The sequence below is a fragment of the Lepidochelys olivacea genome (assembly GCF_965140295.1).
Source record: "Lepidochelys olivacea isolate rLepOli2 genome assembly, chromosome: 1".
In the NCBI taxonomy this organism is placed as follows: Eukaryota; Metazoa; Chordata; order Testudines; family Cheloniidae; genus Lepidochelys; species Lepidochelys olivacea.
In genome coordinates this window covers 163,059,112-163,131,200 of record NC_140411.1, presented here as the reverse complement: position 1 = coordinate 163,131,200, position 72,089 = coordinate 163,059,112, and the positions used below count along the sequence as shown (strand labels likewise).

The 72,089-nt window shown below is 43.3% G+C and overlaps 1 protein-coding gene across 9 annotated transcripts; it reads left to right on the top strand.

The window, feature by feature from the left end:
• Positions 1–26,931: 26,931 nt before the first annotated feature.
• On the top strand, positions 26,932–71,641 carry KCNJ15 (potassium inwardly rectifying channel subfamily J member 15). Of its 9 annotated transcripts, none has more exons than XR_014710042.1 (3): positions 26,932–27,063; positions 58,724–58,803; positions 59,728–60,257. XR_014710042.1 is itself a non-coding variant. In XM_084617947.1 (3 exons), the coding sequence occupies exons 2-3, from the start codon at positions 33,650–33,652 to the stop codon at positions 67,185–67,187; spliced, it is 1,173 nt and encodes a 390-aa protein (XP_084474073.1). In that variant the 5' UTR covers positions 26,932–27,063; positions 33,436–33,649; the 3' UTR covers positions 67,188–71,641. The 9 variants fall into 9 exon arrangements, 3 of the variants coding, with proteins under 3 accessions (XP_084474073.1, XP_084474074.1, XP_084474075.1); XR_014710043.1 differs by having other exon boundaries at positions 58,721–58,803; XR_014710044.1 differs by lacking the exons at positions 58,724–58,803; positions 59,728–60,257 and adding exons at positions 30,717–30,796; positions 31,680–32,233.
• Positions 71,642–72,089: the final 448 nt, after the last annotated feature.

Sequence of the window (72,089 nt, the reverse complement as noted above, 5' to 3'; positions counted from 1 at the left end):
TGTAGAATGTTCCTATAATTCAAACTTGTGTAGCACTCTTCTTCTACAGTCACTTGTTCCCTGGCATCCCTTCTTTTGGTCATCTTTCCTATTTCCCAACCCTCATAACATTTGGCACCATTATTGAATCTGACCTGAAAGGTGAGCTCTGGTTTATCCTCAAACTTGTTCTCTGAACTTTTACCTCATCTGGACCTGAACACAGCCTCCTTGGTGAACCTCTAATTTAAAACATTGACTAGATTTTTCTGTGTTACTTAAGAGTTGTACTGTTCCCAGTGGCTTAATCCTGGGTCAGCTGACTGTATTTTAGACTTGGGCAAAATGCAAGAATTTACAGTTTACTATTCAGACATTAAAATAACATTATAGATAATTTATAGGGTACCGCTTGCCAAAGTGGTGAACATACTGTCCCTTATAGTTTGCAAGTTCTCTGCTGTTCACCCATTAGACTCGTTTATTGTTATAGCTTGGTCAGCTGCCAGTTATTCTCATAATGAAGACTGAGCCTAAATAGTAACCAACATTCAGCAGTTTCAAGCACAGGAGTCAGATCAGCAAGGGAACTACACTGGGAGCTTGTTCTCAGGGTATGTGTGTAGCCAAGGCAAGCAGACTGAAACCTCAATGCTAAGGGACAATAAAACATACTGTTCTCTTACAGCAATGGTTGTGGTGGCAAAGGACCTGTCAGAGGGGCTATTCAGAGCAGTGATGTGAATTGATTCAAAAGTCCACTAGCAGAAAGTCCACTAGTAGGTCATATTGATTGATGGTGAGGTAGAGGGAAGAAGGGAGCAGTCAGGCCACAGAGGGAATGTGTGAGGGAGAGAGAGGAGTAGTTTTTACTGAACTTTCCCAAAGGTTTAAAAAAATTAAAAGAAATCGGATTTGATTCAGTTTCAGGGTTGCTCAAAGAATCAGGTTGGTATTTATTCTTAACTAAACCAACTTTTCTATCCATAGTATGCACTCTATGCCCTCCTGATGCAATTCTGAACTTAGGCCCTGTGATGAGGTGTTCACCCCACACAGGACTAGTTTAAGGTGGCCAGGGAGATGTATTAACTCCACAGGTTGCACCTGGAGAGAGAACCAGGGTGCAGGGAATTGACTGCAAGCAGATTCAGCTGTGCAGGAATAGGTGGGGCCTATAAAGCAGGAAGCTGGCAATGACAGTGACTGCTGCTGAGATACAGTAGTCGCTCCCTGGGAAGTGGGAGGAGGGTTTGGAGCTAGAACACCCAGAGAAGGAGGGGAATCAGATAAGACGCAATCCAGGGAAGGAGAAGTGAGGGCTGGGAGAGTAAAACCCAGAACTGCTGGGTTGAGGGTCCCTGGACTGGAACCTGGAGTAGAGGGTGGGCCCAGGTTCCCCTACTAGCCACTGAAGGAGTGGCACCTGAGGTGGTGAATGGGAAGACTGCCTAGGACAGCTGAAGGAAAGACTTTGATATACCCCAGAAGGGGGGAACACTGAATGACCTGGTTGAAGGGACCATCCCATCACAGGCCCCAATTCAGGAAAACCCATAAGCACATGCTTAACATTAAACATGTATTTGCTATGTTGCTTTGACTTCAATGGGACTTGAGCATGTGCTTAAAGTTCAGATGTTTTAAGTTCACATCCCTATGTTTTCCTGAATTAGGACTTCTCTAGAAACAAAGAGCTCAATCCTGCTAGATTGACTTCAGTGGGTCCTGACTGGACTCAGCAGTGCCTATCAAAAGCTCTCAGTATCTTGCAGTATCAAAGCCAGAAAGAGAAAAATTCCACAGCAGTTGTGGGTGTGCAGCGATGGGGTGGAGGAAGTGTGAGTTAGTCCAAAGGGGAAGCCTTTTATTTCTTAAACAGCCCTGGGAATAGACAGGTTAGAAACATTCTGTGATGCTGACCAAGCTCTAGTTTTCTTAAACTTTGAATAAGTAATTCTGGAACTTTTTATAGCAGCATGTTAAAAGCACAATAGGATCTACTTCACAGTCTCTCTTTTGAAGCAATACGTTATTCAGCCTTAGATTACAAAGAGTTGCACTCTTAGAACAGTCAGTGGCCTGGAGGTTTTTGGGACAGGCACCACAGGCAAGGTCACTGCTTTCACATCTTTATAACAAAGTTAGTTCTCAAATATCAGCCACCTTCTGTTGAAATCTTTTATTTTCCTTAACTAGAACTAGGAGACGTGTATCATGGATGCTCATAGAGTTCTCCTAAACTATCACACATTCCTCTGTAAAGTTTGATTCTTTTCTTGCAGACTGTGTTTGTATCCATCTCTGTTCACCAAAGCATTGGAGTATATGGTTAAATGATATTGACCTTAATGAGAGTTAAGCATGTGCTTAAGGTTTTGCTGAACAGGGAAGGACTTAAGCGCATGTTGACGATCAAGATCATGCTCAAGTGTTTTGCTGAAGCGAGATCTTAGTCAATTGAACAAGACATATAACTCAGTTGTGCAGCCTTTTCTCATTTTACAGAGCACTTACTCACCTCATAAGTCCCCATGTGAAAAAAGCTTGCACAATTGGGCTTATTGTGATCAGACAATATAAATATTCATCATATTTCTCTCTGTTGCCATATGGCAACTCAGAAGTCAGGAGGCCAGATTTTGCTCTGTTAAGCAAGTAAAAATCCAGAGTAACTCTATTAAAATCAGGCGAGTTATAACCTGAATTTACATTAGGGTAAATTGTTACTGAATCTGGTCCAAGCTCAGTGTTTTTGGGTAAGGAAACAACAAATGGAAAGCAAAGGAGAGAGGACTGTGAACATAAGCTGTAGACCACAAAGACAGGAAGAGGACTCATGGGTGATTTTAACCATCGAGAGAGCCACTGGGTAGGAAATACAGGTAAACAGGCATAATCAGAGAGTTCTAAATTGCATAGAGTAGAGACAACTTCTTTTCCAGAAATTAGAGACTTCAGCCAGAGGAGAAGCCATCCTAGATCTACTTCCTCCTGTCAGGGAGGCATTGATAGAGGCTAAGAGGTGATCTTGGAATCAATGACCTCAAACTACTTGAATTCAACATAGTAAGGAATGGGAATCATAGAATGGAGAAGCACAAGGACATTCAGTTTCAGAAAAGTAAATTTGGGGGAATTAAGTCAGTTACGGATTAAGATGCAATGGGAGTAAAAATTAAAATCCACTAGTGTGGAGGAAGGATTGAGAATTTTGAAAGGCATATGGCACAATATTTCAATAGTGCCACAAGTATATGTAGCATTGGACAGGTATAGGTCAATGCCAAACAGACAGGTGCCTGCCCTGAAAGGCATTGTTTCAACTGGATAATATTTTCACTTCTTGGATTAACCTGTTGTGTAGTGTTGCACTATAAGGTTAAAAAGTCAGTGTGTTTCATCCTGCACATGGTGGTGTTTCACCGCCCACTAAAATACTTTGGAATCCTTCTGGAGGAAAAATGCAGTCTAAATCTGTAATAAGTTATTATGAAAGTCTGTCAGCTGCTATGCTCGGAAAAATGAGTTTTGACATGGCATAAGTAGAGAATTAGGAAAGAGATGCTGTACACACATGCACGCTTGCTCAGAGTACATATCACTAACTTTGAAGAGAAGAAAAAAAAGTTAGGAATGTTGCAATTATCAAAGAGCATTAGAAACCCATTAAACTCAGAATCAAAGTTCAAAGGATCCCAAACCTCTGAGAGTATGAAAATGCCCTTTTAAGGCATCCAGACAACCTTAACTTTACTCCAGTAGTGGTGCCCTGAGCAAAGAAACCAAAATCCGAGAAAACCTTATCCACCCATTACAAAGACGTTCATCCCACCAGTGACATCAGACTCTGTATAAAGACCTTTGTAAAGCATTCCAGAATGTATGGTCATATTCTTCGAAGGCTTTCTGACACCTGCTCTCAACCTTAACTCCTGCATTATCTAAGGTGGGGGCGGCGGGGTAGTTTGTTTTGTTTTTTGTCTGGAAACTTCCTTGTTTTTGTTTTGTTTTTTAATATCATGTTACCAGGGCCCTGGCAGGGAGAGTGAGAAGGGCAGAGACCTGCTGCATGGGTGCCAGAGAGCATCAGGATATAGCAGGATAGGTGGTGTAGAAGTGCTTTGTTGTCCAACATTTCCTGCCTGAGGCAGGGGAGTATCATGATGAGGAGAGGGGAAATGGTTCTTCATTCCCCAGAGCCCCCCCTCCTTCTTTCAACACAAGGGGCCTTTTCTGGCAGTTCAGCCACTCAGCGAGCCTAACTGGCATCTCAGCCACAACAAACATAGGTGCTCCTTTCTAGCCCACCCTTTACATTCCACACCCCATGCTTCCCGCTCTGGTCTCCACCTTCTGTCACACTCCTCCAGGTTCCTCTCTCTCCATTTTCCACTTTCTCCCCACCAACCTCTTGGGATTCCATCTCTTTTTCTCCAGAATTGTAGACAATTCTAGCAAACAGGTGAGACCTTCCTGGGACAGTGAAACTAGTTTGTATATTATGATGCCTTCCTGTTCGATGTGGCTTCTGTCCATAAGGATCAAGAGTCAAAAATACTCCTTTCCTTGGAAAAAATGCCCCACGATTTAAAACTGCCCTAAATAGTCATATTAGACTAGAACATCTGAGGTTCTGAAAACCTACCATTGATGAGCATATCCTTGAGGCCCCACCAAAAGCATAACTCTAGAGAAAAATTTAAAACACAGGCAGTTTGTGATGAAACAGCAAAAAAAAAAAACAACAAAAAACCCACCTTTAATCAAGTTCATTCCAAATGTTCGGGGGATAAAAAAAACGCTTTGTGCTTTATTTTTAAGTGTCCTCATGTGGAAACAAATCAACTTTTGCCTAAAGTAATGAAGGGGGGGGCTTGAAAATATAGGGCTTATAATGGGTGTCTAGACTCAACTTTAACTAAGGAATTACTCCCAACACCTGTGTATTGCTGCCCATGTCCAGAAACAAGATGGCCATACCCAGCTCCATTCAGCAGCACATTCCACCACGTTTTCTGTTATTTGTTTTACTGCACCCAAAAGTGTGTGAGGCATACTACAGACATATAATTAGACAGTTCTCTGCCCTTGTATGTGTTTTATTGTGAGGTGTCTCAAAAGAGCTAGGACTGAGGCATGGCTTTTATAGAAGAAAACACTGACCACAAAGAGTAAATTAAAGTAATAGTTTTAAAAATGAACTGCTAATTCAACCACATCTTCAATGGAAAATTCATATTACAGCAAAAACACAGCATATTTCTCTCTCTTTTGTAAGTTTAACTTGGAACACCACACAGCTTTTATTTTGGACTGAAAGCAGAGAGTTCTGGAGTGAGGATTTCTAGCATCTGCTTTGCTGTGGCAGCTGTACAGTGAAAAAATGGCATTTTTGTTAAAAATTCATCAGTTAGCTCAGATGTTTGGCTTGAATTTTCTGATCCTTGATCTTCATGTTGCAGCTGAAAAAATCTGATCAAAACTGACAGTTTTTTTTTCTTGGAGCAATAATTACATTTACACTTTGTTTATTGTAATACTTGAAAGGTGTTTCCAGGGCTCTATTATTTTTAGGTCTTTCCTCTTGCAAAAGATTACAAGATGTACTGTTTGAAATGTGATGAATTAAATAAAAAAGCACATCACAATTTAATACAGCAACCACTTTCTTTTTTCCTACCTCCCAAGCAAAATCCTCACACACTGCAAACTAAGGGCCTGATCCAGCAACCATTGCAGTCAATGGGAGCCTTACCAGTGGCCTCCATGGCCACTGCATCAGCCACCATAAGAATGGGCAGATTTCTAGTTGCTTGTCTCATGTGAGTACTCCCATTGGCTTTAATGGGACTGTTCAGGTGAGCGGGATTTGTCCCTATGACTATATTACACATTGGCTAGACCCTCAGTTATTCTCTAGACTTTTAACCACTTGACTGAGGGGTTAGTACAACTAACTGAGCTAAAAGTTCACATTGATCATTTAACAACTTGCCTTGACATGCATTGTCAGAATTATGCACATCAAGAGCAGTTTAAAAAACAGCTAGGACATTGTTAATAAGTAAAAGTAGCCATAATGACAGGTTAAATATTAAAGAGGATGAAGGTGAATATTAAAGTTAAAATATTAAATATTAAGTTAAATATTAAATATTCTTCCGTGAAGGTGCTAATATCTGTTGTTTCCTTTCTGTAGTTCCAGGTAGAGGATTGTTCTTTGAACTCAAGTGTGTTTGAAGAACAAGGGTGAAATCCTGGATCCACTGATGTCAATGGGAGATTAGCCATCAACTGGAATAGAACCAAGATACATTATAGCTACATTTACTTTTCACCCTTATTTTTTATTGTTGGCACAACCCCTTCCAAATAACATCTAATACAGTATTTTTGTTACATACAGAATTAACACATCTTTATCAATAAAAGTACTGGAGAACTTCAGTAGATTACTTAAAACTTCTGATTTGTGACTTTCAGAGCTAACTGTGTCATGCTGGGGGTTAAGTTTCAATAGCCAGTACAATTACTTTGCTAACTTGCATTCATTCTATAGCAGCAGTCTTATTAACTTCAGTTTTAGCTGAAGCCAGTTTTTCAGCCACTACAAGGAGGATGCTAGTAAATAAAGGCCTCAGTGGACAAATAAGTGGAATAGGTCATCAAGTTCACAGCTTAACATATCCATGTGAAAAATGGAGCATGTTGTAATGAAATTGGAGAGTGATGTGCTGCTTCACTCTTGTGATTTGCATTTTGAGCCCCTTTGGGTAGGGAGCTGGTCTGCATACTTTGTCAGAAGTGCCCAGCAAGAAGGGAGCTAGCTCCTTGTTAAGACCTCACATAGATGGTCAGGGGGAAATGATGAGATAGGGATGAGGCAGTAAGTTCCATTTGGATTCTTAGGTTTTCTTAACAGCTATAAAAGCCCTGTGTGGCACAGAGTCTCAGCTGATCAAGGCCTGGGCAGTGGGGTTAAAAAGAGTGGTGTAGATGTTCAGGCCCAGGCTGGAGCCTGGGTTCTGAGACCCTCCCCCATCATGTGGTCTCAGGTTCCACCCCGAGCCCAAATGCCTACACTTCAGTTTTATAACCCCCCCAGCCCCGTGAGCCCAAGTCAGCTGACCTGGGCCAGTCACAGCTATGCCACAGGTCTTTCATCACAGTGTGAGACATATCCTTGGGCATGGGATACGGGGAACTTTATAAGAACAGCTACTTGTGAGACATAATAGAAAGATGTGCTGGAAACTGTGGGAACTCTGCACACTTGTATTGAATATCTGGCGTGGTAATCTTGGCTGGGGATGTTTCTCTCTCTTCTTTCTAGTTATATACGATTGTTTTATTCCCCTCTCTTCTTATAACAAATACACTCTTAAACGCTCAAGAATAAAACCTTGATGGAGAAAATTCCTCCTGAATCACTTTATAAAAATGTCTAAGACACCTAATCCACACCAACAGCATAGAGATGTTGGCACACTTTTGCTGCTATATACAATTATAACACTCAGTGCTGAGGAGGAAACATTTGAAATTAATCAACAAACTTTCATGCGCCATACACAGGACAGGGCCACTGGAACGCTGGTTTTAGGTCTAATGTCCATGATCAATAACAACCACTCTAACAAAACGCGTTCTTGAAATGGACACAGTACAGATAATTCACTTGGGTTCAGCAACAATCTCCAGTGTGCTGGAGTCTTCCAGTGACTCCACAACCAGTTCCTACTTAGCATCAGTTAGTGTCTAGGGCTCTGGCAATCTCAACACCCAATCTTAGTCCTTGTTAGTAGGAAACCAAGTCTGGAACAGATTCCTGTGCATTGCTACAGCCTCTCTTCACTTCATGAATATGAGATTGTGACTTTAGTGACCGGGTATAAATCACATCAAGAAGTTATACTTCTGTTCTCAGTGGTAGCTGATGACAGAACAAGGAGTAATGGTCTCAAGTTGCAGTGGGGGAGGTCTAGGTTGGATATTAGGAAAAACTTTTTCACTAGGAGGGTGGTGAAACACTGGCATGCGTTACCTAGGGAGGTGGTGGAATCTCCTTCCTTAGATATTTTTAAGGTCAGGCTTGACAAAGCCCTGGCTGGGATGATTTAGTTGGGGATTGGTCCTGCTTTGAGAAGGGGGTTGGACTAGATGACCTCCTGAGGTCCCTTCCAACCCTGAGATTCTATGATTCTATGATGATGACCTGTCCATTTGTAGACATGTTCAAGTTTTGTATATGTCTCTGAGGGCTTGTGATCTGTTCATGGTGGGAACAAGTAGCTACAGAAATCACAAATCCAGCCAAAGGCTAAGGCTTTATATTCTCTTCTGTTGCTTTATACCCTGTGATATATCACAGAGTGTGCAGGAGGGTGATGTAAGGACCTCATCCAAACCCACTGAAGTCAATAGCAAGTGTTGCATCAGCATTTTGGCTGTAAATAGAAAAACAGATGACTAAAAATGGTCAAGTAAGGAAGAGTGCTTCAAACATGAAGATCCCCTTTTGAAATCATCTGTAAAGGAAAATGATACGGGGTAAGTTCTGCCTTGTCTTGCACTAGGAAGAAGAGAGTTTGGGAGACTCTTCTCTGCTTACCTGTTGCCCAACAGTTAATTTTGCGTTGCACAGGAAGCAGGTAGAATGGTGACTTAGTGTTCTGAGAACTATGCTGGTGATCTAACTAATATGCCAGGGATGGTCATTTTCCCTAAGTGTTTGTTGACTGGCGTCTTGAGGTGTGGCCAAGACCCTAGCACCCTGAGACTCTGCTGGCACCATAAAGCAAGTGCTTGGAGTAGTGCACTCCTCTCTTTTCTGGACTGGCTGTAGAGAGGACTATCTGAAACCAAGTTAATTGATTGCATGTTTCCAAGGGAGAAATCACAAGTCTCAAGGGAGATGGAGGATGATGGGAGTGTATATAACTATGGTCTGAGTACATAATGATAGCTTTTGTGCTTATTTTAACCTTTAGTTCTCCTTGTGTTCCTTTGCAACCTCTCCATTTTCCTTACTCACTCTTGAAGGTGGCTGTATATTCAAAATATCATTGCTATCTTTTTAATTTTCATTGTGTATCATAGATAAACTTCATCACACCTTGGCGTACGTACTGTATATGCATTCATAAACACATTCTACTAAATTCTACTTAAGGGAAAAAACCTAAAGCTTTACTAAATTCCGAATCTGTCTGCTTCTGAAATACTCTACTACTCATCAATCCTAAATGAAATTGTGAATTAACAGGAATAGAAGAAATTACATTCAACAGAATACTTTTGTCTCCATTTAATTCAGCTTCTGAAATGCACCAATATTTTTCATGTGAGATTTCAAGGTTATAGTGCTCAGTACATTCTTTTATTTCCTTAGAACTGTAAACACTGATTAAATGTTTCCACCCCCCCAAAAAATCAGTGTTATCTAATATATTGTAAGATCAGCTCGGGATATTGCATTAAAACAAAGGAAAGCAAGCAAGCATATCTAAGTGATAAAGTGTTTTTCTTTGTTCTACTGCTAAAATAGAATATACACCAAGATATTTATTGTAGAGCCAATGCGATCTGACAAGTAGGTGCTGGAGTCAACTTGTTCCAGCACACTAGGTGGAACAGCGCGCTCTCTCTCTCTCTCTCTCTCTCTCATATATATATATATATATGATACAAGCTATAAAGTAGATTGAAGAAATGTAAATTGAAGAAAAATCTGGAATGTTCTGTATGTTCCACTCTAATAAACTGAATGCTGATTTCTCCCTAATTTTTAATGATAAATTAACAGTAACTAACTACTGTGTTCATAACAAATACCAGTGGGATATTTCCCATAATCTAAAATGTTATGCCATACTTGGGATTTAAATATCAGTATATTAAGAGTGAAAACACAACAACATTACCAGAGAATCAAAATGGTACATAACAACCCTTTATTTGTGTAGCTGATTTATCTAGTTAGTGCAGAGTGCAGAGGCAGCATGTGTTTTGAGTGAATTGCTGCTTTTTTCCCCCTCATGCAGCAACTGGGATAAATGAAGTCAAAGTCAAAGTCTGAATGAAGATTCCTAGGGCCACAATTAAACTAAAAGAGGGGAGGCACAGTGACAGTGGCTGCAGGCATTTTACCTGAAGCAGTCAGGAGCAGATATACTAGCTCAATCTACTATGTACATCAAGCTCTACTAGTCCTTGTTGCACATTTGGAAAAAATATAGCATGCTTCTTCCAGGGCAGCTGGTTTCTTTGTCCTCTTCCCTCTCTTGTTGCGGCTCAGCAGATTAGGGAAGAAGAATGCAGGGCATTTTAACAAGAGGAACCTGTAGGCCCACAGCATGTCACTGGCGCTGACAATTAAGAATTATGGGTTATCATGTTGGATAGGAGGAATAGACCTGTCAAACACTTGAGTTTGACTGGAGCTTTCTGACCTCAGGTCCAGTTCCTAGGCCTCTCCCCTGGGTTCTGCTGTTTTTTAGCTGTCTTACAGGGTAGGCATGACCAACAGTAGAGATTCCATCCCTTCTTCTCTTGCCAGCAATCCAGCTCTCTGTGCTCAGCACCTCCACCTTGTCCAGTGAGAGAGAGAGAGAGGAAGTTGGGGGAATGGCTGAGCAGAGGAGGAGGAGTGGGAGAAATTGGCAGGAGAACTGAGGGAGGGAGGATGGGAGTCTCAGTCACTAACCCAGCAGAATCAAGAGCAAGCTGCTCAGCCTGAATATCTGCAGAGGTGCTGCTGAAAAGAAGAGCCCTGGATATTGAGGGTGGCAAGAAGAATGCGTGGGGGCTGGAATTGATAGATTTTAGGGGAATAGTGTCGTAAGGTCTTGACCACTTAACCTGTGGTAATTAAAGGTGCCACAATATTTCTTCATCAGAATAAGGATGCATTAACCTTGACGTCCTGGCTGCACAGCAGCTTACTTAACCACTCTGTGCAAACATAAATTCTTCTTCTCCACCCCTCCCCTGCAGCCTCAGTTAGAGTAAGCTCCCTTTGTGCTGCCAGAGAGATGCGAAGAGACCTTAGTGTACATGAGAATAAGGCTCTGAGCATTCTTCGGTTTGGGTTTTGGAACTGCAGTGCAGTGTTGCTGAGCACTTCCTGTGGTTTTTCGCCTCAGTGGGCTACACTTTAGAAATGGCAAATTAACTGGAAGCATGTGGGACAGGGTGGCCAACTTCCTAATGTCTGAAAACTGGACTCCCTTGCTCCTGTCCCATCTCTTCTCCCAGACCCCCGTCCCTGTCCCAACCTCACCTCTTCCCTCAAAGCCCTGCCCCCCCACTCACTCCTCTTCTCCACGCCCCTCACCCCGCTGTCGCCCTCTGCTCTGCCCCCTTGACTCCAGCATGAGCAGCCCCAGGGGACTTGAAAACCCCAGCTCCAGCAGGTCATCTAGCAGTGCAGGTCAGAGGAGTACTGTGGCCGTACGGAAGCAGCCAGGCAGCCCTGCTGGTGCGCTAAAATGTGGCCTTCCTGCTCGGCAGCTCCCCCGCCGCCGCCTCCCTTTTCACTGCTTGCCCAGCAGCCCCCTTCCCACCCACTCAAGCCGTCCCCACCCTGGAGCTGCCTGAGAGCATGGCCAGGGGAAGCACTGGCTGGTGGGGCAGCTTGCGTTCCTTCCCTCCTGGGGAACGTTCCATGCCCACTGGAAGCCACTTACCTCACTCATCATGGGCCCCCACGCTCTGTCCTCCGCTGCAGCCCTGCAAACCATGCTCCTCAAAGGAGCTGCCCACAGCCCAAGCTGGTGCATGTGTCCTGCCGTGGGAGCTGCTGCTTCAGGGCTGGGCACCAGGCTACCACTCCCTCCTTGGCCCCCTATCTGTGGTAAGTGGACTTTTAGTGTCCAGTGAGTAGATCTGACTAGACACTGCCAGTTCCCTTTTTGACCGTACTTGCCAGTTGAAAACTGGACTCCTGGCAACCCTAAAGTGGGATGGCACAAGTGGGCTCAGGCTCCGCCCCTCCCCCCACTTACTAGCACTCTGTACCACACACGGTGTGAGCTGGTCCCTAAAGGGTACAATCTAGTCCACAGTTAGTAGCTCAGTGTGCAAAGTGCCGTAGGGTCCTTTGAGATGAGAAGCACTATATCACTGTAAAGTGATACTACTATTATTATGCACCGCCTTGTATTTAGGCATTGCAGGGGTCTTAGGCAAGTGAGAGACAATATATGCAGTGATATTTTGGCACAACAAGGCCTCTTAATGATGAATTGGCAGTTAATTCAAAAGAGCTTCAGATTTAATTTAGCTTTCTCCCCCTCTCTTTGAAGGAAATGAGAGGTGGCACAACAGGATTAGATACACATTTTAGGTTTTTTAAAAACCAGGATATTTATCTAAAAGATTGTAAAGGGTCCAAACTGATAAATACCCCATATTGTGCTTGGCTTGGACATTAATTTAGAAAATAAATATTATTTACCAGCTATTTTGTAGATGCTCCTCTGGAATCTTCTCAAGCTGCTATGGTTTTTGTAGCACTGTGTGAAAAAGCAAATTGTACTGATGCTTCTTAAAGGGTTTGTTGTATGTCTATATCTATACCTATATAGAGGCTGTCAAACAATTTTTTAACATCTCAATTAATCACGAGATTAAAAAAGTCACAATTAATTGCAATTTTAATTGCACTATTAAACAATAATAGAATACCAATTTTAATTTATTATAAATATTTTTGGATGTTTTTCTACGTTTTCAAATATACTAATTTCAATTACAATACAGAATCCAAAGTGTACAGTACTCACTTTGTACTATGCCAGTGCCATGCAAACTCCTGTTCTCACTTTCAGGAAACATTGTAAATAAGAAGTGGGCAGCATTATCTCCTGTAAATGTAAACAAATTTGTTTGTCTGAGCGATTGGCTGAACAAGAAGTAGGACTGAGTGGACGTGAAGGCTCTAAAGTTTTACATTGGTTTGTGTTTGAGTGCAGTTAGGTAAAAAAATAAAAAAAAACCCTACATTTGTAAGTTGCACTTTCACAACAGAGATTGCACTACAGTACTTGCCTGAGGTGAACTGAAAAATACTACTTCTTTTGTTTATCTTTTTACAGTGCAAATATTTGTAATACAAAAAATAATATAAAGTGAGCACTGTGCACTTCGTATTCTGAGGTTGTAATTGAAACAAACATATTTGAAACTGTAGAGAAACATCCAAAAATATTTATAATAAATGTAAATTGGTATTCTAACATTGTTTAACAGGGCAATTAAACTTGTGCTTAGGAAATAGCGAGCCTGTAGGTGTGTCCAGGCACCCTCTGAAGGCTTAATGATTCACTCTTAGTCTGCATATATATAGAATCATACTTGATTATCTTGATTACTTTATTACTTTGTTTTTTGGCTTCGGAAACTGCTGGTAGAGAGTGCAATAGCCCTGCAGTCCTTACCAGCTTCCTAACACTCAGCTGGTCTCTGCTTGGCTAGAGCTGTGTGAAATGTTTTGTTCACGCTGCAAGTGAAAGGCCATGCAAACAGTCACCTGCCTTAGAGAGTGAACCCAAAACCAGAGACAGCAAGGTACCTTGTGAATCGTTTTTGAGACTGCAAACTTCTTGCCAGAATTAGAAGTGAAATGCCTTGCTCTGCCTGGAGTAATGTGGATTTCTAGCTGTTAAGTTTAAAGGGTTCATTTCAGGTTGATTGCAAAAGATCCCCGGGTGTAAATTATGTAGCAGGTTCTCTGGAACTCTGGCGGAATGACATGAACTTCATATATTCGAAGGGGCCACCGTATTGCCGGCTGTGGTTGTATGTCCATAAAGGGTAAAATTCATCCTTGTGCAGAGGGCTGGCACCATGGCACATAGCTAGACTGTAAATGGGATTTGACTGGTGCTTGCCTTCTGCAAATAGGCAAATTACACCCAAAGAGAAATTGTTTCACTGAGCTTTGCATACCTTTTCCCAGGAGTAAAGCAACTGCATATATTGCAGCTTTTAAAATAACTTCTCACACATAAAATCACTGTCTTGGTATCATCAATTAGCCAGGGAGGAATGGACACAATATAATTTTTTGCATTTGTAATAATGTATTTTTTATCGTGTACCTCTGATTTTCTGTTCAGGGACCAGACTCGTGTAAACTTAGACCAAAGCTACTTTCCTTTCTTTGTCCAGCCAATAATTCTAGCTCTAAGGATATGTGTGCACTGCAGTCAGGAGGTGTGATTGCTGCATATGTAGACATACATGCACTAGCTTTGATCCAGGTAGTACAAGCTAGCCTTGTGTAAGGGGACTCTTGCCCCCTTACTAACAGTCAGTGGGGGTGTTTTGGTTGGCTAGCTCCCAGTACAAAAAGGGGGAAGGGTCGATGGGGAATCAGGACCCTGAGACTGACAGCCCCCAGGTACAATGGGGAGAGGCCAATGCTCCAGGTCAGCCTGAATGACAGGGCAAGCAGGCTAATCAGGGAGTCAGGAGGCCAGGGAGGTCCCGTCCTCTGTATGAGCTGGATTTGCCTGGGTCAAACAGAGTGGGGCCGAGCTAAGGAGAAAGCAGGGGCCCAAGTTAAGCTGGGGAGCAGAGCTGTGCCAGATTGAGAGGGACCAGAAAGCAGCCCAGAGAGCGCAGACCCTGTCCTGGGAGCAGAGCTGCAGCCCCAAAACCAGAGGCACAGCCCAGAGAGAGCAGACTTGCCCTGGGAGCAGAGTTGCAGCAACCAGAGCCAGAGGGGCCAGAAAAGCAGCCCAGGAAGCAGGTCAGTGCTGGGAGCAGAGTCACAGAAGCAGCCTGCAGAGCAGACCTGTCCTGGGAGCAGAGCTGTAGCAGCCAGAGGCAGAGGGGCCAGAGAAGCAGCCCAGGGAGCAGAAGGCAGAGCAGCAGCAGTGCAGAGACAGAGTGGTGCATCTGGGGCTGGAGCAGTCTGTGGTGAGCAGCTGGGGAGAGCGAAGGGGACCCTGGGCAGCGGTCCTGGCACAGGGAGACGCCTCAGCCAAAGGGCTCTGCAGGCCAGGCTTGGATCGTAACCCCGACAGGGCGGGGGCACCACTGGGAAGAAGGGTCCTACCACTTAGAGCCTGAGAGCGTGTGGCCACCACCAGAGCAAGTGTTCAACCCACAGCATCCCTGCAGCACAGCCAGGGCCGGAGAAGGTCGGCCTGGGACTTACAAGGAACAGACTGTGACCTGCCCTGACATTTCAGAGACGCTGTTTGTGATGTTCCCTGCCACAGAACGGGGTGATGTGTTTCTTTTAACCTTTCCCATTTTTCCTTATTCTTTTTAAAATTAATTGTTGATTAAATAACTTGCATTTGCTTTAATTTGTATGTAATGGTCAGTGGGTCAGAGAAGTGCCCAGTGCAGAGAGAGTACCCTGGAGTGGGGACACCCTAGCCCCTGTCCTAGGTGACCACAGCAGGGTTGGGGGTCAAGCCCCCAGGAATCCTGGGCCCAGCCTTGTTGGGGTTACGAGGACTCTGCCACACAGGAGAGTGGAAGGGGAGTCCTCAAGGGAAGGGAGGCCACAGGGTAAAGGAAGTGGGAGCAAGGACTCAGATCCTTTCGCTAGCCCACTTCGCTGGGGTAGTGCAGAAGCCAGGAAAGTTCTGCGCAAGAGCGGGACTATTCCCCTGCTTACACTTGCTCACCCAGGACCCTCGAGACATACGTGAGCAGCCAACCCATGCTGCCTCAGCTTTGCTGAGATTATTACTCAAGCTCTCTTTGATCTTGCTCAGATATCATGAGCTGCAGTTCCACCTTCTGACTGCAGTGTAGACATATCCTAAGTGTCTTATAAGTATATTTTGCAGGCCCACATTCCCTGTTTCTTAGACCAAGATAAATATTTGTTTCATAGCAACTGCAAAACGAAAATGAAGATGGTCAGCAGTAGCAGTGCCAGAGCAGAAAAAGCCAGTGAAGCAACAGGCAGGAATCACAGAATTTCAGGGTTGGAAGGGACCTCAGGAGGTCATCTAGTCCAACCCCCTGCTCAAAGCAGGACCAATCCCAAACTAAATCATCCCAGCCAGGGCTTTGTCAAGCCTGACCTTAAAAACCTCAAAGGAAGGAGATTCCACCACCTCCCTAGGTAACCAAGTCCAGTGCTTCACCACCCTCCTTGTGAAAAAGTTTTTCCTAATATCCGACCTAAACCTCCTCCACAGCAACTTGAGACCATACTCCAGAGAAGGCAGCTTTTTCAAGGGGCAGCTTTTTCAAGGGGCAGCTTACAGAGAGGCAGCTTTTTCAAGGGGCTGTAGTTGGGCTTTGGGTGATGGCAGTGCTGGGGCCAGGGAGCCATAACTTGATCATGATCAAAGTAGATCATTTAGTTTTACCTCAAAATGTCAGGTGCATTAAAATCTAAGACGAAGTAGAAATCCCTGCAGGTGCTCTGCCATTGGAGCAGAGCTGGGTGAGAAATCGTTTTCCAATCCTGGGAATTTCTGCAAGAGTTCCACATTTTTTCCTTTCTCAAATCAAGAGGCAAATTTGAAATCTCAAAAATATTTGTAAACTGACAAACCAAAACCTTGTTTGTTTTGGGTTAATTGAAACATTTTATTTTTCTTTTGATCTTTTTTCATTTTTTCACTCTAATGAGCTGATGTTTTGAAACAATGTCATTTTGAAACTGAAAACCAGAATTTTTTGTTTTGACATTGCCAAAATGAAACATTTTAATAATTTTACATTTTTTTCGTGGCCTTTTTTGAGTAAGGAAATTTGTTGAACATGCCCCTGTTTTGTGATAAGTTTTGATTGAGACAAAAATGGCATTTTTTGACAAAAACGAGATTGGTCAAAAGTTCCCAACCAGCTTTACATTGGAGATGTGGCATTAGCCAAATGGTAGTGAACTAATGCCAACTTTCATCTGCTGCAACTTGGCATTGAATAACATGCAATATGCGTGAGATGAATCATCACAAATTAGTCCTAACGAAACAAATTTAGTTGCAAACCGAGAAATCTTTGGACAGCTCTAGTTTTTGCTGTTGCCTCTAGGGAAATTTGTTTTTCCTGTCTGTACAGTGTCTTTCCCACATGTCTTATGTTGATGACACGTTCAGGAGCGTGGGCACATGAGGCTGCAGACTCCCTGGAGCGTTGTAGTTTAATGCCGTATCTTACTTTTGCTTTGGGTGATGCTGCTCTTCTCGTTCCTTACTCATACTTTAATCCATGATTGCCACAGCACTGGATTATGAACATCGATACGTATTCTGTAAGGCCAACATTTGCAAACTTGGGTATCTGAAGTTAGGCACTGAAATTTTTATTTAGAGTCCTAAATAAGTGGCCTGATTTCTCTGAGGTGCAAAGCACCCACAGTTCCCATTGACATCAGTATAGGCTGTGAGCACAGCATGTCTGAAAATCAGGTCATTTACTTAGGCATCTGCTGGATGCAGGTGCCTAACTAAGAGTGAAATCCTGGCTCCACTGAAATCAATGACAAAACTCCCATTGACTTGAACAGGGTAAGAATTTCACACAATGACTTTGTCTCCTCCTGTGTAAAAGACCACCTGTAGCTCCCCTGTCGTAGGGGCTTTGAGACTCACAGTTCCTTCACCAGTTCCCCCTTGCTCCAGAGAGGAACTAATCTGCTACTGGCTTTTAACAGTAGCAGATTGCTTCCTACTCTGTGCCAGCTTAGGTGTAGCTGGGTGGGAGCCAAAACTTCATCCATTCTCTGCTCACATCTGTCCAGTCCCCTCTTGCCTGTGTGTGTCAGGGGGATGGAGGAATGAGCCCGTGGAGCCTGTTCTCCCCAGCAATGCACAAAGATCATACGGGGAGAAAGGCACTGCCTTACTCCTTGCTAAGCTGCATAGAGAAAGTTTGTGACATATTTTTCCTTTTTAGGCATCAAGTTTGAAAAACTGATCCTTGTTTTCTGTAGACATCCACTAACCTGGCTGGTTCTCCCTGGTTGCCATCACCTTAAACAGAGAAAATCCTTTCCCCCTGCTTTACTCATACCTTTCAGCATGTTTCAAATATCAGTGATCAGCACCATCAGACCAAGAGTTTGAGAGGAATATACTCTGCTAATATGAATTCTCTATATAGTCTGCATTAAAGGAGATGCATATTGGGTGGGGGAGGGGAAAAAGGGACAATCATCCTTAAAATAACTTTTCCAGTTAATTATTCCCCCTTTCTACCCCCAACCACCTGAAAACTTAAAAAATTCCTTGCAGACCTTAAAATTCTGAAGTCCCTGATTATATTTCATGCCTGTAATTTTCAGCTGCAGATGGTTTATGGCAGGTTTGACTTTACCTCAGAGGAACAAAACACTTATTGTACAAAGAACAGGAGTACTTGTTAGTCTGTACCCACAAAAAGAACAGGAGTACTTGTGGCACCTTAGAGACAAACAAATTTATTTGAGCATAAGCTTTTGTGGGCTACAGCTCACTTCATAGGATACATGCAGTGGAAAATACAGTAGGACGATTTTATATACACAGAGAACATGAAACAATGGGTGTTACCATACACACTGTAACGAGAGTGATCAGTTAAGGTGAGCTATTTCCAGCAGGAGAGAAAAAAAAACTTTTTGTAGTGGTAATCAAGATGGGCCATTTCCAGCAGTTGACAAGAACATGTGAGGAACAGTAGGGGGGAAAATAAACATGGGGAAATAGTTTTACTTTGTGTAATAACACATCCACTCCCAGTCTTTATTCAAGTCTAATTTAATGGTGTCCAGTTTGCAAATTAATTCCAATTCAGCAGTATCTCGTTGGAGTCTGTTTTTGAAGCTTTTTGATTGTAATATTGTGACTTTTAGATCTGTAATCGAGTGACCAGAAAGATTGAAGGATTCTCCGACTGGTTTTTGAATGTTGTAATTCTTGACATCTGATTTGTGTCCATTTACTCTTTTATGTAGAGACTGTCCGGTTTGACCAATGTACATGGCAGAGGGGCATTGCTGGCATATGATGGCATATGTCACATTGGTAGATGTGCAGGTGAACGAGCCTCTGATAGTGTGGGTGATATGATTTGGCCCTATGATGGTGTCCCCTGAATAGATGTGTGGACACAGTTGGCAATGGGCTTTGTTGCAAGGATAGGTTCCTGGGTTAGTGGTTGTGTTGTGTGGTGTGTTGTCGCTGGTGAGTATTTGCTTCAGGTTGGGGGGCTGTTAGTAAGCAAGGACTGGCCTGTCTCCCAAGATCTGTGAGAGTGATGGGTCGTCCTTCAGGATAGGTTGTAGATCCTTGATGATGCATTGGAGAGGTTTTAGTTGGGGGCTGAAGGTGATGGCTAATGGCGTTCTGTTAGTTTCTTTGTTAGGCCTGTCCTATAGTAGGTACTCTTCTGGTTCTTCTGGGTACTCTTCTGGTTCTGTCAATCTGTTTCTTCACTTCAGCAGGTGGGTATTGTAGTTGTAAGAATGCTTGATAGAGATCTTGTAGGTGTTTGTCTCTGTCTGAGGGGTTGGAGCAAATGCGGTTGTATTGTAGAGCTTGGTTGTAGACAATGGATCGTGTGTTGTGGTCTGGATGAAAGCTGGAGGCATGTAGGTAGAAATAGCTGTCAGTAGGTTTCCGGTATAGGGTGGTGTTTATTTGACCATTGCTAATTAGCACTGTAGTGTCCAGGAAGTGGATAATCAAGATGGCCCATTTAGACAGTTGACAAGAACCTCTCTGGCCACTCAGTAAAAGATTTAAGGTGGCAATTTTGCAACAGAAAAGGTTCAGAAACAGACTCCAACGAGAAACTGCTGAGCTTGAATTAATATGCAAACTAGATACCATTAACTTGGGTTCGAATAGAGACTGGGAGTGGCTGGGTCATTACACGTATTGAATCTATTTCCCTAAGTTAAGTATCCTCACATCTTCTTGTCAACTGTCTAAATGAGCCATCTTGATTATCACTGCAAAAGTTTTTTTCTCCTGCTGATAATAGCTCATCTTAACTAATTAGCCTCACGAAAGCTTATGCTCAAATAAATTGGTTAGTCTCTAAGGTGCCACAAGTACTCCTTTTCTTTTTGCGGATACAGACTAACATGACTGCTACTCCGAAACAGTTTGTATGGCAACTTCCAACTTATCTGTATGTGTATATATATATATCTTCTTACTATATGTTCCATTCTATGCATCCGATGAAGTGGGCTGTAGCCCACGAAAGCTTATGCTCTAATACATTTGTTAGTCTCTAAGGTGCCACAAGTACTCCTGTTCTTTTTGCGGATACAGACTAACATGGCTGCTACTCTGAAACTTACTGTACAGTCTTCCTCAGGCAAATTATCCCAGCGACTGCCTGAAAACAATAGCCTCTGTCTCTGAAAGGATTTTGTTCAAACTTTCTAAAAGAATTCACCTTCAGGATAGAGAGCAACTATGGAAAAATGAAGCCCCAAAGGTCAACGTTTTGCAATGTTTGAGCATGTGAAAACAGAGGGTTATAATGGAAACTATTTTGCAACTATAGTGATAATAGGTGTGGCCAGGAACTACTATCACATCTTCTTCTGAAGAAAAGCACTGTCTCTTAGTGTTTGCAGTGTTTTTTTAGCCCTGTGGGTCCCAGGATATTAGAGAGACAAGGTGGGCTAGGTAGTGTCTTTTATTGGACCAACTTAATTAGAAGGAAGAATTTTTTTAGCCCTTCTCAACTCTGAATTTAGCAGGATAAAGATTATAGATTATTATTTCTATAGATTATTTCTTAAGCTTGAGTAATTTTAGCTACATCTGTAAATAAATGTATTCTGTGACCTTCCAAGGGCATTTCTTAACTTTTTCCATGGTAGAAATAAAAAGATCTCTCTGAGATAGATAATCATTGTACCAGATTTGAGGTACAGGATATGTGCAGTCTTCTCTTTATTACCATCACTTCTTGGACTTTTAATAAAATTTCATAGGCATTGTCAACCTCAGTAGTTTTCTCAAGGCTCAGTTCTGAAACCTTTCTTAGTAACACATTTGCAAAAACACAGATTTCATTTCCTTTGATTACAGTCAGATGGTGAAGAATTCTCAAATGTTTATTCAAGATGCTGTTTTCCAGGAATACACATTTGGAATGCAATGAGGCACTGGTTTGGTTTGGGTTTTTTTAGTTCTATTTACAGAGAATCAATCTTATCTCTGGGCATTTGAAACTGATTGTACTAATTCCATGGTTTGATGCTCAGATCCCCATAGGCCTGACACAACTCTATTGAATTCAGTGGGAGAATTTCCACTGGTTTCAGTGGATGTTGGGTCAGGTCCCATATTGCTGGTCCATGGAAACCATTTTCTAATTAAATTAATCCATTGTTTGCACTAATTTTCCAAAGCAGGGCTCCTTTGAACATCCTTGGATTGCAAAAGTGATAAAGGTATTTCTCAGTGTTTAGGATCATCAATCTGAAGCGATTTCCTTGTTTGAGAGGTAGATATCATGACCTCGTAGGGAATAAACCTCAATAGAGGTTTTTCATTTTCAGCCCCATTGCACAAAGCATTTGTGTAGTATAGACACAGCCTGAGAGACCTGGATGAATCATTTGGATCCTTCTGTTCCTGATCTAAGAGGAAGGAAAGAAGGGGTGTACGTGAAGCCTCTGTGTAGGTTAGTATGTTACAAGCAGGTGGGCAATCTGTTCCCCTGAAGGGATATTGTGTGTGTAATCAGCGAAAGCTCACTTTGTCCTCCCAGGTCAAAATACAGAAGATGGACCAGTCAGCCACTAACCAGAAGCGTCTTGAGAAAGGGACATGTTTGAGTTTCAGGCAAGTGAGGTGAATTTTGGCTGCTTTGAAGCTGCATGAACATATCAGGCCGAAAAAAATACTTTCTTGAATCTGAGCCTTTTAAAATTTCCAATTTGGGGCTTGAAGGCTGTTTGTATTTGAATTCCTGCATGTAAATCTAGCCCTTCAGTCTTGGTTCTGGGCCACAATCAAAACTAGAAGGGTTTAATTTAACTTATTTAATTAAACTGAAGCCACAAATTCATAGGAACAGCTGTCATCATGAGATTACAGCCATCCTGCGAAATGTTTTGAGAGTCCTGACATCATGAGCTGAAATATATGAATATTTCTGTCATTTGGGACCAAACTTCAGGATGTAGAAACCTAACTTTCAATGTCCATTTTTGAAAAGCTTGTCCTAAATCCAGTTTTTAAACTGGGTTTACAATGGAAGTTTTCACGTAACTAACAAGATATCACTTCTGTTGCTGCTCTGATAACACGACCAATCAGGTGGAAAAACAAACAAATTCCTTACCATGCACTGATAAGAACCATCTCAGCAATAGCTCACTTGGTAAAATAAAATTAGTTGATAAAAAGGAAAGAATTTTCAAAGGCATTAGTTGGTGGGAGTAACTCTCCTCCTACTAAGGTCAATGGAAAATTTACAGTCTACTTCAATAGGAGCAGTTAAGCCAGTGGTGGATGCTTTTGATAATCCCACCGAAATCTTTCAGTGTGTGAAGCTCTTCAAGTGGAAAAGAAGCCCATTCCAATTATGTACTCTTACAGGCATATCATTGCCAACTGCCAACCAACACCTGAGTCTCCCATCCCCATTCACCCTAAGAGACAGGCGAAGGAGGGCTTGTTTACATACACAAAGTGTATCGCTTTAACTATACCATGGTACAATCCCCCTAGTGTGGACTTCTGTGACATCTTCAAAGAGATGACAAAAGCAAGATGAAGACACAGAAGTGGAGAGCAGTGACGACCATGATGATACCTAAATGGGAGGGAGTGACACTGAAGAGGATGTCTTCTTGTTCAATACCTGATCCTGTACTATTGAATTCCATGACAGCTTTACCACTGATTTCAGTGGAGCAGAAGTGGGGCCTCATTTCCTTTCATGGTCACATTGCTCACAACTGCCCTAGAAACAGCGCATTCAGTTGAAACATATATCCCCGCTACCTCTTCATCTAACTTTATCAACAATTCAGTCATTAAGAAACAGATTTGCCAGTTTGATTCAAAATTAGATATAGTTACAAATAAAATCTCTAATCTCAGGAAAAGTATGCAAACAATACAAGGTTATTTAAAAATAATGAAAGAAAATATACTAAGGAGAGAGTACACAGTTGTCAATGGGGTTTTTTAAAAAGGGTAACTGACTTTTGTAGTGGAAAAAGCAGTTCTGACAAATTTCTACTGATCTTTTGTAATCAAGCTTTATAGTTTGGAAAGCGATACATGAGTATTTGCAGGATAGAATGTCAGTAGGGATCTGAGTTTGTAGACTTTTCTAATTAGCCCAGGAATCTAAAAAGAAGTTTCAAGTTAGCATCTTTGTTTTTGTTTTTTTAATTAAAATATCATTTATAGAGTGCAGTGTGTATTTTCTTACCATTTTTTAAATGGGAATGGAAATTGGCTTTTTTATGTAGATTTTACATATTAAATAATCAGATGTCATTTAATTAGAGTGATTGATAAAACTGCATTTTGAGCTTAGTTCTTTGTGTGTGTGAAAAGTTGTTATGCTGAAAGGAATAGTTTTGGTTGTATTGGCTATACATAGCTAGGATTTTTCCTCTAAGGTGCTCAGTAGTATCCCAAGAACTGTCCTCTTCAGCACAAGCAACTTTCAGGAGAGTGAACCATACTGTGAGGTTAGCCTGACCAACTGGTCTCTGCCTACTTAGGTGGGTGTCTTAGGCAATATGTGCCGGCTAAGTCAATGGTTTCAGTCTACCAGCTCACCAAAAATAGCTCCAGCATTTCCAAAAGAACATGTTGTCCCTTGGAAACAATGCCTTCCGCTGCTCCAAGCTTTTGAGATGCACCATAAATTTGTTTTTTCTTCTCCCCAAATTCTTCAATAATAATTAGATGTGGACCTCACGCAAACTCGTTGATTCAAATACCTTTGCAGGACATTTTGATCAGGATCCGAGCAGTGCATAGTTGCTCCTATTTCTGTAATGAGCTGGGCCAAAATCTTAGATCTAAATTCCCCCAAACTTTGGGAGAGTTTTGAATCCAGATTCAAATATAATTTCAGGTCTGAACTTCATGGCTCAAGCACATCTATCCTCTTTAGGTGGAAGTAGCCTCTTTCTTCCATTGCTTAACCTACCCAGTGACCCTGAAACTTCTAATTAATGCATGTAATTAAAGATTTAAGAATTTTTTTATTTGTTAGGAAATAGAACTTAGAGATGCATTTTGGTCAAGATGTGTTTCTGCACTTGTTTATGATCATAAATTGTAACACAACTTTTGCTAATTCCTATATATATTTACCTAGAAAAAATTGTGCAATGAAATGTGTATCTTTATTTTTATTTCAGAGAGACAGTAAAACATTTTTCTGACATATTTGTGATAGGGAAAAGCTAAAATTCAAATGTTCATTATGACTTTTATTCCCCCTTTGGGATGCATGCAGACACATGTTGAACTGAACCTTGACTAAAACTTTTTTGCAAGTCTGAATCATTTTCTGCCTGGAATTTTTGTTTTCTTCTGTCTCTTCCCTACTTGACTCTCTCCAAAAACAGTGTAAGAGTTGGAAATACCACGAGAAAGTAAATTATTATCATTAGATTTCCTGCCCAAATTTATAGATCCAAAAACTACAGATAAACAACTGAACTTCTGGGATGTTATACTCTTCCCTATCATTGTTCTAAATGTGAGCCATAGCACTGGGGTACAGTAAAAGACATTACATGCAGTGTAAGTGCTTTAAGACAGGGATCTTGTATTGACAATTCTCTGTAAAGGGTCTTGCATGCTATGGGCACTGTGTATAATAAATTACGCAGAAAAAGCTACATTAAGAGAAAGGCATTTGAGTTGCAAAGTCAAGCATGCAAAAGTTGGGAAATGTCAGATTTATATTTACCTGTGGACCCTTAATTCTACCACTTTGTGCACTGAATGAGGCAGGCATCCTGTGGGAGAAATAGTAGTAGCTCATGTAATTAAAGACTGTATCATAGCACATATGTACAAAGGGTCTGAATAAATATTCACAGGCAACTGTACAACAGGCATTTCCTAATTTTCAAGTGCTTAACTTTGCAACCTTAACATAACTTTTTGCAAGTAATTTTCTAGGTTTTTCTAAGAAGGGAAAAGGTAGATATATATCATCATGCATCATTAACAGGGTGTGAACTCTGAACCTTCAGCACTGCAGTACAGACTACTGCACTTGAGATACAAGGCTAACTGCATCAGTTAACAGCAGGAGAAGGCTCTTACCTCAGAGGAAATCTGTTGCTGGTGCATGTTCTGGGTCTAAGGTGTGATTGGTGGGAGAGCTCAGCCACCTCTTTCTCTCTCCTCACTGTCTGGGAGTTGGAGGAATTGCTGCCCCATTTGATATCCACAGAGGGAGGCTAGGATGCTGAAACCATGTGCAAGGGCTGATGAGAGCCCAGTCTGCCTCTCTTTCCACCCCACCCACCATTATACTGGCTTTGGCAGCTACCAGGCTTTCCCAGTGCAGCGTGTGCTGCATTAGTGGCACTGTGGGCCTGACACTTTAGTATATTCACATTGTTATTATGTTAGCAAGCTGCCACCATTTTCCTGAGGAACACAAGTCAGAGCCGGGAAATAGCAATTTTAATCATTCATAGCTCAGCTAACCCTGAATGGAATTTCTCTAGCTCAAGGGTTTTATCCCTGCCCAGTTCCAAAGGCCTGCTGCAAACAAAGGTAAAGTTACAGCATCTCAAAAAAAAGGTCACTGGACTCTTTTTATAATGCAAGGCACTAGACAACCTAAATACAGGGGTAGCTACCAGCTCCGTCTCTCATAATAATTAATAAAGGGACACTCCGTGCCACATGTCTAAGAATTGGGGGAGGAGTGTATGTGTGAGTGGTGTGAAGTTTGTTTGTCTTCGACAAAGAGATAAAATCACATCTTACTTATGTCCTTCTAAATTTAAAACAGCTGTTGCCTGCTGGAACTGCCTAAATGCCTACATACTTAACCACATGAAGGCAGAATTCCAGGCCTCTAGTTTCCTATGGTTGCATATCGATGACATGATTGTTTGTTTACCAACGCCACTGTGGAAAAAAGAGCTTTCGTTTCTGTTAGTGTGTTTTCTTTGAAGTGAGATGGTTGTGATTTTGTTAGTAAAAACCCATACTTAAAACACCTCTTGCACCTCAACACTAAAGGGGGCAAGATCAATCTAGCATCAAGTGCTCCCTCAGAAGTCTCTATGGTTGCTTGTCTCTATGATCTGTTGCATTGGACTGGCTTGCTGTGACATAATTCCGTGAAGCCATGCATCTGGGAGGATGTATGTCAGAGAACAATATCCCAGAGCCAGCAGATCAGTGTTTCCAGTGCTGTAATGTCTTCCCTTGCATTTCTGCTTTTGGGATTTACTTCTGGGAATCCCATCAAACAAGAAAGTAGCACCTAAGGCACTTCAGAAGGGTTATGTATGGCAAAACACCTACACCACTCACTCTTCACATTCAGAAGCATCCAAATTTTCCCCAAATCAAATCTCTACCACCTTGCTTTATTTTCTGCATCTGGTAAATAACAGAAGAAATGGCCCACAGGAAAGCTCAGAATAAGTCATCAAAAAGAAATATTGTTGTGGCTAACCAGCTTGGAAACATTAGTGTTCAGGGATTTCAGCTATGACCATGATTGTTATGGTTCAGTGTGCTAAAATAGTCCTGGTATAAATTCATTTCAGATGGGTTTCAGTCTCCTTTTTGCCAGAAGGAAGGGGATCATCAATAATGTTGACTTTTTTTTTTTTTTGGGTCTCTTCTTTTTTTTTTTTTTTTTTTTCACATGTGCAAAGCTTATTTGTTTCGGCAAGAAGGCCTTTGAGGGACTTTGCTCAGTGTGGCTAAAGTTTCTTCAAAGATTAACTGACATTCTTTAAAAGTACATCAGTTTCCTTTTAAGCAGGTATTTGCTTACCACGTAACTGGGTTGTTGAGTGCTATTGTAGTTATAAAGTTTGCTGGGCTCAACTCTAGATTTCCTTAAGACATACTGCTGACATCACCGAATCTCCTCTCAGATTCCTTTCCCTCTCTCTCCGGTTTCCTCCTTCAGGTAATTCCAACTCAGACTCTTACCAACTTGTTTTTGACTGACAGTGAATTAAGGAAGACTTTTTAGGGGAATAGAGGAGGAGTGTTTAAAACATACATATGTGCTGTACCTAAAGGAGACTCATTCTTTTATAAAGAGTTGTTTGACCTGTCATGACAATAACATCTAGTAAGGAATCTGAACATTGATCTTTCACAGGTAAGAAGAAGTCATCGGTTTAAAAAAAAAAATGCATATGTGCTTAAGAGAGGTTTGAAAACGTTGTGTTTCAAGTAAAGCTTAATGAGTCCATTCTTGTCCTATTTTAACTATTTTAATAATGTATTGTTCCAGAAACTATCTGCAAGAGAAAATCTGCTTATTAGATCATGTCTGCATGTGAAAAATAGAACTACAAAGCAGTTTAGTGATGGTGCAGCAAAAGCTGTTATGTTTTATTCTTCCTATTGATACAATATTCCAAACATTATGTTTAAAGTGGGGGGTAGTATTTTGGTCTCTTAGGGGATAATACAAGAGTTATCTTTGGAAGACTTTTCCTGTTATGGTGTTTTGCTGAAGACATTTTTAATGATTTTTGTTCTGTTAAAAATCTGCTTTTGTTAATTTTCAGTCAGTTATTTCTCCTTTTCCAGTGGGGAAATCAGTTTTTGTTTCCACAGTGGGAAACTAGACCGAAACATTTAAAAACCTTTGGTGCATATCTGAATAAGGGTTTGTAAGTGTTCTGTGGTAGGTATAGGAATGTAAACAATTCTGACTTGGAGAGCACGATGCACTTTCCCCCAGCTCCTGGATGGTGTCTTTATATTTCTTCCTTAAGTGTATAACGAGTATGACTTACTGTCAACAATCAGAATCTCCCATCTGAGTTGCAAATTCCCCATTACTTCTGTTTAGCTTAGTTGTACCTTCCCACTATTATTTTTCCTGTAGAATTTCTGCTTTGAACATATTTGTAGTTAAATTATTTTTCCCATGTCATGTAGGGTGTGAAAATGCAACAAAACTAGCTTTTCTACATGAACAATGGAGAGTTATATGATCTTTATAACTAACATTGTTTCTCCACTTCACTTTGCTTATATGTATAGGCATTTCTAGAGGCCTCTTCATCTTAGTGTCCGAGTGCCCACCTTAAACCTCAACTTTTTTTGTTTTTTAATTCTGATTTGATATCATCACTCACAATTTCTTCTTTCAAAGCAGGGAGGCAGCAGGGGCATTTTCAAAACAGAGAGCTGCTACAGAAACGGCTTTATTTTTCTCTGTTGTAAAATGTTGCTCTGGGCTCTCTGCACTCTCTGGTAACCAGCTTATGTGGGGAAGAAAGGCTCAAAACATGACTTAGTGCAGTTGGTCGTACATTACAAACTGGCATCACTTTTGCAAACTGGAGCATTGAGGAGACCAAAACTTCCAAAAGAATTCCATGTGGGTAAATTAGGCATGGACTAGAGACAAAAAATGCAACAGATGACTTGGGCTTCACTCTTTTAACATTTCAGTCCCGTTACTTTTGATAGCCTTTCAAGTAAAAACAAATAGTGCTTTTTACCTCCGTTGCTCATGCAAAGGAGAAAAACAACCACGTCATCCGCTCGCAATACTGATTGGAGCTGAAATTCGGGTTTGCACAGATTTTACAAAAAGTGCTCTGACCCCTGTTTTTTTTCCTGACACATACAAGTAGCAGAGACCAGCTGTATTTTTTGGGTACAGGTAGAGACCAAAAAACTAAACTTAATCGTTTTGCACACTGAACCTCAGGACATTTTGAAATAAACTTGGATTCTTTTAGCTTGTGGAAAAACTGGAGTGAATTGTGGGTTGATGGGTTTGTATTTATTTTGTCGGGAGGTCGCGGTCAGGCAATCTTTATCTTATTGCCTGTAAAAATATACATGTAATTAGGGAAAACGTTGACTGGACCCTCAAACAGTTAAATTCAAAATCTCTAATCTGAGTTGAATCCATTAAATGTCAAGTATTTGAAAGCTGCCTTCCTGCTGTGATGTCCCTAACTCACTGGCGTGAAAGAGCATTCATGAGTTACTTGAATGAGTTACTACAGACTCCAGGATCACCTCAGAACTCTGTATATCTGTGCTACTAATATGTTAAAAGGCTTGGAGCTAAGACAAGAGTGTGCACTATCGGAGTAAATGGCACAGTTGAAAAAGACAGCACTCTTATAACTGTTGCATATGAGTTTAAAGTGAAAGGCCAAATGATTCTCTCGGTATCTAGACATGCATAGGATTCAATGCAACGCATACCAGCCCAAACCAGCTGATAAATTCTTCATATGGGAGGGGGAAGGAATATCAGCAGCATTGTTCCTTGCCCAGGAACATGTGAAAGTCCATTGCATGGACAGCACATATTTTGAGGCTCACTAAGTTGGAAGACATAGCCAGGTGGAAAGGGAGCAAAACTAGAAAGGGTGGCTCTGTGTATCATAATTCCCCTAGTGGCCAATGGAAACTCTTGTGCAATTGCAGGGTCAGAGTTAGTTTCTGAAAAACTCAGCTCCGCTCATATTTGCCCACTTCAGGGAGTGTAGTTATGGTCCAGGGTGAAATCCTGACTCCAGGAAATCAGTGGCAAAACTCCCACTGATTTCAGTGAGACCATGATTACACCTCAGGTATAGAGTGGAGCAATGCTGGGGCCAAGGAATACCATGAAGGGGCAGGTGCTCCATTCAGACTTACTGAGTTCTGCAAGATGATCACCTGAGATGTTCCAGGGTCCACTAGGCTGAGTGATGAGGTAAAGCCCATCCTCCCACCTGCGTGAAACTATGGAAATTCTGTGATTGTAAAGTCACCAAGCCCTGGTTTACACTACGGGGTTAGGTTGAATTTAGCCGTGTTAGGTCGATTTTAAAATGAATGTGTCTACACAGCCAACCCCGTTCCATCAACCTAAAGGGCTCTTAAAATCGACTTCTATACTCGTCCCCAGCGAGGGGAGGAGCACTAAAATAGACCTTGCTGGGTCTAATTTGGGGTAATGCAGACCCAATTCGTTGGTATTGGTCTCCGGGAGCTATCGCAGAGTGCTCCAGTGTGACCACTCTGGACAACACTTTCAACTCTGATGCACTAGCCAGGTACACAGGAAAAGCCCCAGGAAATTTTGAATTTCATTTCCTGTTTGGTCAGCGAGATGAGCTCAGCAGCACAGGTGACCATGCAGTCACCCCAGAATCGCAAATGAGCTCCAGAATGGACCAAAAGGGAAACACTGGATCTGATTGCTGTATGGGGAGAAGAATCTGTGCAGGCCAAACTCCAGTCAAAAAGAAGAAATACTAATATATATGCCAAAATCGCACAGGGCATGGTGGAGAGAGGCTACAACAGGGACACACAGCAGTGTCGCATGAAAGTTAAGGAGCTCAGGCAAGCCTTCCAAAAGACGAAGGAGGCAAATGGTCGCTCCAGGTCAGAGCCCCATACATGCCACTTCTATGATCAGCTGCATGGCATTCTAGGGGGGACCCTACCACTACCCCACCACTGTTTGTGGACACCTGCAAGGGGGGAGGTCTCACGCAACACGCAGGAGGATTTTGTGGATGAGGATGAGGAGCAAGAGGAGGAGAACGTGCAGCAGGCAAGTGGTGAATCCGTTCTCCCCGGCAGCCAGGACCTTTTCATCACCCTGGAGCCAATACCCTCCCAAGGCGGGATCCCCGACCCTGAAGCTGGAGAAGGCAGCTCTGGTGAGTGCACATTTGTAACTACAGTACAGGGTTTAAAAGCAATAGTGTTTAATGTTTGATTTGCCCTAAAGACTTGGGATGCATTCGCGGCCAGTACAGCTATTGGAAAAGTCTGTTAACGTGTCTGGGAATGGAGCGGGAATCTTCCAGGGACATCTCCATGAAGCTCTCCTGGAGGTACTCTGAAAGCCTTTGCAGAAGGTTTCTGGGGAGGGCTGCCTTATTTCGTCCTCCATGGTAGGACACTTTACCATGCCAAGCCAGTTGCAAGTAGTCTGGAATCATTGCAGCACAAAGCATGGCAGCGAATGGTCCTGGGTTTTGGTTGCATTCAAGCAACATTCGGTCTTTATCTTTTTGTGTCAGCTTCAGGAGAGTGATATCATTCATGATCACCTGGTTGAAATAGGGGAATTTTTGTAAGGGAACAGTAAAAGGACCCCGTTCATGCTGGGTTTTTTGCGCTTGGCTAAAAGGGATCATCCCGGAGAATAGCCACATGATGGCAGGAAGGATGCACTGCACATCCACTCCAAAACTGCAGCCCCTCCTTTTAAACGGCAAATCCAGCCAGTATTGCTTGCTATGGGAAAGGAGGGTGCTGCAGTTTGAAACCATTCCCGCATGTTATGAAGGTGTAAGAAGCCAACCCTGCGTACCCTTTGGCTTACCATGGCTGCCTGGAAACCGAATTCTGTTGCCCAGCTGTGTGTGATGTGTCACCATACCGGCAGGTGCTCAATATAAAAGGGAAAATGCGACCTTGTACCTAAAGCACATGTGCTGTCTGCTGTAAATTGCATGATTCGCTGTGAAAGAGTCTCCCTTTTGTACTCGAAATGTATCATCTTACATTTTACTCTCCCTTTTTATCTCCACCCAGGTGCAAATGTTTCTATGCTCCCCCATCATCTCCGTCCCTGAGGTTATCACCGATTAGAAGGCGAAAAAAACGCACTCGCAATGACATATTTTCTGAGCTCATGCAGTCCACCCACACTGATAGGGTGCAGCTGAATGTATGGAGGCATTCAGTGGCAGAGGCCGTAAAAGCATTAAGTCAGTGCAAAGAGCAGAGGCAGGAGGCGATGGTGAGGCTAATGGGGGGGGGAGCAAATGGGATATGATGAAGCATCTGTTGGAGCTGCAGGAAAGCCAACAAGAGCACAGACCCCCACTGCATCCATTGTATAACCACCTGCCCTCCTCCCCAAGTTCCATATCCTCCTCACCCAGATGCCCAAGAACGCAGGGGGAGGGAGGCTCCGGACAGCCAGCCACTCCACTCCAGAGGATGCCCAAGCAACAGAAGGCTGTCATTCAAACAGTTTTGATTTGTAGTGTGGCTACAATAAGCAATGTGGCCTTGTTTTCCCTCCTCCCGCACCCCACCCCACTCGGGCTACCTTGTCAGTTATCTCACTTTTTTTTTAATTAATAAAGAAAGAATGCTTGGTTTTAAAACAATAGTTACTTTATTTCCTTTGCCAGCTGTGATCGAAGGGGGAAGGGTGGTTGGCTTACAGGAAATTAAAATCAATGAAGGGGGCGGGTTTGCAGCAAGGAGAAACACACACAACTGTCACACCGTAGCCTGGCCAGTCATGAAACTGGTTTTCAAAGCCTCTCTGATGTGGTCGAGCTCTATCTATGCTCTTCTAATTGCCCTGGTGTCTGGCTGCTCAAAATGGGCCACCAGGTGATTTGCCTCAACCTCCCACTCCGCCATAAACGTTTTCCCCTTATTCTCACAGATATTATAGAGCACTCAGCAAGCAGCAATAACAATGGAAATGTTGGTTGCGCTGAGGTCTGACCTAGTCAGAAAACAGTGCCAGCAAGCTTTTAAACGTCCAAAGGCAAATTCTGCCACCATTCTGCACTTGCTCAGCCTATAGTTGAACTGCTCCTTAATACTGTCCAGGCTGCCTGTGGGCAGCTTCATGAGCCATGGGAGCTAGGAGTAGACTGGGTCCCCAGGGATAACTATTGGCATTTCAACATCACCAATGGTAATTGTCTGGTCTGGGAAGTAAATCCCTTCTTGCAACTGCTCGAACAGCCCGGAGTTCCTAAAGATGTGAGCATCATGCACCTTTCCCAGACATCCCACGTTGATGTCAGTGAAATGTCTCTTGTGATCCACCAGTGCTTGCAGAACCATTGAGAAGTAGCCCTAGCAGTTTACGTACTGCTTGGCAAGGTGGTCTGGTGCCAAGATAGGGATATGCATTCCATCTATTGCCCCACCACAGTTAGGGAAACCCATTGCAGCAAAGCCATCCACTATGACATGCACATTTCCCAGAGTCACTACCCGTGATAACAGAATGTCAGTGATTGCATTGGAGAAACACACATTGGATCACAGCAGTCCCCACAGGAGACTTGCCCACTCCAAACTGATTCCCGACTGACCGGTAACAGTCAGGTATTGCAGGCTCCCACAGGGCTATCACCACTTGCTTCTCAACTGTCAGGGCAGCTGCCATCTGGGTATTCCTGTCCTTCAGGGTGGAGGAAAGCAACTCACTAAGTTCAAGGAAAGTGGCCTTACACATGCGGAAGTTTCGCAGCCACTGTGAATCATCCCATACCTGCAACATTATGCGGTCCCACCAGTCTGTGCTTGTTTGCAGGGCCCAGAATCAGCGTTCCACTGTATCAACCAGCCCCATTGCCGCCATGATGTCCCACTTGCCACATCCTGCGCTTTCAGGAACGTCTGTGTCCATGTCCTCATCACAATTGTCCTCATGCTGGCGTCTCTTAACCCAGTTCTGCACATACTCCAGGATAATGAACAAGGTGTTTACAATGTTCACAACAGCAGCGGTGAGCTAAGCAGGCTCCATGCTTGCCATGGTATGGCGTCTGCACAGGTAATCCAGGGGAAAAGGTGCGAAACGATTGTCTGCCATTGCTTTCATGGAGGGAGGGAGAGGCGACTGATAATATGTACCCAAAATCACCCGCGACAATCTTTTTGCCCCATCAGGCATTGGGAGCTTAACCCAGAATTCCAATGGGCAGCAGAGACTGCAGGAACTGTGGGATAGCTACCCACAGTGCACTGCTCCGTAAGTCGATGCTAGCCGTGGTATTGAGGATGTACTCCGCCGACTTAATGCGCTTAATGGGGACGTACACAATCGACTATAAAATCAATTTCTAAAAATCGACTTCTATAAAATCGACCTAATTTTGTAATGTAGACATACCCTAAGTCTTAAGAATATCTTTTTCCTCCCTGTACATTTCACCATGGGATGCCATATTACACTGGTGCTCTGGGAACTACACTGGCATCCTTTGGATTTCTTTGTGGAACTGAAGATGTTAATTTTGGCCTATGCAGCTGTAAATGGCTTAGGAGATGCCTATTTGAGAGATTCCTCCCGCCTCCTTAGCCTGTTCCACAGATGCTGCAGCTGAAACCTGCAGAGGTGCTCAAGCTGGAGCAAAGGAGTTGCGGGTGTGTTACTTTCCTGGAGGGTCCCTAAGGAATTTGCTCCCCACTTGGTTCAAAAGAGCCCAATTTGTTGACCTTCAGGACATGCTACAAAGTTCTTTTCTCCCTCTGGCTTTTAGGGAGGGATGGGGACACCTGAGGATTAGCAGCTGAGAAGGGTGAGATATTTTCACCTGTTTTTTGTTTTGTTTTTTTAAAAGCTTGGCTGGTTTACTTTTGTTATGTAGTGAGGATTGGCAGCTGGACTTGCTGTATGCCTGGTATTTTTAAATAAGTGTAAAAGGTAGACAGAGCTTTTAAACTTCCTTTATAAATCGAAAGTGATAAGGTGTTGATCAGCAATGGCACACTAGTATGACCTGGTTAGATTCAATTTGTTTCCACAGCTTCAACTCAAGTGCTTCATACCAGATTAAATCACAGCTTGTTCCTCTTCACTAGTTTCGTAGATTCCAAGGCCAGAAGGAATCACTGTGATCATCTAGTCTGACCTCCTGTATGGCACAGGCCATAGAAATTCCCCGAAATAATTCCTAGAGCAGAGCTTTTACAAAACATCCAGTTTCTCAAGTCTTATTGTCATCTACACTTTTTTTATCTGAACTTAACACTTTTTTTATTAAGGATATTTAATAATAAGGACTATCTGTTGAAACAATGAGTGTAATTTGTAATGGACCAATGTACAACACAGCACATTTAATTCAATGCATGTTGTTAAAAATGCGGTATGTGTTGCTTTTCTGACTTAAAAGTGGATTAGAGTGAGCTGGTGGAAAAAACATGGAAAAACATCATAAATATTTCATCACACTTGCTCCCCTTTTTCCATCACAAAATTGGACAATCTCATAAAAAATATTTTTTTTGAATCTTTCCACCAGCTCTGTCATTTTTAGATAACTTTGTGGACAATAGGCACAATTCATCACATCAAGAATAATTGCTCCTGGGAGATAAAGGCAAATTTAGTCACGGCAGAGCCATGGAAATTGTACCTACGTTTGGCTGAACATTTTTCATCAAAACTGTTTTCTTGTCCAAACTGGTTGGGTTTTTTGTTTCTTTTAGGGAGGGGGGTCAATAAGGCGACATTTTCTGTGGAAAATTTCAATGAAAACGAAAATTTTTTTTGTTTTTTTGACATTTTCCATGAACCCTCCCCTCAATTGTCTGACAAGCTCTGATTATAATGCACCACTGGCTGGTCCCACTCCCAGCATCTTCGCTTTTCCTCTCAGCTGGTGAATCCACTGTCATTCTCTAGCCTCAGCAAACAGTCCTTACTTCCCTGCGGCCTTAGCTACCTGCAGCCATCCACAAAAGCATCTGCCCTAACTTCCTAGATGCTAAATCTATTAACAATACGCCCCCTTCCCCCTAAAAAGACATGACACAAAACTACAAAAGCAGCCAGCGTAGGAAAAAAATATGAGAAATAATGGAAGAAAAGCCAATGTGATTTCTGTGATTTTCGTGGAAATGTGAGTCAGATTGTCCCTCATATAAATAAGGCCTTGGCCCTGGTGTATATGTGGTGATGCTTAGATGTTCTAGCACATGTGTAATTGTCATTCATTTTCTTAGGAAGAAATTAACTGAGGCACCATTTGCATAACATTTCACTGAGTGAATACAGGGGACTGGGTGATTCAAGAAATAAGTATTTGATCAGGAAACTTTTGATTTCCATCTGGCCACTCTTTAGTGGCCCATCTGAAACATGCCCTTGGCCTCAGCGCCGTTCCTGGTATACTGATGTTACACCATAAAAACCACTGCCACCACACTGGTCCTTTTCGGCAGTCTCACAAGAGAGTCAAAGACTGAAATGGCACAGCATGTGAAGTGCTGCTTCACCAGTAAAAGTGGAAGAACATAGAGCAGGCAAAAACAAAAGGAGGACTTGTGGCACCTTAGAGACTAACAAATTTATTTGAGCATAAGCTTTCATGAGCTACAGCTCACTTCATCGGATGCATTCAGTGGAAAATACAGTGCGGAGATTTATATACATAGAAAACATGAAACAATGGGTGTTACCATACACGCTGTAACCAGAGTGATCACTTAAGGTGAGATATTACCAGCAGGAGAGCCGGGGGCGGGAGGGGGGAACTTTTGTAGTGATAATCAAGGTGGGCCATTTCCAGCAGTTGACAAGAACGTCTGAGGAACAGTGGGGGGTGGGGGGGTGGAATAAACTTGGGGAAATAGTTTTACTTTGTGTAATGACCCATCCACTCCCAGTCTCTATTCAAGCCTAAGTTAATTGTATCCAGTTTGCAAATTAATTCCAATTCAGCAGTCTCTTGTTGGAATCTGTTTTTGAAGTTTTTTTGTTGAAGAATTGCAACTTTTAGGTCTGTAATCGAGTGACCAAAGAGATTGAAGTGTTCTCCAACTGGTTTTTGAATGTTATAATTTTTGACGTCTGATTTGTGTCCATTTATTCTTTTACGTAGAGACTGTCCGGTTTGACCAATGTACATGGCAGAGGGGCATTGCTGGCACATGATGGCATATATCACATTGGTAGATGTGCAGGTGAATGAGCCTCTGATAGTGTGGCTGATGTGATTAGGCCCTATGATGGTGTCCCCTGAATAGATACGTGGACACAGTTGGCAACGGGCTTTGTTGCAAGGATAGGTTCCTGGGTTAGTGGTTGTGTTGTGTGGTGTGTGGTTGCTGGTGAGTATTTGCTTCAGGTTGGGGGGCTGTTTGTAAGCAAGGACTGGTTGATAGGATATCCTTCAGGATAGGTTGTAGATCCTTGATGATGCATTGGAGAGGATTTAGTTGGAGGCTGAAGGTGACGGCTAGAGGTGTTCTGTTATTTTCTTTGTTGGACCTGTCCTGTAGTAGGTGACTTCTGGGTACTCTTCTGGCTCTGTCAATCTGTTTCTTCACTTCAGCAGGTGGGTATTGTAGTTGTAAGAATGCTTGATAGAGATCTTGTAGGTGTTTGTCTCTGTCTGAGGGGTTGGAGCAAATGCGGTTGCATCATAGAGCTTAGCTGTAGACAATGGATCGTGTGGTGTGGTCTGGATGAAAGCTGGAGGCATGTAGGTAGGAATAGCTGTCAGTAGGTTTCCGGTATAGGGTGGTGTTTATGTGACCATCGCTTATTAGCACCATAGTGTCCAGAAAGTGGATCTCTTGTGTGGACTAGTCCAGGCTGAGGTTGATGGTGGGATGGAAATTGTTGAAACCATGGAAATCAAATCATGTTGAATTCCTTGAGGGCATCTTTTCCATGGGTCCAGATGATGAAGATCTCATCAATGTAGCGCAAGTAGAGTAGGGGCATTAAGGGATGAGAGCTGAGGAAGCGCTGTTCTAAGTCAGCCATAAAAATGTTGGCATACTGTGGGGCCGTGCGGGTACCCATAGCAGTGCCAGGGATTTGAAGGTATACATTGTTCCCAAATGTGAAGTAGTTATGGGTGAAGACAAAGTCACAAAGTTCAACCACCAGGTTTGCCATGACATTATCGGGGATACTGTTCGTGATGGCTTGTAGTCCATCTTTGTGTGGAATGTTGGCATAGAGGGCTTCTACATCCATAATGGCCAGGATGGTGTTTTCAGGAAGATCACCAATGGATTGTAGTTTCCTCAGGAAGTCAGTGGTGTCTCGAAGATAGCTGGGAATGCTGATAGCGTAGGGCCTGACGAACAAGTCTACATAGCCAGACAATCCTGCTGTCAGGGTGCCAATGCCTGAGATGATGGGGCATCCAGGATTTCCAGGTTTATGGATCTTGGGTAGCAGATAGAATACCCCAGGTTGGGGTTCCAAGGGTGTGTCTGTGCGGATTTGTTCTTGTGCTTTTTCAGGGAGTTTCTTGAGCAAATGCTGTAGTTTCTTTTGGTGACCCTCAGTGGGATCAGAGGGTAATGGCTTGTAGAAAATGGTGTTGGAGAGCTGCCTAGCAGCCTCTTGTTCATATTCCAGCCTATTCATGATGACAGCACCTCCTTTGTCAGCCTTTTTGATTATGATGTCAGAGTTGTTTCTTAGGCTGTGGATGGCATTGTGTTCTGCACAGCTGAGGTTATGGGGCAAGTGATACTGCTTTTCCACAATTTCAGCCCGTGCACATCGGCGGAAGCACTCTATGTAGAAGTCCAGTCTGTTGTTTCGACCTTCAGGAGGAGTCCACCCAGAATCCTTCTTTTTGTAGTCTTGGTAGGAAGGTCTCTATGGGTTAGTACGTTGTTCAGAGGTGTGTTGGAAATATTCCTTGAGTCGGAGATGTTGAAAATAGGATTCTAGGTCACCACAGAACTGTATCATGTTCGTGGGGATGGAGGGGCAGACGGAGATGCCCCGAGATAGGACAGATTCTTCTGCTGGGCTAAGAGTATAGTTTGATAGATTAACAATATTGCATTGTTATCAGTACACTATGGATAAACAATTTTCTTCAGCCTGTTCTTTTTCATCCCCACTAAGGTCCCTTTACACTGCCAGAGTGGTGTAAAGAGCTCTTGGTGCACGTGAGATTCAGGCCTTTGCCTCCGGTGAGATCAGTCGGCTAGAATTCATGAGCACTAAACTCAACTTCAAATAAATTAAAAGGCAAACACAATAGTGCAGTTGTGCTTACTATGCTTACTTTCCCCCCAACAGTTTCTTATTTTTCTTCATATCCTTGCTCTTCTTGAACTAATTCTACCAACATACTTAAAGCTACATACTTCTCTTCCCTTTTGCATCTCCCGTACACAATAGTGTGAGTGTGACTACAGGATTTGAGGATATGTGGCCCTTTGAGTTCATCCCTTTTCAGGAGTGTTGTTGCAATTGAAGAATGTACTGCACAGTAAATTTGGATTTTCTGAAACAGAAAATTTGCCCTTTGGTCTTGATTTATTTCTTTCCAATATAAATAGACAAATTGTGACTTGAGTTTCAAGGCTTCAAAATAATGTTTGCATCAATTTTGCAACATCATATTCAGTGCTCCTGTGTGGTGGAGAACTTGAAAATACTACCCTGATGCCATTTGTCCTTGTTTGTCCTTTAGTGGAGTGCAGAAACCAGTTCAATGGAGCAGTCCCAATGATATATCTTCCAACAGTATCCTGTAAAGGAGTTTTGTTTTTGCTGAGTGTAGTCATGATTTTGTAGACTTACATTTCCAAGAGTGGTTCTCTGTAGATTTTGTAGAACCCATTTCTCTTGGAAAGCTTCTGAATAATAGCTAGAAAACAAAAACAAAACAAACCATTTACTTCTAGATACTTTAGACAGTCTTATGAAACTAGTTAATCATTTTAAGCTGTTACAGTAACTTTTACTGTTCAAGGGTGAAAGTGCCACAGAGGGCAATAACCTCTGAAAACATCAGTTAAAGTACATTGCTTAGAAACACAGGCTGTAGGAGCTGAAAGGTTAACATGGGAATATATAAAAAAGGCCTGAACAACAGACTGACTATTGTTTCTCAGCCTTAGAAAACAATGGACCTGATTTTCAGAATCTGCTGAGCATCCAGACCTCAGGTTGAAATCAGTGGAATTTGTGGGTGATCAGTAACTTTGAAAATGTTAAGACGAAAGACAAAGACATCTGTCAGAGGCTTGTGGTGACAGTGTATGGCTCTAATTTTGTCTCTTTTTCTATTGGTTATTGGCTAATTCTCAGGGAATGCAAGTGTCACTAAGAAACAATGGTAGAATTAAGAAACATATACAATTTTGGAAGATCAAAGTGATGTTACAAAAGATGTAGGGTTGACAGTGGACAGGGAATTGGATGCGTTTACAATGAAATGTGCTACTAAAAACAGTCAGTACCATTTTTGGAGTTGCATACATGTAGAATCATAGAAATGAGAGCTGGAAGGAACCTTGAGAAGTCATTAAGTCCACCTGCCCTGTGCAGAAGGAGGGCAAAGTAAACCTAGGCCATCCCTGACAGGTATTTGTCCAACCTTTCTTTAAAAAACTCCATTGATGGGGATTCCACAATCTACCTTGGAAGCCTCTTCCAGAGCATAACTATCCTCATATTGAGAAAGTTTTTCCTAATACCTAACCTAAATCTCCCTTGTTGAAGATTAAGCCCATTGCTTCAAGTCCTATCTTCAGTGGCCACAGAGAAAAAATTGATCACAGTCCTTTTCTAACAGCTATTAACATATTTAAAGACTATCAGCTCCCACCCTTCTTTTCTCAAGCTAAAACGTGCCCAGTTTTTTTTAACTCTTCCTCATAATCAGGTTTTTTAAAAGTTTTATCATTTTAGTTGCTCTTCCCTGGACTCTCTCCAATTTGTCCACATCTTTCCTAAAGTGTGGTGCCCAGAATTGGACACAGTACTCCAGCTGAGGCCTCACCAGTGCAAGGAGAGCCTGTGACTTACATACAACCCACCTGTTAATACACCCCAGAATATTAGCCTTTTTTGCAACTGCATCATATTGTTGACTCAGATTCAATTTGTGATCCAGTATAACTTCCAGATCTTTTACAGCAGTATTACCACCTACCCCATTATTCCCAATTTTTGTAGTGGTGCACTTGATTTTTCCCTCCTAAGTGTAGTACTTTACACTTGTCTTTATTGAATGTCATTTTGTTGATTTCAGACCAATTCTCCAGTTTATCAAGGTAACTTTGAGTTCTAATTCCATCCTCCAATGTGCTTGCAACGCCTCCCAGCTTGGTGTCATCTGCAGATTTTGTAAGCCTACTCTGCACTCCATTTTCCAAGTCATTAATGAAAATATCGAGTAGTATTAGACCCAAGACTCTCCCCTGCTGGACCTCACTAGATACACTTTCCCAGTTTGACAGCAAACCATTGATTACAACTCTTTGAGTATAGTCTTTCAACAGCTGTGCACTCACCTTAAAAGTAAATTCATCTAGGGGCATGGCTACTCTTGCAAATGTAGAGCCCTGGGAGTTAAACCAGCCTTCGGAGAGCGCAGCAGGGAAAGCGCTGCCATGTGTTTACACTGTCAAATTCAAGCACACTGGCATGGCCACATTAGCAGCTCTTGCAAGGCAACAGAGAGCAGTGCATTGTGGTAGCTATCCCAGCATGCAAGTGGTTGCAGTGTGCTTTTCAAATGGGGGAGAGGGGTAGAATGTGACAGGGAGTATATTGTGTGTATGTGGGGGGAGAGACAGTGTGTTTTGAGGTGCTGAGAGTGTGTCAGCAGACCCCCCTGCCTCTCTCTCTCACAGCAGCAGCATTCCACACTAATGGTTGCTTTGTCCCAGAGCAGATAAGCATGCTGGCTGTCAGAAACAGAGCTTTGAAAGGGGATATCCGCATTCCTACAGCTGATTCCAAAACAATGACAAGAGTGGCCACTTGACTTCAGGGGATTATGGGACGTTTCTGGAGGACAATCACAGTGCAGTAATGCAACACCTCATTCACACTGACACCCAGGCGTTTCAGCCAGGACGCAGTAAGCGTTATGCTTCTCGTGGAGGTGGATTACGAGGAGTGCTCCAGCTGCAGAGTCCGGGCGTTCTACGTGCCTTGCCAGTATGGACACACCGGGAGTTAGGGCGCCAGGGGCTGCTTTAATGCACTCTTAACTTGCAAGTGTAGCTAGATCTCATCATGGATTAGGGAGCTGCGAGTCCTGTACAGCGTTAGATTGGTGAGACTACACTTCAGTAGGGGATGGAGCTAGATGGTTTAACAGGTCTTTTTTATCCCTTATTTCCATGACTCTTTGGTCCTGAAAGTCCATCTGAATTATTCAGGCAGGTCTTGCTGTCTGTTACTCTGTCTTAATGCCAACACTGGTTTGCTTTTTTTGCATTCTTCCCAGTGATGTAAGTTATGCATCAGTAAGTCAGTACAAGAGAGTCTAAGGTGGTACAGTTTACATGAAGAGGAGATGGAAGAGGGGGTGAACTGGGGCAGGAAAAGCATCAAAAGGATAAGATACATCCCCACACCTTATATTTTCAGTTAGTTGTTTTCCTTGTCCCTCTCTTCTGCCTCCTTTGTGTATAACTTACACCTGCTTACAGATATATAACTTAAACTCACAGATGTGAAGGTCAGAAGAAACATTTAGCTCATGTAGGCTGAAGTCCTATAGGAGCCCTATCTCCATCCACCTGATGGGGCTTCTGTGGAATTTGAAGGTAGGTCATTTGTCTTCACAAGCAATACACATACCTCCAAGCTACTAAGCCACTTGTAATCTCTAAATGTGGTCCATAATTTGAATGTATTATTTGTACAGTGCTGCTGTCAAAGACCAGAATCCCTGCTCTAAAGAACTGCAGATCTAACAGCACAAGTGGAGCATGATACAGCACAAACAACAGATACGGGTACTCTATAGGCAAACATAGGGTGGCATGTAGCTACTATAGCTGGAATACTTCATCAAACCAGATGTGTTTTGAGAAGTTGTTCTGAAAGCAGCCAGAGATGGGATTTTATATATGTTAATTGGGAGGCTGTTCCAGGCACATGAAGTGGTAGGAGAAAAATCTCAAGGTGATATATCAGCAAAGGAGACAAAAGGAGCAGTCAGAAGTGAATCAGAAGAAGTGGGAGGCCAGGTAGGAGTGGATGAAGGCAGAGTTATGGGAAACTTTGAAGGTGAGCTATGCTTTTGTGCAGTAATGGAAGGGAAGGCTGTGCAAGTACTGAGGAAAGAGGAAGTCGTGGTCAGAATAATGGGAGAGAAAAATGATCTTTGCAGCAGCACTTTGGATGGCTAGGCCATAAGGTAGAGAAGGGCTAAGAACATGCGGTTGCAGTAGGCAAATTAGAAAACACCTAGCTAATGAACCAGAGTTGGGCAGTGGGTTCACAGAGGAAGGGAAGGATTTTGGCTATATTGTAGTGTCTAGCTGCCAACAGAAAGGGAGGAGTTTTACTCATTTAATGAATGAAGCAAGGGATGCTATATCCCACAGAAAATGTTCCTTTTGTAAATTATGGGTTTTCCAGGGGTGCCACTTTGTTAACATGGGGACAAATGAATTGGATTGATGTTATATTTGCGTCAAGATGACAGAATGTTGTATCATTTGCATAATCCATAATGCAAACACAGTGGTCTGTGCCCTTTTGGAGTGTGAGGACTGGATCTGTCTTTAATCCATCACTGTGGTTACAAACAGATTCCACTGAAATATACTACTGCAAATTAATGCTCATGGGTCTTTTTTTATTATTATCTATCACCAAGAGTAGGTGACTCATAGTGTGCTATGTAGTAGAAACAAGAAACGATTTTCTTACATTTATTGATTTGTAATAGTATGTAGTATTGTAGCCTACAGTACCTTTCAACTCAAGCTTCAGAACTCCTTGTTAGATTCACTTCTCTTTAACAACTCATGATAGAATAAGAGCTACCTTTATATAGGATTATCACTTAATGAGACTACAGATGGCTGTTTACTAGGGCTGATCAAAAAATTGGGATTTCAATTAAACAAAATCTTTCATTAAAAGTGTCTGATTTTGATGGAAAATTTACATTTTTCATCCAAAAACAGACACCTGAAAACCAAAATGTTTTCAGTTGAAATCTGAAACAATTTGATTCAAGAAATGCTGCTGTGTGTCTCATGGTGGGGATGTGGTTTGGTTTTCTCATGACCCCATTCTTCTTTATGGACCAGGACTCCTATGATGCACTACTTTCCCTCCCCAAGAAGGGAGACCAAAGAGCCTAGCCTGTACAAGAGAACAGAAACATGAGACATTCAAACTACAGCTCCTCTTAGTCACTGCAATAGCATTTTTGACTAGAAATATTTTGGTTTAGTTTTCAATTTTTATCTGAAAAGTTATAATTTGTTTTCACTGAAAATTTCAGCGGAAAAAACCCCCACTTTCCAACCAGCTCTCATGTTTAAATTTAAATGTTTCTCTGTTCTCTTCTGTGATACACATTATGAAGCCATTAAAAGCCTGATAAATAAAAGTTATTCTTGTCAACCAAACACCTAGTAGTGACATAATAAGGTAGTTGGGGAAGGGTCATATTTGCTATTCTGGTAAAGCAGATGACTTGGAAAACATCAAAGTAACTTCTGACCTTTTTAGCATCTGGAAAAGTTAAGACAAAAATAATGTAATATAGTTACTCAAGTTGTTGAATTTTGTAGAGTTTTAAGAATAAATTTGGGGACCTCTGAAAAAAGAACAAACCTATTTCTCAACAGAACATGAAAGTAATATCCAGTTTAATTCTTCAATGATCAAAGCTAGACTTTCTCAAGTTCCCTAGTGCGTAAGATCACTGAACTTTTGAGCTGAGACAGGATCATAAAGAAACAATAATAAAGATAAGATGGAGTGTAAATAAACAAGCAATGCAAGCTCCCTTCAGTAAAGTTATATATATGTTGACTTTGAAAAACAGGTTGGTATTTATCTTGTTGGGAATGTACCATTGTTCTCTGAAGTATGTTGCAGGGCAGCATAGCCACAGGTTTTACAAGGGTTTCCTAAAGAGTCATAAAGTGAAGAGAAAATAAATTAGGATGGAATACCACAAAGTTATCCCCCCAAATAAAGACCCTAGGCATGGATTCTGCTCCCTTTACCTAGGATGAGTAGTAACTTGTTCCACAAATAGTTTCATTGTCTCAGAGAGTGCCCTTGAGATGACCCATGCAGAAGGGGTGCTCACAGTGCCTTTCCCTATCTGCACTTACCCACAGTACGCTTTCCCTTTCTGGAATCCATGATGATCTCTCTGAGGGTCTGGGGAGGAGGGGTGTCTCTGCTGTGGGATGGGGCAGAGGCTGCAGTGGGAAAGTGGGTAAAGGACCAAGGGGACATACACATTCCCCTGGAGTTTACCTGGAAAACAAGAAGCCTGGGGATGTATTATTTTCCACAGAGCACCGCACCATATGGGAGCCCAGTGGCCACAGCAGCCCAGTCCAATGAAGCCATACTGCCCAGGAGCTCTGTGTGGATGGCCCTGACCTCCAGCAGATAGCCTGGGAATTCTCAGGGCCAGGTTGGAGGGAAGCTGACAAAAACCCCTGCCACCCATATGAGGAAATGCCCTCAGAGCCTGTCCTGAGGGCCTTACCACCATGGAGATGAGCTGGGGCACCGGCTTCAGTGGAGCCACTTGTGGAGTAAGCTACTATGCAGTGTGAGTAAAGGTAACAGAATCAGGCCTTTCAGAACACTACAGGCATTCCAGTTAGCTTTGGACATAGGGTGGGGCTCGAAGAGGCATGCAGCCAGTGGACCCCTTCAGCACTAAAAGTGGTTCCCTCTAAAGCAGCAACTGGGGCAGTGTGGGGAAGCCCAAAGTGCTGCCGCCTTTCTCCTCTCTGCACTGTGGATAAGGAGAGGACTGCAATGCTGTCAGTCCAGCACCTTTCACAAAGCCTCTCCAATCCCCTGCCATATTGGAGTAAAGAGAGTCTCTGAGGTTACAGCTGCAAGCTACCATTTCCTTATAAAGCTCCCGAATATTTCTCCCCATGGAGCTTTGATTTTTGTTTGCCCTCCCTCATAAAACAACAATGCATTCAAGAGTGTTATTGGAATACTTTGTATAAACAGCCAGGGAGCCGCACAATCTAGTAGTTTATATTATTTTCACTTTATAATTATTTTTCTGAAAAGTCTCTGTAGCACTCTATATTTATGGCTTGAAAACACAATCAAATAGTTTGGGATTCCAACACCAGAAACTTCCTTCCACAGGCAGCACTAGAATGTTCTCGTTAACAGTGGCACTCTCATGTTTCTGCTCTGAAACAGCAGGTATAACCAAATTCCTCTGGAGGCCTTTCCTTCCTCTCCCCAGAAATGTGCAGAAATGGGGGGGAAAGGCATTTTTTCCATTCATTGCATGGAGAGTATGAAAACTTGGCACACAAGTGAGTTATGTACTGGAATTTGGGTGGGTCTAGGAAAAAGCACAGACTTCAGTGGAAAACATATATGGGTGTGTATGAGAGAAAGCCTTTTAAACCATAAATTGATCACATGCATGGACTGGTGAGGAAAGAAACAGAAATTTGCCCTGAAATAATACACTCACTGAAAACAAGCACTACTGCCCCCATTTGAAAGTGCCATTGGCACTTTAAATATCATTCCATTAGTTTCATAGTGGCAGGTGAAAGACTCCCCTTTTGCCCAAGCATTTTAATTGCTTACATGAACCGTGTCACTCTTTTAGTGCTCATTATAAGTTCAGACTGTAGCTTTAAGCCATTATCCACATGGGTGATGGTGAGGGCTCAGTGGCATATGCACCAGCAGCTGCTGCCAGAGTAAAGCAGTAGGCCTAGATCCTCAAAGGTGTTTAGACGTGATACTCCCATTGGGAGTTAGGTGCCTCAGTACCTTTCACAGTCTGGGCTTAGGGCCCAATTCTCCGTTCTGCTATAGCGCTTTTGCACGGCTCAGTTAGCAGCCAGTCATAGGTTAGAGGGGCCTCTTTGAGGACATGAACTGCATGTTTGTATGGCCCATTGGCAAAACTCAGTGGGCATTTTGATGAAGAACTTCAAGATTTAGCTCAAAGAGAATACTCCGAGCCCTGTATTTGTTGGACATTAGTGAGATGGCTAAGGCATCACAAAGGATCAGTTCAGAAGTTCCATTTGTGTCACGATCTAAAGACTTTTCCTCATTGAACCTAGCAATTCTGTAGGCAAGACGTGCAAAGGAATGTGTATTCAAAACCAGATGTTTCCAAACTGAGCCTAGATCCAGCAATACCTCACAAATTAACACTCGGTTAATAGGCAAACCTGCTCATACTTGCAACTGCTCGTTCTCAAGCCACTACTCAACAAAGATGCAGCAAATGAGTGTTGCACTGATAGATCATGTTACCAATGACATGTCTATATGGTGGGTAATGCACATTACAGGGATGTACTTTCTAAAGCACACTACCGTGCTGCACATTAATAGGTCTGTGTAGACCCTGCTGCTGCACCAAAAGTTACTTTTACAAAATATACTACTGGTCATTTAAGAGAGTACTGTCCTCTGAAGTGCCATTATACATAGTGAAAGCTAACCTGAGGTGGTCAGAATAAATGAACGAAGTATAGGTACTGATGAATCAGCTGTAAGGCAACTCCATGTCCTGATTTTCCCAGACAGTACCAGTTTTTCATTTCATCAGTTCACAAGTTTGTCTGTTTAAGAGCTACAGAGTGTTTGTTCAAGCCTGAGTGGAATTTGCTCTGTGTTTACCAGAAACAAACAGTCCAAGGGAATAAGTGGCTGTGTGCTTTACAACATTTGGCGTTTAAAGCAAAAACTCAAATGAGAGGGGCCTTTCTAGAAGCTGTTCTGTGACTCTGAGGGAGCGTTCAACATGCTTATTCAGTACTACATGACCAGCTCCTTCAAAACCCAAAGTAGCTGCAAGAAAATCCTCCACTCTGAGTAACATGCCTGTGTCACTGCTGTTTCAGAAGCTGGCAGTATGACACCAGCACACATTTTCAAAATAAAGGGGGCCAGGATTTCACCCTTTAGGACAGTGGGAGTTTTGCCATTGACTTCAGCGCATTTTTACCCACCGTGTACTTTTATCTTTTGAATGGCTATGTCGCAGCCCTAAAAAGAATGTCTACACAAGTGACCCAGTTTTTCATTTTGAAAATATAAATAGTTTTAGTTTTTCATCCTGGCTGTTTACTGATTAACAAAGGGTGGAATTCGCGCTTGTGCAAAGGATCAGCATGAAGTCTAAGGCACCATTTACTTCCCACTTTCGCCTCTGTAGCTTAAGTGGCACACAGACCTTGTACTGGCCAGCTATACAGGAGTGAATTTCACCCAGATTGTAGTAAGCTGTCGTGTGTTTCTTAGCTGCTCGTGCAAATTAGTGAAGTTCTGCTGTAACTGGGTTTTTTAGTTGCTGAGCTTAGAGCAGAATGCTGTCATGTGGTATGTGAGGGCAGGTCTGCACCACAAACAGTGTGGTGCTCCATTGTAGTGCTTCTGATGAAGACGCTCTAAGCCAATAGAAGAGAGCTCTCCTGTCGGCTTAGTAACTCCACCTTTGTGAGAGGTGGTAGCTAGGTCAGCAGAAGAAACTCTGCCACCAATAGAGCACTGTCTACATGGGGAAGGGAGGGAGTTAGGTCGGTATATCTACCTCGCTCAGGGGTGTATTGTTCCACATTCCTGAGTAAGGTAGTTATACCAAAGCAAGTATGTAGAGTAGACCTGGCCTGAGTTAGTGTTTAGCAGAATGAAATTAAAGCTTTGCTTTAAAAACTAATAGACTTAGATGGGGAAAAAAGATGCTTTGTCTTATCATCTGCCCTTCCACAGCATGAACTTGTTCACACAAGCAATGGAATTCTCCCGCATAGCACAAGCACTTCCTGAGAAAACCAGCATAGAACAAGTTTTGAGATGAAACCTTGACAAGAGGAGTCATCCTTTCTTGGAAACACACTTTGTAATATTGTAAAATCATCAGACCAGATTCACTGGTGCGCTCTGGTCATGCAAATCTGATTCAACTAGCAGGTTATGTTAGATCTATTGCTACTTTGCATAGCAGCTGAAGTGTACAGGTGAATCTGGCCCATAGCTCTCAGAGATGGAAAACTCTAGCAGTGTGATTGGGTCTCTCCCATTTCTGGGAACGAATATGCTGTATTCCCCCAGCTAGATTAGAGTCTATCGGCATTAGATCTGAGCTGACCAAAAGACCCAACAATATACTGACCTTTTAATACAGGACTTTGTACTCCTTGCCCCTTTTCTTCCCTTATGAAGCTGTAGTGTGGTTTTAAATAGCATGCTGTGCTTCCTGTATACCAGAAGAATTTTATTTTACGAAGATGTTTCCAGGTTGATGCAAAGCTTTTATTTCATCATAAATGTTCTACTAAGCCCTTTTCAGAGTTATGCTTGGTATTTTCATTACAATGTGTCAAATAAAATTATTTTGGAGCGAGAAAGAGTGTTCGGGGATTACGGGGAGGGGGGAGGTTCTCTGATTATTACTCCTACCCACCCTTTGTTCGTGATGCTATAGGCCTTCTAGGTGCTGAATAAAGAAAGGAGTGAGTTTGTTACAAAATCTGCCATAACAAAATTTTGACACCCTCCAGTGAGCCACACCTTGCTGCCATACCTACCCTCTGCTATGAAAGCAACAGTGTATTGAGACTAATTAAAAAACAAACCCCAACTTGACTGTAATAGAGCGCATGCAGGCAGCAGTGAAATGAATTAGCAATAGTTTACTGCAACTACCTAAAAGAAAGAGCTCTTCAGCGCATGTATGAATGATGCAATATATGGAAGCATAACCAACCCTCCTATAGCATGGCAATATGTAACTGATCTACTGTGTTAGTTCCTAAGGGCAGATTGTGCCTGGTCAAGCCATGCATTACTCCTCCCGCCTCCTTCCCCAAGCACATGGAGAGCAAACTCAGGAGTGAATTAACCCTGTGGGGAATAAAGCCCAGCCCAGGCTGTGGAATCCTCTTTAAGGAGGGTTTAAAGGGCAGTGCATGGTCCCGCCTTCCACTGACGCCCTAAGATCCTCGGTTGTGGGGACCAAGCCCCTCTTTCCTCAATGATGGGGGGACTCCCTGACCAACTGACAGGAGGATCCGTGAGGGGAACTTTGTGTAGGCCCCAGCGCCCTTGTGGGATTTTCCATGGAGGGTTATGATCTGGGCCACGTATAGTAACCTCTACTGGAGAGCAAGTAACTGTGAGCGATGTAGCAGCGAGAAGGTCTGGTCTGTTAAAAGAGAGAAAGAAAAACTGAAATCGGTGACAGAGGGGACACGGCAGCCTTCTCTGGGCAAAATCCTGCAATGAAAGATCAATTATTTTGGGACCTAAACAAATTATCAGCCAGATGCTCAGCTGTTATAAACTGTCCAAGTTCTAGTGAAGTAAATGGACCTACCCCAATTTACACCAGCTAAGTTCCAGTCTTATATAGTTCCCAGAAAGCCAAACAAATGGTAACACATTGGTCACTGCTAGTGCATGTGGGCCAGTATTGAACCTGTGACCTAGCAAAGCTCTGGTACGAATTCTCTGAGTCATCCAGGTTGTTGTTTATTCCTAATTTATTTACAATGAAGAAACCTTGCCCATTTAAAAGCGATACCTATAGGTGCGACTATACTCTCCATTTCACTAAGTATCGCTGGAGCCTAAGACAAACTCTGGTCTGCTTCCTCATCTATTTGCTGAACTCCTAACTAGGAAAAGCCCAGAGTAAGTTAATACTGTTGTGAGTTACCGAGTTGTCAATTTTGTCAACAATTATGCTCCCAGCAGAAAGCGGAACACTTTAAAATATATTTTCTCCACTCTGCAACAGTGCTGCATTGGGAAAGCTGGTTTGGGTTGAAATCATTGAGAAGTTAAATGGAAACGTGAAAAACTAGTGTAATCTAGTTAATTTTAGATGCATTGTTAGCCAGTGACTTGAACACTCATCTGCAGGCCAGGAGACCTAGTTTCTCTTTCTGACTATGCCATGACCTGCTGTGGGACTTTGGGCAAGTCACTTTTTACCTTGCTGTGCCTCTGTTTTTCTTCTCAATCTTTATCTACCTTGTCTATTTGGCTTCTGAGGAGTTCGGAGCAGGGAGTGTCTCTTACTATGTGGTTGTGTGGAGGGGGAATGGTGCTAAGTAGAAAATGGCTGAAGTAAACATCGAAGAGCCTATTCCTATTAACATTAATAAATCGGTTTGGGGAGAAGAAAGATGGTCCAGTGGTTAGGGTGCTGGCTTGAGAGCCCTGGGTTCTGTCACAGACTCCCTGTGTGACTTTGAACAAGTCACTTAGTCTCTCTCTCTGCCTCAGTTTCCCCATCTGTAAAAGGGGGATAATAGCACTGGCCTACCTCACCGAGGTGTTGTTAATAAATACAATACTCAGATAATATGGTAATGCGGGCAGTATAGATATGGCAGATGGATAAAGGGGGGGGTACAACCAGAATTTTCCTAAGGAGGGGCCCAGGACTCTCCCTCCCCAGCCCTGCACCTCGCCCCCAAGCTCTCTCCTGCTGCACCTAGACTTGTGCTTGTCGCCCTGCACCCAGCTCCACATGCAGTCCCTTCTTGTGGCCCCAGACTCACTCAGCCCCATGTGCTCTGCACCAAGGCCCGCAGTCTCTCTGCCCCCACACCCAGCTCCATGCTCTTACCCAGTGAGGCAGTCAGGCTGAAGAGTACCATCCTCACTAGGGTCTAGGCAGCTCTGGGAGCCCCAGATCCCTTCTGCATCTCCACTTCCCCAGAAAGCACTGAAAGCCCTCCCACCATGCTGGGAATTCCAGGTACCTCCTGCTCCACTTCTCCTCAGGAGCTGGGAAGCCCCTATGCCCATGGGCACCAGAAAGACTACAAAAGTTGGGGGGCTAAGCAGGCACATGGGGTTGCAACGCTATTCCAATGTGGCCCTGCTGTCCAGGGAGTGGAGTTGCAATCTGGTGCATGGGGGCGCAATGCCACTCAAATTTCCTGCTCTGGTCAGGGGCCAAAGGGGGTAGGAAGGCCATTGATGCATCCCCAGAATACAGGACATCCAGCTTGGTTGCATGAACTTCTGGAATGGTGTGGGCCCACCCCTGCTGTCATGACCCCACTGCTACTCAGTCATACTACACAGAGGATGCTATTTTGCAGAGCTTGCTGCCCCGCCCCCAGCAGCGTGACCTCACATGCACAGTCATGCCACAGGGTGACCCTGACTTGCTGTTAAGTGCTGGTGATCAATTTTGCTAAATGGATGACAATGTTAAATTCTGGGGCTCAGCGACCGTGTCATACATAACATGGTATAAACCAAATGGAAATATCACTGATAAAAGTCTCCATCCAGGGGCGCAATGGTGAGGCCATGCTGGCAGCATGCCCTGTACAATGACGTTCTCCGTGCATCCACGTCGCGATGATGCTGGACAAAACCATGCCCGGTTTTATATCAGTCCTGGACAGGGAGACAAACTTTACAAAGACAGGAGTGTCCAGCCAACAACTGGATGAATGATCTGCCTGCAGTTGGAGGCCGCTGTCTCACTCCCCTTCGCCCCCAAGGTTGCTGAGCCCCTGGATAGAGGTTTTGACCAGTGATAGTTCTGCTTCCACAGAGGCTGAGATCCAGAATTAACCATCCTGATCAATTTCGCAAAATTGAGCATCAGCATTTAGCAAAAATCAAGCCTGACTTACCAGCTGCCCAGTTTGCCTGGGAGAGTCCTGATTTGCCCCATTTCTGGTTCCTAGGCAACTGAGACTGAGGGCTCGTCTACACTGCCACTTCAGTCGATATAAGTTACATCTCTCAGGGGTGTGAAAGAACCACCCCCACGACCAATGTAACTTACATCGACTTAAAGCGCTATCTACCCTGCGCTGCGTTAGTGGGAGATGCTCTCCTGCCAACATAGCTTCTGCCTCTCATTTAGGTGAAGTAATTAAGTCACCAGGAAAACACTTGATGCAGTGGCACCGAATTAGCATGGCAGTGAAGACAAGCCCTGCGTGAGGTTTTAGTGCTGCTGCTCCCCAGGTGCCAGCAGCGGGTCCCTTTGTGCAGGAGCTGTCTAAGAAGCAACTGTTGCCTTGCTTTCTGCTTCATCATCTGTCTGGCTATTTGCACTGTATTCCTCCACCTCCCATTGGGACTGTTCCTCTTCTAGTTTTGTCTCTGATTCTGCAGCATACAGCAGGGGAGGCAGGTACCAGTTCTAGTCCTCATTGGTAGCAACAGTGTGAGTGTCTCTTAAGGTATATACATAGGTAATCCTTCTGCCAGGAAGTTAACAGCAGCAATAAGGGCGAGGTTCAATACAAGTAGGGTCCCTCTCACCAAATAACTAAACTGATGTCTTGAGCCCCCTCCCAGTAACCTGGGAAAGTTAAATGCATCCTAGCCATTCACAGTCAGACTGAACTTCCTTGTGCACAAGCTCTCTGCAACTGCGTATGCAGAAGAAAATCTTTAGTAGGGGAAAGAGAACCCAGTGCTAAAGTTGGGAAAACACAGCACCAGAATGTATATGCAAATAAACCCAACCCATTTCAGTAATTTTGGCGGTCGTCTGCCTGCCTAACTTCCATGCCCCCTGGTATGGGCGTCCCCTGACTGTACTGCCTCACCCATCCACCAAGACCCACTCATTGTTGGAATCAATAGTCCAAGTGTCCCTTTGCAGGTCTTCTCCAGTCCCAAAGGAGCAGCTTACCTGGTCCTGCCTGGAGGTACCACCACTTAACCCATTTTGATAATTCAGGTTTACTAAGGGGCATCCATTCAATGAACTGTTGTCCCCTTCACTGTCCCATACCATAAAGTCCTCTGCATTGTCTGTTGCAGCAAAGTCCTTGGTATGCATTGTTTCTCACAGTGAAGTGAGCTAAGAGTGCTAAGCACCTTGAGTATAGAATCATAGACTTTAAGGTCAGAAGGGACCATTTTGATCGTCTAGTCTGACCTCCTGCACAACACAGGCTGCAGAATCTCACCCACTCTTGTAACAAACCCCTAACCCTTGTCTTAGCTATTGAAGTCCTCAAATTGTAGTTTAAAGACTTCAAAGTGCAGAGAATCCTCCAGCAAGTGACCTGTGCCCCACGCTGCGGAGGAAGGCAAAAAACCCCCAGGGCCTCTGCCAATCTGCCTTGGAGGAAAATTCCTTCCCGACCCCAAATATGGCGATCAGCTGAACCCTAAGCATGTGGGCAAGACTCACCAGCCAGACACCCAGGAAAGAACTGTAGTAACTCAGATCCCACCCCATCTAACATCCCATCACAGGCCACTGGGCACATTTACCACTAATAGTCTAAGATCAATTAATTGCTGCTGGCTGCTTAGAAATTAGCTCTTTGTTAGCGACGGCCTAAACTGAGAATTTCTAGTTCACAAGAAATTTTGACATTTTAAAATTTTTCATTCTGACTTGGACTAAAACAATTTTTTGACATTTTTCTGTGAACCTGAAACTCCAGAAATGGTTTGTTTTGAAAATGCTGACTCAGAGTGTTTCTGAAATGAAAAAGGCTCCCCTAGGCTGCATGAAATTGATAGGATTCTTGTCTTGACAGGAATCTTGATAGGATTCAGGAGTGAGCAGCAGTAAATCTGACAGAAATCCTGTCAATTTCACCACAAGCTGCCAGGGAAGGGCTTACAGGATTTGCGGCTAGGCGCAGCCCTGCTTCATGGACTGCCTGAGCTGGGGATGGCAGGACTTCCAGACAGAAGGCTCCCAAGGAGCCAGCTGGCCTGGGAGTCTGGAAGCCCTGGGTTCCATATCCCATGACAGTCTGTAGGATGGGGCTGCCCAGGAGCTGCATTTGGGAAATCCATCCTAGGACTTCCCAGCTCCATGGCAGGGAGCCGGGAAGTCCTGAGAACCCCACAGAGTTTCCAGGTTATGGCTCCACAGCTTGAGCCTAGAAGCCCTGGGAAAACCTCAAGGTTTCCAGGCTCCTTGCTATGGAGACTGGAGCCAAGCCATAATTAGAGTAGCGGATCCCAGAGTTTCCAGGCTCCTGGCTCCGTGCCAGAGAGGAGGTGCCCTGGAACCATGGACCCTGGAAGCCCTGAGGTCTCTATCCCCAAAGCCAGCCACACAATGGGGCTGCCCCAGAACTGTAGACACTTGACACTACATAAAACAACATACTTTTCCCTAGCCTCGTTCTTGGAAACGGTTGAACCATTTTGGCGGAAACTCCCATAAATAATTCACCCTGCAGCAGACACAGAGCATGGAAAATTTGAGCCCAAATGGTTAAAGTTTGGCAGTTATAACTGAAAACAGGGTGTGATAATGGGAAGTGTCGGACCACCTTCACTGTAGGTGGTGCTATCAGTCTTGCCTAACATACGATATTTGTAAAGCAATAAATAAAACTTGTAGGAGACCAAGATACTGTGGTGGTGAATGTGGTAACACACATGTAAATATGTAGAGTCCCTTTAATTCAAAGAGCTAAGGAGGGCAGGACAGGAAGGGGATACCTCCCAGGACCAGGGAAAACAGGACACCAAGGAATACCTCACAGGGAAAAGACACACCCCAGAGGGAAGGGGGAGAGGACATGGGAATGGAGGACCCCCAGAAGGGCACACTAACAAGGTAAGGAGAAAAAAAATGGGGAACCTCATACAGCAATGCCTACTGGACAAGAAAATGGGTAGTCTCTAGGATCTCCAGAGTTCTAATCCTGGCTCAGCTACTGTCTTGTTATGCAGCTTTGGATAAGACATTGGCCTCTCTCTCTGCTCCTTTCTGCTTACATAAAGTGGGCTAGGGATGCTTGCCTGCTTCACAGCAGTGTTGTGAGCATTAAATAGTGTTTGTACAGCACTTTGAAGCTGTAAGTGATACAGTGGGGAAGTGCTAAGTATTATTATGATAAGCATGTTCAGCTGATAATGGCTCTTTGTAACCTGCAGTTTAATTCTAGCACTCCGAGCCTCAGAAATGGAAAGTGTGACTTCATAATGAACTAGTGTCTGTTTAGACTTGCCCTCCTAAAGAGACAGGTAAGGTTTGCACAGAATGAACTGGGGGAAGGATGATGGGAGGGCAGAGTACCACTCAGGAATTGGGAGTCAGAATGCCTGGCTATACTAATACAGAGTAAAGATGAAAGCACTTTGAACTTAAGGAATTTGAAAAAATAATACCCCAGCAAAAGCCACATAAAAAAGTACTGAACATTTTGTAACTGAGAAAAAGTCATTCATAAAAAGGTTTGAATATAACAGGTTTCTGGTGATGCTTCACATAAATGTTTGTCTCTGTTCCAGCAGCATTTTATAACTTGTTTCATACAACAGAAAAACAAACTTTAGTAACAGTTTAGTTTGTTTTAAAAAATGGTGCTCATGAAGGATTCCAGATTGATAGCTCTGTGGACAGCAAAACCCTCTGTTTATCTTCTGAACATGGGCAGTGGCAGTGAAAGCTTCTCCATACTGCAGGGTCTATGTTCCTCAAACCTGTTTGGGGATCTGATCTAAAGCCCATTGAAAACAACAGAATCTCTCCATTGACTTGGATGGATTTTCTCTTTCTTGCTTGCTTTCTTTTTCTTCTGCCCGTCATTGTGGTACCTGAGCATCTTACACATAAAAGCAATAGCAATGGCCTTGGAGAGATATGAATCTCTGCCGGACACAGTGGAACACCCAGACTTCTTTGGTTTGACCTCATCCTTGACTGATCAAATGTCAGTCAGGCAGAGAAAAACTTATGAAGACCTATGACTGGATTTGGATGTTTTACTCCCTTTGCTGAGAGATGCATGTCTAAGATCAGTCAGATAGAGCTATTCATATCATCCATTGGACTCTGTTTTATGTGCCTTAGTATCAACTTGTGGTTGGGGAGAGGCAAATGGATGGGCTAGCTTTAGGAACTGATCTATCAGCCACAGGCAGATATATTTATAGGCATGAGAGTCCAGCCTTTTTACAAATAAAAGGCAATTCATTTAAAAAACATATTGGCACTGTTGATCAGATGGGCTACCAGCCTGTTCTTCCCTTCTCCCAGCTGTAGAGAAGACTGTTACTCCAGCCTGGAGCCTAGCCAGGAGCCTAGAAGTAACAGTCACTGGAAGAGTCCAGGGTTTCAGGTGACAAGGCTCTATTACTGGATGCTGCAGCCTGGGGAAGATGAGGAGCTCATTTTCAGGTACTGCCCACCTTTCTGATTCCATGTGTTGGAACATGGAGGAGGGTCTAGCTGGTCGACTGTCACAGAGCAGAACCTGCCACCGTCCAGCACTTGTGTAGCCCAGAGGGATGGTGGACAAAGTTGTGAGAATTTCTGAGACATGTTTACAACCCTCTGAACCTTGTGTGACTAGGGCTACCAACTTTCTAATCACACAAAACCGAGCACCCTTGCCCTGCCCCCTACGCTCACTTCTCTGAGGCCTTGCCCATGCCCCACCCCTTATCCAAGGCCCTGCCTCCGCTTGCTCCATCCCCCCTCCCTCCCTCGCTTGCTCTCCCCCACCCTCATTCACTTTCACCAGGCTGGGACAGGGGGTTGGGGTGCGGAAGGGAGTATGGACTCTGGGCTGGGAGTGCAGGCTTTTGAGTGGGGCTGGGGATAAGGAGTTTGGGGTGAAGGAAGGGGCTCCAGGATGGGGCCAAGGGGTTTGGAGTTTGGGAGGGGGCATGGGCTCCAGCTGGCGGGGTGTAGGCTCTGGGGTGGGGCCGGGAATGAGGGGTTTGGGGTGTGGGAGGGGACTCCGGGCTGGGGCAGGGAGGTGGGGTATGTGTGGGGGGGGGGTGAGGGCTCTGGCTGAGGGTGGGGCCAGGGATGAGGAGATTGGGTGCAGAAGGGGGCACCAGGCTCTGGGGTGGGGCTGGGGATGAGGGGTTTGGGGTGTGGGCGGGGCTACAGGGTCCCGGCATCACTTACCTTGGCTCCGAGGAAGCGGCCGCCAGATCCCTGCGGCCTCTAGGCGCACGGGTGGCCAGACAGGTGTGCACGGTGCCTTTGTGCCTGCAGGTGCTGCCCGCTCCCAGCTCAAAATGGTTGCAGTTCCCAGCCAATTGGAGCTGCGGAGCCAGCAGTTGGGGCACGGGCAGCACATGGAGCCTCCCAGTCACTGTCTGACCCAGCGCCTAGGGGCTGCAGGGACCTGGCAGCCACTTCCAGGAGCAATGAGGAGCCAGGGCAGGTAGGGAGCCTGCCTTAGCCCCGGGCCCCCACTGTGCCGCCGAACAGATTTTTAATGGCTCAGTTGGCAGTGCCAACCAGAGTTGCCAGGGTCCCTTTTCGACCGGGCATTCCAGTCAAAAACCGGACACCAGGCAACCCTATGTGTGACCTGCCAAAGATCTCAAGATGAAAAAGGTTTGTTTTCTTTTTTTCAAATGCTGGTAGCTTACAATGGCTAAAAGAGCAATGTAAGTTTTAGCCATTTATATTCAAGAGGAGGGTGGGGGAGGCTCCATTGGCAAAGCATATCTGATGGATAAGAAAGGAGGCATTTGAGGCCATTTGATCAAATAATGCTTTTGTACTTCTTTAATTGATTTGTGTAGGCCCAAGCAGATCCTAAACAAGCATATCTAGTTGCATGGTGAGGACATTTTTGTGTGTATGCAAGTGAGTCTCAGCTCTTTGATAATGTGGCCCTTGGCGTCAGTGTTAACATCAAGATACTGATTGTCAGTGGTTTGATACATAACTCTAAGTCCTGGTCTACACTACGGGGTTAGGTTGAATGTAGCCGCGTTAGGTCAATTTTATAATGAATGTGTCTACACGAGCAACCCCGTTCCATCAACCTAAAGGGCTCTTAAAATCGACTTTGGTATGCCTCCCCGGCGAGAGGAGTAGGTGTCCCGTGGACACCTGCAAGGGGGGAGTCTCACACAACACGGAGGAGGATTTTGTGGATGAGGACGAGGAGGAGGAGGAGAATGTGCAGCACGCAAGCGGTGAATCTGTTCTCCCCAGCAGCCAGGACCTTTTCATCACCCTGGAGCCAAAACCCTCCCAAAGCGGGATCCCCGACCCTGAAGCCAGAGAAGACAGCTCTGGTGAGTACACATTTGTAACTACAGTACGGGGTATAGAAACTAGTGTTTGATTTGCCCTGAAGAATTGGGACGCATTCGCGGCCAGTACAGCTACTGGGAAAGTCTGTTAACGTGTCTGGGGATGGAGTGGGAATCCTCCAGGGACGTCTCCATGAAGCTCTCCTGGAGGTACCCTTAAAGCCTTTGCAGAAAGTTTCTGGGGAGGGCTGCCTTATTTCGTCCTCCACGGTAGGACACTTTACCACGCCAAGCCAGTACCAAGTAGTCTGGAATCACTGCAGCACAAAGCATGGCAGTGAATGGTTCTGGGTTTTGGTTGCATTCAAGCAACATTTGGTCTTTATCTTTCTGTGTCAGGCTCAGGAGAGTGATATCATTCATGGTCACCTGGTTGAAATAGGGGAATTTTTGTAAGGGAACAGTAAAAGGACCCCGTTCATGCTGGGTTGTTTGCGCTTGGCTAAGAGGGATCATCCTGGAGAATAGCCACGTGGTGGGGGGAGGGGTGAAGGGATTATCCCAGAGAACAGCCACACGGTAGGGTTGGGGGGAGGTGTGTGCTGCACATCCACCCGAAAACTGCAGCCCCTCCTTTTAAATGTGAAATCCAGCCAGCATTGCTTGCTATGGGAAAGGAGGGCGCTGCAGTTTGAAACCATTCCCACATGTTATGAAGGCGTAGGAAGCCAACCCTGCGTACCCTTTAGCTTACCATGGCTGCCTGGAAACCGAATTCTGTTGCCCAACCATGTGCAATGTGTCACCATACCGGCAGGTGCTCAATATAAAAGGGAAAATGCGACCTTTACCTAAAGCACATGTGCTATCTGCTGCAGATTGCTTGATTCGCTGTGAAAGAGTCTCCCTTTTGTTCTCAGAAATGTATCATCTTACATTTTACTCTCCCTTTTTATCTCCACCCAGGTGCAAATGTTTCTATGCTTCCCCATCATCTCCGTCCCTGAGGTTATCACCGATTAGAAGGCGAAAAAAACGCACTCGCAATGACATATTTTCCAAGCTCATGCAGTCCTCCCGCACTGATAGGGTGCAGCTGAATGTATGGAGGCATTCAGTGGCAGAGGCCGTAAAAGCATTAAGTCAGTGCGAAGAGCAGAGGCAGGAGGCGATGCTGAGGCTAATGGGGGAGCAAACGGGATATGATGAAGCATCTGTTGGAGCTGCAGGAAAGCCAACAAGAGCACAGACCCCCACTGCATCCATTGTATAACCACCTGCCCTCCTCCCCAAGTTCCATATCCTCCTCACCCAGATGCCCAAGAACGCAGGGAGAGGGAGGCTCCGGGCACCCAGCCACTCCACTCCAGAGGATGCCCAAGCAACAGAAGGCTGTCATTTGAACAGTTTTGATTTGTAGTGTGGCTACAATAAGCAATGTGGCTTTGTTCTTCCCTCCTCCCGCACCCCACCTAACCTGGGCTACCTTGTCAGTTATCTCACCTTTTTTTAATTAATAAAGAAAGAATGCTTGGTTTCAAAACAATAGTTACTTTATTTCCTTTGCCAGCTATGATCGAAGGGGGGAGGGTGGTTGGCTTACAGGGAATTAAAATCAACAACTGTCACACTGAAGCCTGGCCAGTCATGAAACTGGTTTTCAAAGCCTCTCTGATGTGCAGCGCACCTAGCTATGCTCTTCTAATCGCCCTGGTGTCTGGCTGCTCAAAATGGGCCACCAGGCGATTTGCCTCAACCTCCCACTCCGCCATAAACGTTTTCCCCTTATTCTCACAGATATTGTGGAGGACATAGCAAGCATGAATAACCATGGGAATACTGGTTGCGCTGAGGTCTGACCTAGTCAGCAAACAGTGCCAGCAAGCTTTTAAACGTCCAAAGGCACATTCTACCACCATTCTGCACATGCTCAGCCTACAGTTGAACTGCTCCTTACTACTGTCCAGGCTGCCTGTGTATGGCTTCATGAGCCATGGGAGCTAGGGGTAAACTGAGTCCCAAAGGATAACTATTGGCATTTCAACATCGCCAACAGTAATTTTCTGGTCTGGGAAGTAAATCCCTTCTTGCAACTGCTCGAACAGCCTGGAGTTCCTAAAGATGCAAGCGTCATACACCTTTCCTGGACATCCTACGTTGATGTTGGTGAAATGTCCCTTGTGATCTACCAGTGCTTGCAGCACCATTGAGAAGCAGCCCTAGCGGTTTACGTACTGCTTGGCAAGGTGGTCTGGTGCCAAGATAGGGATGTGCATTCCGTCTATTGCCCCACCACAGTTAGGGAAACCCATTGCAGCAAAGCCATCCACTATGACGTGCATATTCCCCAGAGTCACTACCCTTGATAGCAGAAAGTCATTGATTGCATTGGCTACTTGGATCACAGCAGTCCCCACAGGAGACTTGCCCACTCCAAATTGATTCCCAACTGACCGGTAGCAGTCAGGTGTTGCAAGCTTCCACAGGGCTATTGCCACTCGCTTCTCAAGTTTCAGGGCTGCTCTCATCTTCGTATTCCTGCGCTTCAGGGCAGGGAAAAGCAACTCATAAAGTCCAAGGTCAGGGAAAAGCAACTCACAAAGTTCAAGGAAAGAGGACTTACACATGTGAAAGTTTTGCAGCCACTGTGAATCATCCCATTCTTGCCGCACTATGCGGTCCCACCAGTCTGTGCTTGTTTGCCGGACCCAGAATCAGCGTTCCACTGTATCAACCAGCCCCACTGCCACCATGATGTCCCAACTGCCACATCCCATGCTTTCAGGAATGTCTGTGTCCATGTCCTCCTCACAATTGTCCTCATGCTGGCGTCTCTTAGCCCAGGTCTGCACATATACTCCAGGATAATGCGTGAGGTGTTTACAATGCTCACAACAGCAGCGGTGAGCTGAGCGGGCTCCACGCTTGTTGTGCTATGGCATCTGCACAGGTAACCCAGGAAAAAAGGCGCGAAACAATTGTCTGCTGTTGCTTTCACAGAGGGAGGGGCGACTGATGACATATACCCAAAACCACCTGCGACAATGTTTTTGCCCCATCAGGCATTGGGAGCTTAACCCAGAATTCCAATGGGCAGCAGAGACTGAGGGAACTGTGGGATAGCTAGCCATGGTATTGAGGACACAGTCCTCCGACTTAATGTGCTAGTGGGGACATACATAATCGACTGTATAAAATTGATTTCTAAAAATCAACTTCTATAAAATCGACCTAATTTCGTAGTGTAGACATACCCTAAGGTTTCTTGATCTTGTGTGTACTAAAGTCCTTTACCAGTACACAGTCTGGTGGGGAATCTCTTTTTTGGTGGTTACAAAGTTCTGACCAGAAATCTGGAGGGGCTAACTGTTGGGCATTACAGTACAAAATAAATCTGAGACTACTCCTTCCCTGCCCTTATTATGCTACTGTTTCTTTAAGCTATCAATTAATTCAAATGTTAGAGTTGGGGCGGGTTTGGTTTCTTTTTTAACAAGGTATTTTGGCTAAGTAACCTGATAGTTTTCATTTCAGTATAAATCAACTAGTTTGCTCCCTTACAACTAGCAAATGTCATTGTTATTGGGAATGTTTCTTTGAAAAATGTAAATTTGTTGTTTTAGGAATGTTTGCTGATTCAGGAAAAAATTAAAAGGAAAAGAAGTAGAATAAAAGCTGGGCAGGGAATCAAGACAGAACTAAAAACTTCCAGATGTAAGGAAGTCCCCCTGTAGAAATATTTTAAGGTGCCTGTTTATAAAATGCATACAGAATGAGATGGAGAATATTAAGGAAAATATTATAATGACATTGTATAACTCAATGACTTGCCCTCATATGGGATACTGTACAGGTTACCCCATCTCAGAAAGGCTATTTCCGAATTAGAGGAGGTTCAGAGACCAGTGATGAAAACTATTAAGGACATGGAAAAGCTCTCATATGAAGAGAGATTGAAAAGATTGGGATTGTTAACCTTAGAGAGGAACTGACTAAGAGGGGATCAGATAAAAGTATATGAAATAATGAATGATTTAGGGAAGGTTGATTGGCATCTTCTGTTCAATCTTTCTCTCTAATCTCCACAAGAACAAGGGGACATTCAATGACATTGGAAAGTGGCAAATACAAAAATGAAATGCTTATCCAGACAGCTCACTGTGAGCCTGTGGAACTCATTGCCACAAGATATCACAGAGGCCAGGAGTTTAGCAGGTTCAAAAAGGGATTAGATATTTATGTGAGTAACAAGACTATCCTGTTAAAATAGAAACCATTTTTAAAACCAGGAGCTTTGGAAGGGATAAAACCCCTCAAGCTTCAGGGTATAAGCCAATCTCTAACTATTTGGGTTTGGAGAAAATTTACCTTGGGTGCAGGTTATCCCATAACTAGTTACTAAAGGGTTCATTCCTCTGAAGAATCTGACACTGGATTAGATGGGCTGCTGGTCTTGTACAGTATTGCAATGCCTCTGTCATGCAGCAAGGATGACACCAAGCAAAGTACTTTTACAGTAAGAAAAAACCAACATGAATTTCCCATGAGAGGAATAAATATAATAAAGGAATTCAAACTTGTGCAGGAATAGATGATGTAACAGGGAAAATGCAGGAAGTCAGAAAAAAGTCCAGGATCAGATGGGATCCATTCCAGAATACCAAAGGAAGTATCTGAAGAGCTGAGAGCCTTGAGATAATATAGAAAAAAAATCAAGAGAGGAGCCTAGCAAAGACCAGAATGAAGCTATTATCATGCGTATATAAGCTAAGGGAGATCCAGCAACCTACAGATCAGTAAGTCCCCACCACAGAAGTGGAGAAAAGGCTGGGGATGTCAGGAACAGAGCGTCAGGTCGCTTGAGTGAAAGGGTGAATGGGAGGTTACTTGGAACATTCTGTAGGTCACTTACAGCTGAACTGAAATCTGATGTCTTCGGAAGAGGCAGCACAAGTTGTAACTGTTCCCTGCTCCGAGCAACCCTGAGAAAGAATCACGCCTTAGAATCACAGTTTCTTCCCTGGCTCCTCCCTGCTGTCTTGGAGGAGACTGTTTTGCTATAGCCCATTAGGGTATGTTTACACTGGGCTCCCGGGGCTTAGGCAAAGGGGCTGTTTAATTACGGTGTAGATGCCCAAGCTCTGGGACCTTCCCACCTCACAGGCCCATCATTCGCCATCCCCCCACAGCTCAACTCCACTGACTGGTGCACTGAGGGGAGAGAGCAGGTCCTTGGCTCTCTCCACCCATGCCTCACACAACCGCACAACTGGGAGGAGGTAGCAGCTCTGGGGAGCCTGCTCTGCCCCCTGCACAAAAAGGAGCAATGCTGGTGGGCTGCACAGGGGAGTGGGCTGGCCCTTACTCTGCTGCATGGCCTCAAAGTCCAGGTACAATTTGGCCTTTAGAAGATTAAAGCTACTTGTGGCAGAGAACTGATTGTAACCCATCACTTCTCATGAATGGAAGCAGAGACTACGGAGAAGTGAGCATTAGAGGAGATAGGATTGATATCAGGACAGATTTTAGGCACTTTTTATATCAATATCTTATCATGGTAATGCTTGATGAGGGCAATGGAGCTTCTTGACTGTATGGCATGAATTTTTTCCTCATGAGTTTTGCATTGCATGTTGCATATACTTACATAAGCTGTATTTTCTCTGGCAGCACCATTTGAGTTCTGGGCTTGTCTAAATAGCAGTTGCTCATATGCTGCTGTGTTTTGTTTTGCTTTTTCTGCTTCCTCCTGTAGTTCTTTTTAAGATCACTTGGTATTTTTTTTTCTTCTTTTTTTCTGTTTATCTGGACATGCTGCCCAGTCTGTGTGGTGGTTTGATTGTCCCATAAAAGGTCTCCTGCTGGGATCATCATAATTTAGAACTGAGCCTAAAATGAGCTTTAACGATTAATACAAAATCTGAATGAATTACAGTGTGACAATACAAATAAAATTGCAATTACTTTCCCCCTGAAAAACCTGTAATGTGGTTATCAGTGTATTTAGTAAACAAAACTCTCTTTTATTGACATAACAGGAAAGTTACAACACTGAACAATTATGTTGTTGTCCGGGGCAGGCACCCCTCCCCCCCACAAATAGGTCTTGAGTTTCCTGCAAGTTTCTTTTAAGTAGTTACAAGGGAGAACTTTTTTTCCTGTGGTTCATAAAAAAGAAACACTTATTAAAGCTTCTTTTTAAGCAAAACAATGGAACAAACCGATGTTTGTTGTACGAACTGCCAAAAGCACAAAGGATGCATGGGGGCTTTTTTTAGAGCAGGAAGTTTTGTTATTGGAAACTACCACTGTAACATCCCCTGTCCTTGCACTACGCAACCACTGTCTTGTCCTGGAAGCAGTGTTTCTTTATTTGCCTCATCAAACTGGCACAGGCAACCTTCTCCTGCACTCTGTGGGCTTTGTTCTGTCCTGAATGTACTCCCACTTAATCTCCATCTGCACTGAACTTGGTTCACAGTAAACAAACCTTTTGAGTCTTGTGCTCCATTGAGTCCTGTGTTTACACAGGTCAGGGCCTAATGCTAGAATGCTGAATTTGTGAATTGCCTCCTGTTTTCCACTGACTGTTTGAAATTGGAGTGCTATATGTTACAAAGAGCCTTGAAGAGTTTTCAGGTGCAAATATTTCTTTCCAAAACTCTCCTTTATGTGTTCACAGGACTATGCTGTTTCCCTGTAGCTTAGTTCTATGTTTAGGGAAGAGCTAGAAATGATTGATTAAATCACTTATGGAAGTTAATTAGCCATGAACAAAATTTGATTTGCTTATTTTGACTGTGTTGTTTTGCGAGACAAAGGTAGTCCAGCATTCTAAATCAAGCATCAAAATGTGTTTAATTTTAATGAAATCCCTCTCCTGAGTGCATGAGTGGGAATAAATGTAGTAGTCAAAACAAGTCTCTCCTGCTTTCTCGACAATATATGAGAAGAATTTTACCTCATGCCTTTTTAAAAAATACAGTCCTAACATAGGATTTTAGCTTGGTCAAATTTCTTTTCCAAGCTACCAAAAGATAGTCCATTTCTCCTTATATGGCAGTCACTACAGTCAAGGTATTACTTTAAAAAAAAAAAGTCAACTAGCTTTAATATCAGACACTATATGATGGTAGCTTTTTGTTCCAGGGGCATTCCTTTACTATACATCTGTAATGCGGTCATGATTGTGTACCTTCTGTCCTTCTGTGTTTCACATGATTTTTAAGGCTCGTGTACTTTGACTTTGTTAAATAACTAAATTCTTTTTTTCTCTTCTTAGAACTGAGGAACTGAAAATGGGCACCACTCAAATCAATACATCGAGTGCCCCACTCATTAACAGTATCATCAGTGCTGACCTCAAGACACACAGACCCCGAGTGATGTCCAAAAATGGTCACAGCAATGTGAGAATTGACAAAGTAGATGGTATATACCTGCTTTACCTTCAAGATTTGTGGACAACGGTTATAGACATGAAGTGGAGATACAAACTTACCCTGTTTGCTGCTACTTTTGTGATGACCTGGTTCCTCTTTGGAGTTATCTATTATGCCATTGCATTTCTTCATGGAGATTTAGAAAGGGATCCTTTCCCCCCCAAACATATGCCTTGTGTCAAGGAAGTAAACTCACTAACGGGGGCATTTCTCTTTTCTTTGGAGTCACAGACAACTATTGGTTATGGCTTCCGTTTCATCACAGAGGAGTGCCCTCATGCCATATTCCTCCTGGTTGCTCAGCTGGTCATCACAACTTTGATTGAGATCTTTATCACTGGTACCTTCTTGGCCAAAATTGCAAGACCCAAAAAACGGGCTGAGACTATTAAGTTCAGTCATTGTGCTGTAATTACCAAACACAATGGAGAGCTTTGCCTTGTGATCAGAGTGGCAAATATGAGGAAGAGCCTTCTGATTCAGTGTCAGCTGTCTGGGAAGCTTCTTCAAACCTATGAAACCAAAGAAGGGGAGAGAATCCTGCTCAACCAAGCCAGTGTCAAATTCCATGTTGACTCCTCTTCAGAAAGTCCTTTTCTCATTTTACCTTTAACCTTTTATCATATATTGGATGAAAGTAGCCCTTTAAGAGATCTCACACCCCAAAACCTAAAAGAAAAGGATTTTGAACTGGTTGTCCTCTTGAATGCCACAGTAGAATCCACTAGTGCCGTCTGCCAAAGCAGAACTTCTTATATCCCAGAGGAGATCCACTGGGGTTATGAGTTTGTACCTGTGGTTTCTCTCTCTCAAAATGGTAAATATGTTGCTGATTTTAGTCAGTTTGAGCAAATCAGAAGAAGTGTAGACACTACTTTTTATAGCATGGACTCTGAAAAACAGAAACTAGAAGAGAGATACAGACAGGAAGATGAAAGAGAGAGAGGACTGAGAACAATGTTGTTACAGCAAAGCAATGTTTGATTGTATGAGCAAACTCTAACATTAGTAATGCCTATTTACAAACTGAAACAAAAGCATACATTATATACTGTATGGCTCTTAAGAAAATGCATCAGAGACCTCTTAAGCAAGTACCTTGGTATAGAGTAAACCTGTCCTTTTGTCAAGTCAAGTTGTTAATTGAGTATTTGTTTTAATTAGGTGGGATTTCTTTGTTTATCATAATGATTTAACAGAGTTGGATTTATTTTGAGAATCTGCCTTGTACCAACTGTCAGATCAGACATACTACTTTCCATTTGGTAAGTGGCCTTTGATACCATGAGAAGATTTCTTCACATAGGTATTTGCCATGGTTTAATTGTAACAGTGGGATCTCAAAGCTAGCACACAAGTGCTTCCAGAAGGAAACAGGCTCCTTTAAAATGTTTATTTTCAAACCAGTGCTTTATTCTCTTTACGTGGTCTTAACTAAGTTAATGTGAGAGAAGTGTGGTTCAATCAATGCAGACATACTATAGCTGGTAAAAAGAACAGGAGTACTTGTGGCACCTTAGAGACTAACAAATTTATTTGAGCATAAGCTTTCCTGAGCTATAGCTCACTTCATTGGATGTATGCAGTGGAAAGTACAGTGGGGAGATTTTGAACTGGTTGTCCGCTTGAATGCCACAGTAGAATCCACTAGTGCCGTCTGCTAAAGCAGAACTTCTTATATCCCAGAGGAGAGCCGATGAAGTGGGCTGTAGCTCACGAAAGCTTATGCTCAAATAAATTGGTTAGTCTCTAAGGTGCCACAAGTCCTCCTGTTGTTTTTGTGGATACAGACTAACACGGCTGCTACTCTGAAACCTATAGCTGGTAAACACATTCTTTTATCCTGAGAGAGAGAAAATTACTTGTACACTAATAGCCCGCTGGGCTTTGTTAAAAGGGTTTTCTCAGCTCCATTAGGGACCATTAGTTTCTTGAACACTCATTTGTTTTTTTACCATGTTAATGGCAGGCTTGTATATAATATCTAGGGAGAGAGCTGAGAGCAGTTAACACTGAATCAAAACAGTAATTAACTGAGTTAAAACTGGCTTTGCCAAGACTTTTTGTTTTCATAAAGTGTAAATCATTTCTACTAGCAGCCTAACAATACATTTCTGAAGGTTGCTTGTTTTGCCATGGGCCATATTTAATTTTTGTTAAATGAAATCTTGATGACATCTGTAGCCAATATTTACTGTTTCTGCCCACTTTAATGGACAAACATTCCTTTGATCCATTTCAGTTTCGGTCTATTAAACCACTCTATTAATAAAGGAATGTAATTTGAACAATTGCTGATTTCTTTGTGGTGCAGTCAGAGGGTGTGGTAGTTAGGATATGCTTGGAATATTCATTTACATATAGCAAAAGCAAAGCTTACAGATTGACTCACTTTAGCTAGACAGGGAATTGGCAGAAACCAATGGTGAATGGGAAACATACTTCTGCACAAAGAACAGCTGTCCGATACAATTTAGAAATGAGTTCCCTTTCAGCCCCAGGTGTGCTTTTGCCAGTGGCAGTAGTGAACTCCAGAGGCCCTGATCTGGCAAACCTGGTACATAGATAAGTGCCTGTTTACCTGAGTGTGAGCTTTGGGTGTGTCATGTATGCAGGCTAGGCCTAGGTCTGGGAAGCACTGGGTTCTGCCATTAAGGTAAATCATTTTCGAGTTCCCTTCCAGCCCTACATTTCTATGATTTTATGCCAAGAAAAATGTTAGCTCACTTGCACTTGACCAGAATTAGAGCTGTGCAAACCCTAAAGGATATGCTCTAGCTGAACTACAAGTCACTAGGCTAGATGCAGATATCACTGGGTGCAATGCTGTGGCCTGTATTACACAGGAGGTCAGACTAGATGATTATAATAGTCCAGTCTGTCCTTAAACTCTGTTAATCTACTTGTACCAAATAATAGTAGAAAGTTAGCCCTCTTTTCTCCTGCTCATTAATTAGCTTTGGGTAGACTTTGATTTTGAAAATGTGTTAAGGATTTGAAACTGTACAACCCATGAACAAATATGAAGAAATTTCAGCTTATGGGTTGTTTATGAACTATTTGCTTCATCAATGTCTTCAGCTCCTCATTACTAGTTTTTCATGATGTTAAGTGACTCAAGTCACATGGGCTACCTTCCGCTACTTCCCTGGGTATCTTAGAGACAGGAAAAAAGAACTTAAAGAGATTTTGAGATGGCCTCGAACACTTATAGTGGGATCCAAAAGGTACTTAAGTGCCTAAACCCCGGACTTAGGCACCTAAGTCTCAGGGTTAGGTGCCAAAATCCCAGTTTTTGCTCCATTCTGATCCACAAAACTCCTGCCAAGCCCTGAAGGTGCTAAACTTGCTTGGCACCAAAGTTTTCAGGGTAGAAGTTCCTTAGGTGCCTATGTTACTGCCTCTGAGCACAAACACCATTGCCTCACCCTAGGTGTCTGGAATCTGGATGTCTATTCCTCACCTACGCCCCAGAGTGAATCACAAACTGGGAGAGGATAGGCATTCAGTTGCCTACCTCATGTGCAGGGCCCAATCTGACAGGCAGCCTCAGAGCATGTCTACTGGATCGGGTTCCATTGGTCTCTCTAGCCCAATAACTATTTAATGATTTATCTACAGTGAAAAAGTCCTTGGGCTAGAGAGAAAGAACGACTCCATAGCCTGGTGGTTAGGGCACGCTTCTGGGGTGTGGGAGAACGGGGAGTCAGTCCCCCTGCTCTGATCACTCTTTCATTATTTATCCCAGTGGAACAGCTTCAACAGCAGAAGCCCCACGTCAGAATATCCCATATCTCATGCTTAGAGCACCCTCCTAAGAGGTGGGAGATCCCTGTTCAAATTGTTTCCCCCCTCTGGAAGAGAGGGAGGAATTAAACCTAGGTCTCCCACATCCCAGGTGAGGGCTCTAACCACTGGGTTAAAGGTTATAAGGTGGGTGGCACCACCACTACCTCCTCCTCCAGCCATTTTGTGTGGAGGCAGGTACCTAACTCATTCCTGCAAGAAATGCCTTAGCCACCTAAGCTGCCTGACCCCAAAGGGTGGGTTCCTGTTTGTGAATTGCTGCGTAGAGCTAGATGCCTGTCTCCGAGAGAGGAGACGTGCTTAGCACACACTCCTCTGATCGGTGTCTCCCATTGCCCAACTTAGGCGGCTCCCTGCCTAGCACTGGTGGCTTTTAGCTCCATTGTAAAGTGCCTGTCTCTCTCCATTCATTGTATAGGGAGCCTAGGCACCTAACTCAGCTTCGTTGTTCCTGTGATTTTTTCTAAGCATCTAAAAGTTAGGCACCATGATGCTCAGTTTTACAAAGCCTAAGTCCCTTCGTGGATCCCACCCTTAGTGTATAGCACTGTGCAAATGCATTTGCACAAGTATTTGTGAGTAGAGTTAAGTGAATAATTGATTTTTTGGTTCAGTCTCTAAACCGAAAAATCTGGAAAAAAAAAGTTGATTAGTTTCAAACTGAAAGTGAATGCTCACTGAATCAAAACAAAACAGAAAACATTGTGTTTGGATTGAACAAAATATTTAGACTGTCATTTCATTCTGCAAATGTTGTTTTGAAACAAAATGTCAAAAGGGTTAGTTTTAAAAAAATGAATATTTTTTCAGGGTCCTTTCAGCCAAACCTATTTATCAAATTCAGCCAAGTAATTTTGCATTTGTGAATAGTTTCAGTGCCCCTCAACACGCATTCTGGGGCAAATTTACTATTCACTGAAATTCCCCCCTCCCCCGTTCTACTTGGGAGGTCTTTGCTTTCTAAACAAATGCAAAACTTCTTGCAAAAATGGCTCTCATATTTGTATAGACAAATAAAACGGGTCGTGAGCACTGAAGTGAATTCATGATTTTATATTCGAACAAATCTCCACCGTTACATTTGGTAGTATATGCCCAGCTCCAGTGAGAACACTTCCTATGACAGCCTGCTCTCAATTCAAAACAGGTATGATGACTATGCACCGATTGTGCCTGATCCATAATGTAAAACAGCACAAAAGAAGGCATTGTGTAGACTGTAGCACTTGCATATTTGATATTAAAATTCTGCCTGGCTGGAATATAACTATTTATCTGTCACACTTATGTATGTTGTTACATGAATAATGGAACGTTATGCTCTTACTAGGCTGGTCAGCCATCAGCCTATTCTATGAAAATATTAGATTACCAGTTCTGGGTCTTCTTAATGGAGAAGATTTCTGCTGAACATCCTGTACCCACCTGGCTTGGAAAAACTTTTGAAACATTTCCAGTGCTTTACATAGTCTGTCAGGGGAGGCTACTCAGAATTGTCCTGTTCTGAGTCACCACATAACAAACAGAACCCAAACCATGTAATTCACAAGTAGCACAGCAACTGTATTTTGTATATATTGTATATATATTTTTAATAATAAACTTTTTGATGATCATTGCACATCTCAACAGATTGCGTGAGCTGTATTACATTAATTCGATTTTACCTTCTTTGATTAGCAGCCTGAACAATGTGTCTGACATCATTAGAACTGATAGGAGCTAAGCGCTGTGTATAGACGTAAGTATCTGCTAGAGGTTTGGTAGCAGACACACCAACCTCAGATGAATATCTTCATAAACAAAATACTATGGGCCTGATTCTAGTGTAGAGGAGACTTAGACCGGGAGCTTTAAAGGACCGTGTATATTTTCAATATTTGTGCATAGCTTTTCTACTACAAAGTGTTAGCCTCCCGTTGTTCCATTCCAAAGTCTCTCCTCCTGTACTGTACATGTTAAGGAGCGAATTGTTTGATTTCAGATAGGGTCACAACTCACTCACTTTCCTCTGCTAAGATGATATACCCTTAAATCACTGAGAAGAGTAAGATTTCACTTAACAGCTGTGGTCAAACA

Excerpts from the sequence above, each read along its gene's own strand:
- KCNJ15 (XM_084617947.1), top strand. The coding sequence starts at position 33,650 with ATGCTTGCCATGGTATGGCGTCTGCACAG. Across the intron at positions 33,679-66,043 it reads ATGGTATGGCGTCTGCACAG|AACTGAGGAACTGAAAATGG; the intron begins GTAATCCAGGGG and ends TTCTCTTCTTAG.